The sequence below is a fragment of the Cornus florida genome, unplaced genomic scaffold (assembly GCF_030987335.1).
Source record: "Cornus florida cultivar Cherokee Brave unplaced genomic scaffold, ASM3098733v1 CherokeeBrave_3.0.0_Hap2_Chr01, whole genome shotgun sequence".
In the NCBI taxonomy this organism is placed as follows: Eukaryota; Viridiplantae; Streptophyta; class Magnoliopsida; order Cornales; family Cornaceae; genus Cornus; species Cornus florida.
This window is the reverse complement of record NW_026775571.1, coordinates 109,156,553-109,215,590: the sequence shown is the minus strand read 5'-3', so window position 1 is coordinate 109,215,590 and position 59,038 is coordinate 109,156,553. Positions and strand designations below refer to the sequence as shown.

Here is a 59,038-nt window from a genome sequence, read left to right as displayed (position 1 = left end):
TCCATTGTTTTAGTAATAGATCAGCAGCAGGTTGTAGCAGGACCCTTTTCTGCAGAGGTCATGTACGTCGACTGAATTTTGTTGCCGATTGATCGGTATCTTTTTGGGTCGTTACAGGTGAAGTTAGTGATGTTGATGACTCCTCACAAAAAAAGCCTAGTGGGGAAGATGGTGTCAAGGAAGAGGATGATTTTGATGATAAGGCACTTAATTGAAGCTTGAAGCTTCCTCAAGAGAGGTGCATGGCTTTTCCGACATTTAGATTTCAAACTCCCCTAATCTCTTTTTCGGAAATTTAAACAATTTGTATCGATAATGAATATTTACAAACATTAAAGTCCTGAACAAGCACAATAAGGCACAAAAAATAAGAACAACTTAATTAAGAACTACAGCCAGCCCAAAAAGACTGGCACATTTGGAAATGGTTCAAAACACACACATATTCCATGGAACTCGTACACACAGAGTGTCCCATATTTGGCCAATAAAATTAATCGTGGGAAGTCAATTAACTATTGGTTTAATGGTTAGGCAAAATTGGGTGAAGATAAAAACGGGTTGTTTGCCAACTAAGTAGTCTCTTCTTTCTTCTCACTTTCTCTCTAGACCACGATCTGAGATTGTCGCACAATTGCTAAAGTGTGCATCATTTTGATTTGGGACTTGCGGTTACAAATCATCGGCCGATTTTCAAGGGTTCGATATCGTTACACATTTCATGAACCAACTAATTCGATCGATTTACGCCAATATTCATCCGAATTTATTACACCGCTACCGTGAGCGACACCACAATCGAGAACCATGTCACCAACAAATCAAATATAGGATGAGTCATGACAAAATGACTCGATACTTTATTCGATGTACAAAAATATACTAATTGAGTTATATATAGGGAGACGATATTCGCACTCTACTTTTCTCTATCTGCACTATATTTATCTTTTTCTTTTCAAGAAAATGACAAGAAGGTCTTTAAATTCATTAATGTAATAGCCCTTAATTTATAATATCATAACTACCCTTTATGCAACTTTAACATTTTTTTACTGTGACAACCCGGATTTTTAAGAGTTTAAATTTAATTATTATTTCATGATTATTAGTTGTCAAGATTAACTGTTTAATTTTAAAATTTGAGATTTATCCAATTGATATTTTAATTGGTTTTGATTTTAGTTTTGTATGTTGAAGCTTCTGGACGAAATTGGTGAAAGGAGATTTAATGGGTGATTAATTTTTGTTACATATATCATATGATTTATATATATTTCATTTGATGAGATAAGGAGATTTTTTTTTTTTTGAGATAGTTTGTTTACATGGATATGCTGATGGGTGTTGTAATGGGTGGATGATTGATTATATTACCTTTGTGTTTTAGTGTTGTTGTTGGAAATAAGGTGGCTATTCCGTGAAAGGAAAGAGAGAACAAATTTGTTTTTATTGCATATTATATATATATATATATGTATATATATATATATATGTATATTGTGCTGATGGCTGTATAGAAATCAAGGGAAAAAGAAGAAAGAAAAATGGAGTTTGGAAATGACCTTGCGGGTCCCACTAAGAGAGGTTTAAATGGTTTTGAGTTGGTTTCATTGTAGTATGTATGATATAAATTTTATATACATATAAGTAATCTGATTGTGGAAAGATGGAGCTGCCGAAGTGGGAAAAAGAGAAGGAAAAATGAGGTCCCACCTAATGTATAAATGGGTCGTGTAATATATGTATATATTTGTTTTTTCTGTTGAAGGAGCAGCCGAGGTTAGAGAGAATAAGGAAAGAAAAAGAGAAAAGAAATGGTTGGGCGGGTCCCAATTGCAGGCTTTTGGCGTACTTTGGCTACTTTTTGCACATGGGTTTGTTGGAGAAATAGGTGAATGTGTTGATATTTTGCATTTTGATTTGAGATTTTTGGGTCGGTGGATTTGCCTTGTAATTCATATATGTGGACTGAGTGAATGCAAAGACAGAAGAGAGAAAGATTAGAGGAGAGAGAGAGAACCGAGAGTGCACAGAAAGAGAGTTTGAGGATAGAGAGATATAGAGAGGGAAGGCAAAGAGTGAGCCGAGAGTTTGAGAAATAGAGTGAGAGTTTGAGGACAGACAGAGAGGAACCGAGATTTCAGAAAGGGCTGGAGCTTGAGGCTTTGATGATCTAGTGAAGAAAATTCTTTTTCAAGGTAGGGGTGCTCTAATTCATGTATTCTTTGCCCTCGATGAATTTTTCCTTCATTAATTTGATACTAGCATGCTTAATTGGTGTAGATCCTTTGAGATGTGATACAAATGTTATATATGAAATTTTATTGTGTAAAATAAGTATGCCATTTGCTAATTGCTATTTTGTGATGAGGTGTATTTAAATGACAAAAATTGTGTACGTATATGTTGGATTTATTATATGAATGCATGTCGGCTATTTTTTAAAATTTCTGTTAAAGCATGCTATGTTGTTGTAGTTGATTACGCATGATGGAAGGTTATGAATTTTTTTTTTTTTGATTGGTTATAGCATGTAACATTCATACACCTCATTGGGAAAGAAAAGAAAGTTTGTTATAAAAAGTAACGAAATTGATTTTTGGGAAATTAGTTATTTTGAAAAACAAATGGAATTGTTTTGGGATAGTATTTCTAAAAGTGTTTGCGAAAACCGGACGCCTAGGAGGCACCTAGTGGTCCGTGATGCTAGTGTAATCTAGAAGCGAGTGTGGTTGAGCTAACTAGGCGTGATGCGACGCCTTGGAGATGCCTTGTGGTCGTGAATAATTGGTCAATCCCCCTTTTGTGTCGTCTTGGAGGTGCCTTGGTCGGATTGCACTAACGATTTGGTTGTTGAAACAGAATTGTTTCAGAAATGGGGAGTGGCATTTGCATAACATTGCACTTCATGTCATTGTAGTAAATCTGTGATCAATTGACATTTGCAATATACTTGTTGTTGTGGTTGAGAATATGTGCTTCCCTATGGTATGATCCCGTTCCTTTTTACCTCTTCCTTATGTGGATTTAACGGGATCATAAGAGGTGTGTCTTAGACACTTCCTACTGAGCTTACACTCACCCCATTATTTTAACATTTTTTCAGATCATAGAAAAGAAGTGGCGGATGACGCTCCTCTACAAGTTTAGATGTGTTAGTAAATTGTTTTGACATCTTTTGTAGCTGTGATCTTATTTTTTTTAATTATTTTTTTTTTTTATAAACCCTGGGATGACACATATATCATGTATGGACTTAGGAAAGGACGGTAATGTCCTTAGTTGATCTCGAGTTCTGGTAAGGACCTGGTTAGCGATTCGGACCCTCGGGTTCGGGTAGTTACAAATTTGGTATTAGAGCAATGGTTCAAAAACCAGTAGGACGCCGGGTAGAGGCCTACCTAGGGTTGTGTGGAAGGTGGATTGCATTGTTTATGCGCTTATGTGTTAAAGTGTTTGTTACCTGAGAAGCATGTTTACTTACTTAATTATTTATGTGTTTACGGTTTTAGAAGACATACTTATTTACTAAGTGTTCACATGCTTAAATGTTTAATTGCTAAAATGTGTGTTATATGACCATGACGATGAAATGTATAAATAATTGAAAACATATTAATTATGATATGATGACAAATGTGATTTAGGTGGTAACGGCAAGTGGTAGGCACGGTGTGTGTGCAGTTTTATTTTAAATGATAAGGTGGCAAGTAGTGAGCACGGTAGGTGCAAGTATATCTAGTATGGCATTGTGATGGTTATTAGGCATGGTTATGCAAATATTTTTTTTTAAAATGAAAGACGGGGGTTTTAAAAAATATATATATTTTATGATGGGAAATGATTGTATTATGGTATGGGATACGATTATTATATATATATGTATACATGTATAGGAGTATGGGGTTGAGCATGGATGGTTGTGTGAGTTTTGACCTGAATAGGCAAGGAGCTCGGTTGTTCCAAGGTTGTTTGGGGTGCCGGTTCTTATCGAACGAATGGCGTGGACTTCTAGTTTGTGGATTGAGCTATTCAGTGTATAGTCATCCTGATTTTTCTTGTTACATTATGTGCGGTGCTTAGGGCATGACTTTAGAATGGGTTCATATTTCATGGCATAGTGTCTTTGTTGTGTGTAAGTTTCATACATCGGTGGATGGGTTCCTGTGACCGTGGAGGTCAGGTGTATGAGTGAGGGTTTTGAGGGAGAAAGGTATGACCTTAGGAGGTTAGTGTTTGTGACTTGAGTCACAGTTTGGTACGGAGGTTCTTTTCGAACCGGTCGTGGTAGGTATGACAGAAGTTGTTTGAGTCACGAATGTAGTCTATCGGTTGTAGATGTGTATTATGGGTTTTTCTGGTACTGTCTAAGGAAGCGTTGGTTCTGACTGTCGTGGGGACTTGTTGGATTCTGTAGGCCTAGGGTGATATAGGATCGGTTGCAGGATGTAGATCAATTTGTAGTCTTGTAAGAGTCTATTTTAGAGACTGGTTTGTAGAGGAGTGATTCTCATTTTGGAGAATTACAGGAGTGTGTTATGGGTAATTGACTCTCGATGAGTTTATTGCATGGCTCAGTCGATGAGCGGGGTTCTAGGTTGGCACGACTGTCTAGAGAGTCTTGAGGTGGTGTATAGTGGTTAGCTTTAGTTGTGTAGAGCAAGATTGCACTATAAGGTAGGTTGTATGATTAAAGTGCTCGGTCGTTTGCGGATGAAGTGATTGATGGAAAGTATTGTGTTACCAAATGGACTATGTTTTAAAGTTGAAAGTTGTGGGTTGGAGTTGTAATTCAAATTGTGTCTGAAGTATCAGGAGATAGTGCTTGGTGTTTGAGGATTCGAAAAGGTAGACTAATGATTAGAATGATTGGGACAAGGGTGATCTCGTAGGTCTAGTTGGTAGCCCCATTTAACTTTTGTCGGGGGCCAAAGGGGTTCTGAGGAACGGGGAAGAGGGGAAGTAGTGACGTTGAACCTGAGGTATGAAGCTTTCTTGTTAAGGCATGTATATTGTCTTAGAAAGAGTGGTTAGGGTGGCCGGTTAAGCGTTGGTGATTGATTACATTGTAGATGGTTTTGAGGAGATAATTGAGTGTTGAACATCCTGGGTTTTATGTTTTTTTTTTGTTTTGAGGATTTGTCGGCATGGCATTGCCGTATGGAAGTGCTTATCTAATGGTAAATAGTGGTCGTTGTAAGGGAGTATCGAGGGTGATGCTTATTATCTTGTTATGATGGTGTTACCTTAAGGATGTTTGAGGATGAATCATTTGGTAATAGCTTAATGGTCTGGTAACGATGAGAGGTTCGAGTGTCATTCGAGGATAATGGTAGTCGAGGCGTTATAGGGTGATGTTTAGTGTTGATGAGCAGAATGGTTTGAGGTATGATCTGAATGTGGTTTAGGGATTATGAGTTGTTTGTTGTGTGTTGTCAGTTATGTGATGGGATTGTACACCAGTTAAGGCGATTGTGGACAGCTTAGACTTTAGAGCCAGTGAGAGCGGTGTTGCCATATAGGCACCTTTTTCTTTTGAAGAGTTAGTGGGTTGTTGTGACTGAGGTCACAAGTCTTGTGTGCTCAGTGATCAAGGTAGTGTCGCTTGGGAAGGTAGAAATGAAATGGGTAGTAATGTGTTATTTTATGACTTAGAGGTTATCATCTGGGAGTGATGGTTTCCAGCTGGAACGGGATACGGAGTCCGATGGGTTGTGATCGTTTCTAGTGTCAGTGTGTCGTGAGCGTTGGTGCTTTTATCTGATTAGTTTTGGGTTAGCATGGGTGTTGTGGAGTATCGTATGTGAGGTTTCTATGTTGATAGTGTATGACGGTTTGTTAGGGGTGAGGTCGCCTAGAATTGAGTTCGTAGTTTTGTATGGGTATCCAGTTGGTTCTTTTCCTTGTGTGTAAGGAGTTTAGTTCATCTCAGGTGAGATTAGGTATCCGTGGTTGGATGATTGGTGAGTAAAGTGTAACAAGGTGTCAGATGCATTCGGGTAGGAGTTGTCAGTTTTTGGGTTTTTGATGATTGTTTGGCGCGGGGTCCCACCTAATGTATGAATGGGTTTGATTTTTGTTGTGTAATATATGTATATATTTGTTTTGTCTGTTGAAGGAGTAGCCAAGGTTAGAGAGAATAAGGAAAGAAAAAGAGAAAAGAAATGGTTGGGCGGGTCCTAATTGCAGGCTTTTGGCATACTTTGGCTACTTTTTGCATATGGGTTTGTTGGAGAAATAGGTGAATGTGTTGATATTTTACATTTTGATTTGAGATTTTTGAGTTGGTGGATTTGCCTTATAATTCATGTGTGTGGACTGAGTAAATACAAAGACAGAAGAGAGAAAGATTAGAGGAGAGAGAGAGAACCGAGAGTGCACAGAAATAGAGTTTGAGGATAGAGAGATACAGAGAGAGAATGCAAAGAGTGAGCCGAGAGTTTGAAAAATAGAGTGAGAGTTTGAGGACAAACAGAGAGGAACCGAGATTTCAGAAAGGGCTGGAGCTTGAGGCTTTGATGATCTAGTGAAGAAAATTCTTTTTCAAGGTAGGAGTGCTCTAATTCATGTATTCTTTGCCCTCGATGAATTTTTCCTTCATTAATTTGATACTAGCATGCTTAATTGGTGTAGATCCTTTGAGATGTGATACAAATGTTATATATGAAATTTTATTGTGTAAAATAAGTATGCTATTTGCTAATTGCTATTTTGTGATGAGGTGTATTTAAATGACAAAAATTGTGTATGTATATGTTGGATTTATTGTATGAGTGCATGTCGGCTATTTTTTAAAATTTCTATTAAAGCATGCTATGTTGTTGTAGTTGATTACGCATGATGGAAGGTTATAAATTTTTTTTTGATTGGTTATAGCATGTAACATTCATACACCTCATTGGGAAAGAAAGGAAAGTTTGTTATAAAAAGTAACGAAATTGATTTTTGGGAAATTGTTTATTTTGAAAAACAAATGGAATTGTTTTGGAATAGTATTTCTAAAAGTGTTTGCGAAAACCGAACGCTTAGGAGGCGCCTAGTGGTCCGTGATGTTAGTATAGTCTAGAAGGGACTGTGGTTGAGCTAACTAGGCCGGATGCGACGCCTTGGAGATGCCTTGTGGTCGCGGATAGTTAGTCAATCCCCTTTTCGTGACGCCATAGAGGTGTCTTGGGTCGGATTACACTAACGGTTTGGTTGTTGAAACGGAATTGTTTCGGAAATGGGGAGTGGCATTTGCATAACATTGCACTTCATGGCATTGTAGTAAATCTGCGATCGGTTGACATTTGCAATATTCTTGTTGTTGTGGTTGAGAATATGTGCTTCCCTATGGTATGATCCCGTTCTTTTTACCTCTTCCTTATGCGGATTTCACGGGGTCATAAGAGGTATGTCTTAGACACTTTCTACTGAGCTTATGCTCACCCCATTATTTTAACATTTTTTTTCAGATCATAGGAAGGAAGTGGCAGATCGGTTGACATTTTTTTTCCACAAGTTGAGATGTGTTAGTATACTGTTTTGACATCTTTTGTAGCTTTGATCTTATTTTATTATTATTATTATTATTTTATAAACCCTGGGATGACATGTATATCATGTATGGACAGTAATGTCATTAGTTGACCTCGGGTTCGGGTAAGGACCCGGTTAGCGATTCGGACCCTTGGGTTCGGGTCGTTACAATTACTTTTTGTACTTTATTTATTATTTTTTTCCTTTCTATTCGTTTTTTCTAGAGGTCCTCTCAAAGAAAATAATTTATTCCATACTAAAAATTTAATTTTTGACAGTCAAAAGAAATAATTTATTTTATAATGACTTTTTTTTTTTTTTTTAGGTACAATTGAAAGGGATATTATTCAACAAAGTTTAACTTTTTTCGGTTAAAAGAGATAACTTTTTTTTTTTCATAATTTTTTATGGGTTTTGTCAAAAGTAATAATTTATTAGATAAAAATAACATTTCTTTTTTGGGGGGTCTTATCAAAAGAGATAATTTATTCATAGTAGATTATATATATATATATATATATAATCCTCTTCTTTGCATACCTTCTTTTTTTTTTTTTTTTTTTTTTTCTTTTGGGGATTTTGAAAAAAAAATATAATTTCTTCAATAAATTTTTTTTTGGGGTTTTTTTTTTTTAATGTCAAAAGAAATAAATTTTTTTTTGTAACGACCCGAACCCGGGGGTCCGGACAGTTAACCGGGTCCTTACCCGAACCCGAGGTGAACTAAGTCATACCATCTATTTCCTGTGTCTATTACTGTCAGACAAGTCAATCCATAGCCCAATATACTCTAAGACAACCTTACAGAGAGGGTCAAATGCACAAGTCAAAGAGAAAGGTTCAGCTAACAGAGCGTAACCGTTCAGCACATGGTCGGTCGGTCTGACATACAAGATCGGTCGTTCTGACCTACATGGTTCGGTCATTCTGACCTCAGATGGTTCGATCATTCTGACCTCAAATGGTTCGATCGACCGAAAGAAAGGATCGGCCCTCAACCGTTCTGAATGAAGGTTCGGCTCTCAGCCGTTCTGAATGAAAGGTTCTGCGATGACCCGAATTTTTAAGATTTTAATTTAATTATTTTATGATTTATTTTATTTTATGATTTTAAGTGTGTGTTTGTGCCACTGAATAAAGATGAGATAGAATATAAGAGAAAAATTAGAGTGTGTGAACAGAGAGAGGGCCGAGTTTGAGGATAGAGAGAGACTGAGGAGTGCACAGAGAGGGAGTCGAAAGTTACAGAGGAGGACGAAGGCTTGATGTTTTGATGATCCAGTGAGGAATTTTTTTTTTTTTTTTTCAGTGTAGGGTTCTCTATACCTTGAATGGTATGGGGTGGTTTTACTTTAATGGTTTTAATTAAATGTTTTTATTAAATGTTTTAATTAAATGCATATGTATTTTGTTTATATACTCACCTGAATATGTTTATTTTGTGAAGCTGTTTTGTTAAACCTCCATGAAATTCTTGTTATGGTTTTTCCTACTGGGACTTTTATCTTACCACTCTCCAGTTTCAAGTATCGAAGATGAACGGGGATTGCTAGATTCGGGCTTAGGATGAAGAGTCGGCGTTGTAGGATTTAATTTAATTATTTAGAGAATTTTTGTATATTTGAGGAAATTGACTTTGTATAAAAGAGGGCATCTTTTTTATGATCTTGATGTATTTTGATATATTTTGATTTGTATAAATTGAGGATTTATTAGAATTTTCAGGTCGTGACAAAATGGTATCAGAGCATTTTATAAGAATTTACGGGACGTGATAGGTTCGGCCCTCAGCCGTTCTAAAAGAAAGGTTCAGCCCTCGGCTGATGGAAAGGTTCAACCCTTTACTGATGGAAAGGTTCAGCCCTCGGATGGCTGCTATATGCGGCCTGATAGTCTATAACCCTGGACTCCTAATGAGCCGAACTTGATAAACAACCTGATGTGCAGCCAAACCCAGATTCACGTCTATAAAACATGACATAATATAATTCAAAGGCATCAATGATTGATCAAAACATAACTCCATTACCCATTCATCATGAAATAATTATATAGTCTCATTTTATACAATTGAAAAGAATTAAATACAAGGATGAGGCCTCCCTGGCCAAAATTTACATAGCTTTAAAATAAATAAAATGAAATGAATTCCTAACTATATCAATGTCTATGATGCACATCATTTACCAGCTTGTCTCCGAATTCCTAAAAAATGTTAATGATAATAGGGTGAGCTCAACAGCTCAGTAGAAAAAGTCTAAAGTACATTCCTAAAAATCCCGTGCGCCACAACCAAAGAACAGGAGATCACGAAAAGGGATCATGGGAATACCAGTCACAACATCTTACATGAATTTCACAAATTCGCAAACCATTTCATTACCAATCATGTAGATCAAGAATAAATCATGCTTCATAACTTAATACTTGACAAAACTAAATATGCTCACACCAACAAGATTTACATGTAAAGAACACATATGAAATTCACTAAAACCATAGGAATTCGTAGTTTAGACTTCCCCTACCTCAAGATAGCAACCCAAGCTCTAAGCTCTAAGCTCCAAGCTCCAAACTCAAATCCCAACAAAAGCTTACAATACCAGTACCAAAATGTAGCCCTTGTAATGATCTATAATTTGCTACTCCGGCTTAAACCAAATATTCTTCTAGCATGAAGAAATTCTAGAGAGAAGGAAGAAAGTAATATAGAGAGAGAAAATAGAGAGAGGAAGAACATATCTGCCGAAGGAAAAGAAAAGAATGGGTCAAAAATTGAAGCTATCCTTTTTGGTCTCTAGAACATTCTAGGTTGGTCCATAAGACTAAAATGACAAAGATGCTCCTTAAACTTCTTTACGACCTCAACAATGCCATAAAATATCACCCTCCATTATTACCACTAATACAACATACATACATGAATTTAAACACAAACACACACATGTGAAATGCTGATGACGCCCCTCCTTTAAGATGAGAAAACCGGGAGAAGTTCCCGAGTCCGGAAATCATCCAGACTACTGAAAAATTCTAAAAATGAAACTGTCATTTCTAATTAACTTAGAATAACAAATAAAACACACTTCTAAAACCCTCGACTCAAAATGACCAAAATGCCCTTCGGGGCCTGCATGGCACGCCAAGTGAGGAAATGATTAAAATAATCCAGAAAATCAATTAAATTCCAGAAAATAGAAAAAATCGGTAACGTTACATTTTTAATGGTTACTTTTTATTTTTTTTGGTCTGGTCAAAATAGTCAATTTATTCAACATAAATTTTTATTTTTAAGTCCTGTACAAAAAAATATTATTCAATTTATTTTTTGTCTTGTCAAAAGAGACCTTAAATAATAAAAGATTAGAGATAAGGAGAAGAAATCTAAAAGGTCAGTTTTGTCATTTAAAAAGTAATAATTATTTATTTGTAAAGTTAGGATTATAATTGCCATTTTATTTAAGATTATAGTACAAATGTTGGATTACGATATCGTCTCCCTATAAAATATAATGGAACAACTTAAGAACAAAAAATATAAGGAACCATATATTGTATGCAAGGGAAAGAGAAATTTCAGGGAGGGCATTTTTACAAATTTTCAAAAAATGTATGCATATCATAAAAAATTATATATAAAAAATAAGGGAAAGAAAAAATCCAGAGGGCACGTGTCCCCAGTCCTATACTGCCTCCGTCCCTATTGGGCATTACTCGGTGGCTTTGTTAGTAGAACACCCAACTTTTCGAGCGATTGTGCCGGTGTTCGAGTACATTTTTTTTTTTTAAATTTGCTAGGATTAAAAAAGAAGAAGGATAAATTACACAGACCTCTCCTATGGTTTGTCATAATTACAGGGACCTCTTATGTGGCTTGAGAAATTACTCGAACCTTACTTAAAAATGAAACTAACCTACATAGACATCCTTTTAGTGACGGACTTGTCAATTGCACTAACAAATTTGTCTAATTTACTGAAATGCCCTTAAGTTGTTATGGTAAATAACTGTAGTACTATCTGTATGTGTAAGAGAATTGAAATGGACGAACACTAATATGGAAATTTTAATTTATTCAGTACATTACATTACATTAACAGATTTGTCTAATTTATTTAGAATTGACTTGCGTTGACAGTAACAGAATTTATTTAGAATTGACTTGCGTTGACAGTAACAGTAACGAGATCCATGTAGATTAGTTTTCTTTTTAGGTGAGGCCCGAGTAATTTTTCAAATAATAGGAGAAGTGCCTGTAATTATGGCATATCATAAAGGAGGCCCATGTAATTTATCCTCTTTTTTTTTGAAAAAAAAAAAAGACTTGAAGTCAACTCGCTCGTTACATCCATTTTGGGAATTTAATACGTAATTCAAAGTTCATATTATTGTGAGGTGTACCTATAATTTCAATCCCATTTTAGCTTCACATTTATATATTTATTTTGTTAGGAAGTTTATTTTAGCTTTTTGCCAACTCAAGTCTACTGTATATAGGTGTATATATAGCATATTTGCCTTACCGGTTCATTTTCTCTCTCTTCCTTCCCTCCAAACCTATACATCGAAGCTAAATATGTCACAACTCGTGAACAACCAACATTCCTTCATTTGGACCAGAAAGTTAGAGAGAGAAACGAAGTTGGGGGTTTTCAGAACCCTAGAAGATCAGTCCGCCATTGTCCTTAGGCTGCTGGTATATTCACTGATTAACCATTTGTTTTTCAATTTGTTTCTTTGTTTTGTACGTTTGATGATTTCATGTTGTATCTGTTTTTTTCACTTTAAAATCCAAGTTAAATTTATTGCAAAATCCAGTTGTTGTGAATTAAAACATTCAATTTTAATGTCTATTCTCAGTACCCATGTTTTGCTCAATTCTGTTCAAATTCAAAAACTCTCTGTGGCTGATAATTTCTATAAACCCTAATCAATTATAGGGCCTATTTTGTATTGCTTTCAGAAACCGTTTTCATATGGAAATAACGTGAAAAATGGGCTTGGCAGGCGTTTGGGTTAACTTCTGAAAGTGGGTTAAATTATTTTTCTTGCATTTCATAACATGTGAAATTACAAACTGGAAACAATTATTTTTTTATTATTTTTTTTCCTTTTATTTTCTTCTTCTTTTTATCTTCAAAATTTATAAAAAGTTAAAATGAATTTTGAAAACAATCCCAAACGGATCCAGATTCTTTATTTATTTATTTATATATATATTTTTTATCTTGAAATAAAATAATTGCAAAGTACTTTCTTAGAGAATATTCAATTTTAAAATTGTAGGCTATGGTTAAATGAAGGACATTGAAATTCAAATTCTTCATGTCTAATAAATTTGCTCTGGACTCAAACCAATGCCCATTCGGTATCATTTTAAAAGAAAAGGGTTTTATGTTTACAGAACCGAAAAAATAAAAAGAGGAAGAAAACACATTTGGCGGGTGATTTCTGAAAAATGTCTTTTAGAAATGTTGCTAACAATAGAAAACTTCCAGCAATTAAGCCATACCAGACGATTTGTGGAGTCTGTTTGTGGGTTCGATCAAGGTCTTTTCATGGGTTTGTGAGTTCATCCTTGCTCCCGATAAGTTCAGAAATTGAAGAAGAAGAGAGATGAGAGTGAGAGACCTTTGTTGATGGCGACTGTATATTATATATACACACAAAGGTGGTGGTCGTGGTTGTGAGCGGTTGTGGTAGGAGGTGGAGAGGAGAGGGAAATAATAGAGATAAAAGAAGTAAATATTCTATTGGGTAAATATGTCATTTTATAAATCAGATTTTTTTATTGTTTAAATACTCCAAATCATCCGAAGGGGTCTTTGCAAAAAAAAAAAAAAAATGGCAAACGTTCGGTTTACTTGTAATTAGATCAAGCCTCAAAGGATGTCATTGTAATTTACCCTTAAAATAATTATGGATTTTGAAGAATAGGTTAAGCAGAGACTAAAACAAAATTAAAAAATGTTTGTGTTTTCAAAATTTTGTAGTTCTTGATTTCTATACTATTTCATTGAGAGTCTCATTGTTATCATATTCAATACTTTCAATAATGAAAACCAGTCTTTTAATTTGCCTCCAGGTGCAACAAAAGGAGCCAGGATGGTCACTGGGGGCTTTGTTGTGGACTTGAACAAGCCACTCGTTTCCCAGGTCTGATTTTGTAGCTTTTTAACTTAATTGTTTACTTTCAGCAAATTTAGTTATATATCAATATTCAATATACTTTTTTAACCTTCATGTAGCTTTTGCTTTTTCACTAATAATTTGATACACACAAGTAGTCTAATCCTCACCATATGCGTATACCGCAAGTACTTGAAAGTTTCTGTTGGCTATATCACTATATCAGTTACAATTATGAATTTTAGCCTCCCTATATTAGGTTTAACTACCGTACTTCGTCTTTTAGTTAATTTGAAAATATTGATGCATATATAAGATACGGACACGACAAGACATGAACACTGCTAGTACATGATAATAAAATATATTATTTATATCATATACAATAAATACTGTTTCATGACAACTAGATACATTTTTAACTTATAAATTATATAATCATAATATCATCCTTCCTAATGTAGAGAAACTCCTAACAATGAAACAACATATTTGTTTTTGCTTATTTGCATATATACACATAGATATGTATACTGTATATATACATGTAGATATGTATATATGTGTATATACTCATTTGATGACTACTCTGTCCTCTTCCTTTCTCTTGCTCATTAATTACATTAAAATCTTTTTACGACTTCTGTTTCAATATGTTCTAGCTTCTTAAAAATTTATGCAAACCTTTAGTTTTAATATTTTAACAAATTTTCTTTATTTATTACACACACACACACATATATATATAAAGAAGGTTTTATCCAATATACAAGATTCATTTGTCACATTCAACTAGTTTTTGAAAAGTGGTAAGTATTTGTTCGCATAAAAAATTTATTAGATTATATGCATGTTTAAAATGTGTCAGACATGTTCAAAAAGTGTCGATGTCTTACAAATGTCTAACACAGACACTACTCCTTTGAAATGTTAGTACACTTGGACAGTTAGTTGTGCACATGTCATTCCTCTTCAACACACAGACGACATGAAAATGTAGTCTTTTCATCAACAATGTTCCTCTATATTTTATTTTCCCTTCTCGTACTATTTTTTACTATGCCTTGTTTATTATGATATTTTGAGCATTTGTAGTTCAAATTTCTTCCAGCCTGTAGCCTATTTGACTTGTTATACGCTGAATTTCCTACAGGTTGGCCATCTTGGAGAAGCTTATGAGGAATGGGTTCACCGGCCTATTGTCACCAAGGAAAGCCCTCGATTTTTTGCAAGTGATGTTCTGGAGGTATTACTTGGATTCTTGTTATATATCATTGTACACTGATATGCAATAACTGGCATTAACTTATATACTCCAAACCTTTAGGGCAGTAATATGGAAATTATTGAAGAAATTTTCTACTTAAGTTTTGTACATCAGTTTTTACTACACTTATGAATTCTCTTTTGAACTAATTGCGAATTATTTCTAAAATACTGAATTCTACATGATAAATTGGTGTAGTGTCATTTTTGCGTTGCACATACTTCACGATTGTTTCTAGAAGCGGGAAAATCATGTCGATTTTTCAATTTATCTTTTTGTAGGTATTAAGTAGTTATATTTCCATGCATGTAGATTTCCTTTCTTGTTTAATTATTAAATTCTTTGACCAGCACTTTTTCAGCAGATTTTTTTCCCTCCATGTAACGTAGTTTAGTTGATCATCCTGTCTTCAGTCTCGCTTGAAAATTACTTTGCTTTAATTCCATGATCCAACCTTATGCCTACAACACAGTATATCCACGTTTCTTATGAAAATGCAAGGAAGTTTAACGTTTGACATTGTATCCTTGATAAATTTTGTGTGTGTATATGGCTACATTTTTTACTTCTTTGCAATGTGAAACAGTTCTTGACCCTCACAGTATGGTGGGCAGTTCCACTCATTTGGCTGCCAGTTGTGTGCTGGTTTGTTTCTACTGCTGTCCAGATGGGGTTTCCTTCTCGTCAGGTAGCAGTAACAATGGTTTGTGGCATCTTTGTGTGGACATTGTTGGAATACTCCTTGCACCGCTTTCTTTTTCATATCAAAACAAAAACTTATTGGTCAGTTCTATTATCTCTTTCCTCTCTTTTTTTCTTTCAATTCTTTTCTTTTTTATTTCGACAGTTGTTCTCTGCTCAGCTGCTTATCAATCAAATTAGTAGCATTATGATTGTGCTAGTTTTGACTACATGCTGCAGGGGAAACACCATGCATTATCTTCTTCACGGGTGCCATCATAAGCACCCTATGGATGGACTACGGCTTGTCTTCCCCCCTGCTGCAACTCTTATTCTACTGATGGCAGTATGTTCTCTTTAAATCACAATTTCTTTTTCATATATCTTTTCTTTTGCCAATTAACTAGGTAATATAGAAAGCATAGAGTTTTACTTCATTTATATCCTCTGGATTTGGTGGATTGGGTAACACCACCCCTCCATTATCATCAACAAACAATTATGGGAGTTGGTTTAGTCAAATTCTAACATGTCGGACCAAATGTAAGCACATCCAAATAAAGATTTTGGGTGTAATGATGAACTGTGTTACATGGACTCCTCAAAAGTTTGTAACATCCATGTCAAACAAAGAGCACTCGGACAAAGGTATGGGATATAAATTTTCTGGCACATTGTGTTAGAGTCATTATAAATGTACTTAAAAAGCATATCAAATAATTCAATTTTATTAGATTTTTGCTTCAAAACGAGTTAAATGCCTATTTCAAACATTGTGTTACGTACAAATGTTATGTTACTCTAGAAATAAAAGAAAAATGTTAAATAATTACTTGTTTTTGGAGATTTGGTACATCCAACGCTCATACAAACCTATACCTGAGTCTAGGTAAGATGGATGATGGATGATGAATGAATATACTGATATTGCACAAAATTACACCCTAATTGATACGACAAGGCATACGTCCCTATTCACTTTAAATCTTTATATTCATGCTGAATACGAATGCTAATATTGAAGCAATCTTATCAGCATATAAATAGCAAATCAGTATTCACTCCTAAATATATATATTTTTTTTTCGCTTCTTATTTTTGCATTTGAAAATCTAGTCTTCCAACCCCTAAAACAGTACAAGTCAGTTATATTCAACCACTGTAATGCGTGCAAAGTACTAAAAAATGCTAATTAAACAGAACACTATAACAGGCTAGTACCTTTTTCTATAATCAATCTATTGTTGCTTAATCTTTCTTCTACTGCTTCTAATTCACCGTTGTTTTCAACTACCAGTTCTGGAGCCTAGTTAAGCTTTTGACACCTCCGTCCGTTGCCCGTGCTTTCGTTGGAGGTGGCTTGTTGGGATACATAATGTATGATTGCACTCATTACTACCTGCACCATGGGAAGCCAACCAAAGGAATATCTTCTAATCTAAAGGTAACCATTTACCGAATGGAATTGGTTTTTCTGCTAAAAAAAATGATCCATTAAGAGCCACATTTGCATATCAATGCCCTTTGACTTGATTGTGGTTGTTTGTGCAGAGATCCCACATGAACCATCATTTCAGAATTCAGGACAAGGGATTCGGGATTACTTCTTCGTTTTGGGACAAGGTCTTCGGAACACTCCCTCCAACAAACCCCGCCGAGAAAAGTAGATAATTCAACTGGAGCAGAAGGGAAAATTGTTCATGAAAGTTTTAATGTGATGGAGATTTCCCCAAATGAAGGAAGCCTGGCTTGCCAATACACCTTCTGCTATAAGCTGTCAATTCTTTTTACTCTTTCTGTAACTATATTAATATCTTTTTCTAGCAACTACTCTCAGTTAAACAGGTTGCTAGGGGTTTTTTATTATTTTTTTTTATTATTATTATTATTTTTTTTAATAGAGTCGTATGATAAATTTATCTTTTTCAAATTATTATGTAATACGAGAGGTTCTCAGTTTTTTTGGCGATTGCTTGATGATCATTCCAGGAGTCCAAGTCTAACTTTGAGCAGAATTTCAGATATGCATAGAATGGCTTACATTGCACACTAGTTTTTCAAACTTGTCCACCTTTGTTTTTATTTATTTATTTATTTAAGAAATATGAAATTATAGATAATTGGCAAAATTGCAAAAAAAAAAAAAAAAAAAAAAAAAAAAAAAAAAAAAAAATTGCCTAAACTTTCACTTTGTTGCAAGTGGGGCCCATAAAATTTGAACTTATGGAAAATGACAATTCAACATCAGGGCTCTCTCTCTCTTGAAGGCATTTTTGACAATAAAATTCCATGAGCCCTGCTACTTTTGTGAATCACTATTTTGGTTGGAAAGCTATAGCTTTAACTATTAAAAAATTAATCAAATTAATTATAAAAAAGTGCATTACTTAGGGTTTGGAGAAAAGAAGATTAGAAACAGATTTATCTTTAACATTATTTTTGTCGATACAAAACATAATGGCCATTTTCCAATTGCAATTGGGAGAACGAATCTTAATCGATTGCATGAGTTTTCATTATAAATACAAGATTCCTAAAATAAATTCATTTTAACAACAATTACTTTTTCTTTTTCTTTTTTTCATATTTTAATTTTACCAAAAATATAAGAAAATACAAAATTATTGCCACATGTTTCTTGAGAACATGATTCTCTTTGTGTATTCTAAATTAAATCAAACTCAAAAAACTTTATTCATTCTGGTGTGATGGCAGGCATGCCGATATTTCTTGATAAAATAGCAATGTAATCACTTATTAACATATTTATTTGGAATAAAGATAGAATGATAGGCTCATAGGCACCGCGAAAACTTCATAATCTGACTTGGCTAGGTCATGTTAGAGTTAAAAAAGAAAGAGTCGTCTTTGACATGGTATAACTAAAAGGGCAAAAAAAGAAACGAAAAAAAAAAAAGAAAGAAAAAAAAAAATATAGAAAACATGGTGCTTCCTCTTTCCCCTCACAAACCAGAAACTAAAAACTTTCCCTCTTTCCCATTACCAAAATCCTACTCAATATAAAGTATTAATGAAGATTTTAACACTAATAATTAAACGTCATGTATATATTTTGAGTCCATGAGATATTATCTACTATTGCATTTGTTTTGTTAAAATCAGTAGTTAATGAAGTTTTGAGTCTTTTGACTAACTATTAAAATAATTTGATATATACAAACGGTATAGTTTTATGAATTTTTACTTAATTTCCTCCTCTATTTATTTATTTATTTAATTTTTTTTTTTGTAACGTTACCATGTGAGGAATGACTCTTTTTTAACTCTCACATGACTGGCCAAATCAGATTCCTGATATTGAGTTGTAATACTATAATATCATTAAATCAAAAATGATGTCAGTTTTCCAATTTGATGACGGCGCATTTTTGCATACTTTTGTATTTGTACCTTTGACTATTTGTACCTAATTCATAAATGTGAACCAAAGAATTCAAGTAGTACATTCATAAATGATCGAAATGAGCCAACCATTTTCCATCACCTTGTGTAATTTTTATATTTATTTATTTATGTGATTAGACACCCCAGTATTAACTCTCCCCAAAGAGTTGAAAAAAGATTTAGATTAAATAACGGTTTTACTATCTAAATCTTCTAAAGTCTCTCTTTCTTAAGAATTAAGACATCTTTGTACATATTTCTTTATGAATTATTTCACACGACATGACCGTTGTTTGTTTTGACAAGTTCAATTCAAATTAGAACCATCCAAGAGTGCAAAATTCTTTCCACGTTGTTCAAGTCTACCGTCAATATATATATGTTCAATTCAAATTATAATAATTATATTATTATAATAATTTTTTCTTTTTTAAGTCTTTTGTTTTTTTTTTTATTTTTTTTACTTAAACTCGCAATGTTGTCATTGTGGTTGAGTCACCCTACCTCGAATGTTTTCAAGCCAAGAACTAATTATGATTCTGGTACCAATCGTGGGTGGGGTGTTAACCAATACTAGAACTTAAGTTATTAAATAATAGCTAGGAAGCACGAATACACATATTGGTACGACACGGTACAAATATGACATGATATGAACACGACGATACTGTAAATTTTTAAAAAATACGATACAAGTACGACATGGATACGTCAGAAAATAATAATATAATATATATTATTATATATATAAATAATATATTTATTTTCATTTTATTCATATAATCATAAATTCAGGGCAGGGCTAGGGGTGGGCTAGCCGTGCCCCCAAACTTTTTTAAAATTTTATTTATACCCATAAATATTAATTACTTTTAGGTTTTGTTTCTAAAATTCATTAAAATTTTTAATTGGCCCCCTATTTTTTTCCAAACACTTATATATTGATCCAAAATAGAGAATTTGAAAATAAATTTAGTTTGTCTCCCTATGAAATTTAGTAATTTTTCAACTTAGACTCTTTTAATTATATTTTTAAAAGCTCAAATTTAAGAATTTTTATAATTAGTGTATAATTTTCTAAACTTTAATTACAGAGTACAAACCTGTCCTCCCAACCTCAAATTTCTGGCTCTACCCCGCATAAATTAATCAATAATCTATAGTTTAGAGCTATATGTTCATTATTTTTGTTTTTAAAATTTTATATTATTTTTTAATTAACCCATAATATACATTTTAAATTGCATTGAATTTTATTTTTTGAAAAAGAAAATTACAAATTACCCCATCATATCCTAAAATTGTACAAAATGTATCTTTGGTGTGTTCATGTCGCCGATCAAAAAATAAAATATTTATTATTTAAAATAGTTCTAGCTATATTCGATACACCATATTTGAGTCGTGATAAAAAAATAAAATATTTATTATTTAGAATAGTTTTAACCATATTCGACACGTATTCAAGTGGTATTCACATATTATTGTCATGACAACTTCAAAGAAATGTTTCTTCAGAAAATAGTAATACCTAACTGACGATATATACCTAATCGTATCAGACTTAGTGGTTGAATTTAATGAACTATGATGACATCCAATGATACAATATTCCCATTTCCCATTACATGTGGGAAAAATCCCACAATATTCTTGTTTCCCACAAAATTAATAGGGAAAATGTAGAAGAAAAGAAGGAAAGAATAATTCTTTGATGTGAATATGTTCTGGAGTCAATATAAAGAAGGATAGAATAAATTCTAACATGTTGGAAGACTTTTTGGAACTTTTCCTTCCATCCAAACAGCTCCACTTATGTGGAAAAACTTGGTGAGTGAAGGTGCATGGTGCACCAAGTTTTCTCCACAGAAGGGTGGTTTTGCATTAACTGTTGGCCCTCTCTGTATGAGGCCTTTGGTCAAGCCCAAAACAAACGGCAACTACAAATTCAACGCACAACTGGGTCCCACTAGTTACCTCCCGATCTCTTCTCATCAATCCAACGCACAAGATCACTGTGAATCTAGAATCATACATGAGTACTACCACACTGGATTTCTCCTCTAGTGATGAGCTGTATCGAAGATTGCCAGGCTGGCAATTATGAGAATCCATCACGAAGATCCCGCTGGCGATTCGAGTGATGCCCATTCAAATGGACGGCCACGATCTTTCCAACCCCTTTAACATGTATATATATATATATACTAAATTAATAATATATGTATAATATATATACTATATGTGTATATATAATATAAATAGAAAAAGATCTTCTTTAACGAGACCTCTCATTTTAGTTCATGACTCTTCTGATCAGAAACCAACGCTCTAAAACTGGTGGAAAGTCATTGCTACTGCACAGAGAGAGAAAGAGAGAGAGTCGTCGTTAGGGTTTCCAAAACCCCGTCTACGCTAACAGATCGGACCGGCATTTTTTTTTTAGGTTAGTAACTGTTCGCCTTCTGATTTTGATTACCTGTGTAGATCACTGTACCTAAGATTGTTGCTTTTCTCGTGATAATATTGAGTAACTTTAGGGTTTTATGTGGATTTGTTATTTGAAGTGTTTTAGTTTTCAGATTGCATTCGTGGATTTCGTTGTGCTTGATTTTGATTCGTTGTTTCAATTTGTAGTTAGTATCTGTTCTGAGTTATTACGTTTTTAGTATAAGCTGGTTTCTTGATGGGAAATTTTTCATCGCTGAATGACAGTTTCAATTTACATTGAAATTATTCTTACATTTGTGTCATAGTTGGTTTGCGTGTAGAATGCTCTCACAATGAGATTTGATATATTCGTGTTATTAGTGATGATGGGTAGGCGGACCAGGAAATTTCAATTGGAGGAACTAATTGTCATAGGCAATTAAAATTTTAAAACAAAATTAGAAATTATACACAAATTATAAGTCTTAGTATGCATTCTTAAGAGTGTCTACCATAAGGGTGCTCCCTTCACATTCTCATAACGTTGGGTCGAGAGACTAACCTCAAACTCAAGGTCAAACTGTTGTAAGAGAGTGAGATTAGTGAGAGCACCATCGTTGTAACTTTTTCCTATTCTTAGAGTAGTAACACAACCAATGAGAAAAAATACAACTTAAAAATGAGGAAAATACAACCTAAATAACATTAGTGGGAAACTAGAGAGAGAGAGCCTAAGTGAAAACCTCTGTATATAACCATTTTTTAAAAATTAGGTCCAACTCTGACTGAAAACCTAATTTTTCTTTTAGGAATCTTATGGCTTAAATTTGATATTTCAGTGGTAAATTTGAAAAATACCTATTTATGAGAGTAACATGTTTGGCATACCACTTTCCATATATATATATTCATTCATGCATTCAAAGTCTGGAGTTTTTGGAGTTAATAGTGGAGTGCCATTAGAGGCATCCTTTTTATATTTGTGATGGAAATTGCAAGAGTGCACGTTCACGATCACGATTATGATCTCAGACAGCAAATCATGACTCAGAAGTGTTATGGTTCCTTATTGTTATAACTGATCCGATTCAAAATATCTATTTTTTTCCTAGTTTAAAATATCTATTTTAATAATTAACAAGGTTGAAAAGGAGCTTCCAAGCACAATTTCCATTAAGAAACTGGCTGTCCATTGTTTCACAATGACATAAAAACTTGCACAGCATCTTCCAAAGGGAAAAAAGAAAAAAATGCTTTTGTGGGCTTGTCAATGTGTAAGCCATTCTTCATGTAATTGAAAATTTCATTACATGATGTTTGTGGGCTTGTCAATGTGTAAGCCGTTCTTCATGTAATTGAAAATTTCATTACATGATGTTTGTGGGCTTGTCAATGTGTAAGCCGTTCTTCATGTAATTGAAATTTCATTCTTTGTTCACCATGCTTGTAGGGGTGTGATTATTCAGTTTATTTTTATCATTATTTTTTCTTTATAAGTGATTATTCACCTTATTTTTACCCTAACTCTTTTTTTTTTCATTCATTATGTCAGTTACATAAAAAGGTACTGAGATGGTTGCGCAGGATTTTATTGTGGATTTGAATAAACCGCTTGTCTTCCAGGTGAATACCCATCATCATGTTTTTCTTCCATTATTTTGATATAATATTAGTTCAAGTAAATTATTTTCTACTATTTTTTGCATTTCAGCTGTACTTGGAATCTTAGTGTGTTAGTTGTTTATATGAACATGTTGATCTTCTATGATCTTTCAATTGCAGCAGAAAATTTTGTAGCCTTTCCTATCTTATTGTGTTGTTACTATGCACATGCTGGTCTTTTGTGTTCTGATAGATAAGATCATTCACCTATGTTTTGGATACATTTGTTTCTTTTTTTGTTAATATTCTATTTATGGATGGGGACCAAAAGATCTTTTGGGTAGTCTGTGGAAACCAATCTCAGCTTGTGTAAAGGGCTTCTTGGTGGTGTCAATGTACCTTCTTTTGTTGTTGGTTCTCAAATTTCACTTCCATTTGCAAGTGTTTATGCTTTTTCTCTATTTTAAATGCTTCTCAGTCTAGTCTTTTCCTCTTTCCTTGTTCCTTTTCCTTCTCATTTTGCCATTCTGTTAACCTAACTGTTCGCCATAAAATTTTCCAGGGCATGGTAGTGAACTTGAACATATTTATGGGTTACTTTATTTCTTTTGACTTTGTAACATTTTGAGAATCTTTCACAGGTTGGCCATCTAGGAGAAGCTTATCAAGAGTGGGTTCACCAGCCCATTGTCAGCAAGGAAGGCCCTCGATTTTTTGAAAGTGATTTTTGGGAGGTATTATCCCTTTGTGTTGTGCATAACAATTTTCAACTATCATAATATCACAGTTCATTTACTATGATTTTATTTATTTATTTATTTATTTATTTGGGCCAGGGGGGTTCTAGGCCATGATCACCATTAGGTAATGTAGCTGGCACACACGAGCTATGTAGATCCATGCATTATACATATAGCATGTTAGCTAACTATTAGTTTAAGGCATGCTATCGCAAGATTCATGTATGCACTTTTGACTTATTTATGCGTGAAACAGTTTTTGACCCGTACAGTATGGTGGGCAGTTCCACTCATTTGGCTGCCAGTTGTATGCTGGTGCATCTCTATGTCTATAAGAATGGGACATTCACTTCCCCAGATATCACTGATGGTGGTCTCTGGCATTTTTATATGGACATTGCTGGAATACACCTTGCACCGCTTCCTTTTCCACATTGAGACAAAGTCCTATTGGTTAGAGCTCTCTTTCTATCCTGCATTAGTATACTTCCTGACCATTGGTGCTGAGTTCAAGTTCTTTATTGTCAAAGTCTGTACTAATATCGTCAGGAACTTATTACAGGGGAAACACCATACACTATCTTCTTCATGGTTGCCATCACAAGCACCCCATGGATGGATTACGCCTTGTTTTCCCTCCTACTGCAACAGCTGTTCTGTGTCTGCCAGTATGTTCTGTTAGACCTTTGTTTCTTCATTTCTATTAGTATTTAATGTCTTAGGACATGAAAAGTTTCCTTTATTTTTGTGAAGATTAGTTGCCTTTTTGTTCATGTTCTAATATGTTGCTTTGAATTCATTTGTTTGAATTACTAGATAATTTTTGGTAATCCCACGGTGTTCTTACACACTCTAATATCTGGCTGATTGACCACCTCAACTGTTGTTTGCTTATTTTTGATTCGTTGAGTTATGTTGCATTTGTACTATGGATAAAAATTCTAGAATGTCAGAGGGTATTGTGTAAAAAATTAAGAAAATTCAGAAATTGGTTTTAAGATATCTCATTTGGTGTGTCTGGTTGGTGCATTTGCTTGCATGTGCAATGAGGCTTAATGAGTTCATTTTGTTCTGTAATTAACTTGTGAAAGTTGTGGTTAAAGGTAGAACATGGTTAGTTTTTAGCCGAAAAACAATGAACAATGAATCATTTTATTTAAGGCCCTTGAGTAATTTAATTTAAAAAAGATAGTTTCCAAACATTGTCTCTTTTTAGAAAGAAAACAGGTTAAAAAGGTATTTTTTCGAGACCATGGTATCTCTCTCTATTTTGATTGATATAAATTATTATAAAGTTATAGAAAATGTATATAAAGATGAAATTACTTTTGACAGTTATATAGTTCTATATGCATGATGCCTTTCCATATTGTATGCTCTGGATTGGTGGGAATGGTTCATTTTGTCAGATTGATCTATGAAAGCAAAAATCAGCTAAAGAGTCTAGGAAGTAGTAGGACTCACCAACGGGCCAGTGGCCCGCGGTATCAGCCTCTTACTTTTCAAAGGGAGGTCAGGGGTTCAAGTCTCAGAAGAGACAAGTGTGTGTGAGTACCAACTAGGAAAAAAAATAGTAGTAGGACTCAAATTTTTACGTTGTGGCCTGTTAAATTTTTAGACCAAACCTCTGTTGGATCAGACCTTCATTTTCTTTTTTGTTGGTACTGGTCCATTTGCCAACACTGCCTTATTGATCCAATTACCCTTGCTACTACCAATTCTACAACTGCTGTCTGAGTTGTAATTTGTAGATCAAAGTTGGCTGATTGATACATTTCAAGTTTTGAGATACACTGAACACGGTCTCTAATATATGGTTTTATTTGAAAAAATAATAATGTGGTCAATACGACCTTTAACCAACTTCTTATAGTCCGAAGAGCAGTGCATTTTAAGTGAACAAGAATCTGAATCTTATATATTAGATACTGAGTATGCATGGATATATATAAATACAAGTATTCTAAATATATTGTTGATTAGTTTTTGTACATACTTCTGACTCCTTGCAATCCATCACTGCCAGTTCTGGAACTTGGTTCAACTCATGTCTACTCCTTCTATTACTCCTGCTTTGTTTGGAGGTGGTTTACTGGGTTATGTGATTTATGATGTCACACATTACTACTTGCACCATGGACAGCCATCTAGCGAAGTACCTCGAAATCTCAAGGTAAGAGCTGTACCCGTTGCACACTTCCAGATTGTATTTAATTTTCAGATCCCCCGCTCATTTGGTTTCTAGTCTTTTTTTTTTTTTTTTTACCCGGCAATGGTTAGAGAGTTAGGAGTTAGTGGGGATTAGGGGGACTAGTCTTATACTCTATAGACTATAACTGATCTAATCTGAAAAACAACATATAGCTTTCTTGCTGGTGAATAGTTCTCTGTTTGTGTTTTGCAGAAATATCACTTAAATCATCATTTCCGGATCCAGAATCAGGGCTTCGGTATCACTTCCTCGCTATGGGACAAGGTGTTTGGAACACTTCCTCAATCAAAAGCAGCCAAGAAAAGTAGATAATTTAATTGGAAGTGTAGCATCTGTTAAAATGTTAATTTCAATGGTTTGAAAATATTTTTCATTCACAATCTAGCATTTTATTTTATGGTACATCTTCTGAGAAGTGTTTCCAAATTTATCGAATTAGGATGGTGTCAATTATTGTGGTGTCCTTTCCTGCAATGAACAATGAAGAGTCTGTATAAAAGGAATTACTAAATTTGGTCTGATTAGTTGTTTATAGAAGAAAATGTCTCATTTTTGTGTCTATTGCTTGATTTCCATACTCGGTTCTGATTTTATCTTACTATCAGAATGATAAGTCGATTGAACTCTTTCATTTATTTCTTCTAAAGGCTTGATGTATGTGCAACATTCGAAGAACTATTGCATCATTGTCACACTTAGGTTGAATTATCACATGTTGTCGACGTCCTCATGATGCTGTGCTTTGTCAACAGCTTCTATGTTGGTCCTGCAACGCAGAAAAAACTCTGTAAGTGGTCGTCATGTTTGAAGAAGGAGCTTGAGCCCTGCTTCAACTTACCTTCTTCCCTGTGAGCTGTGAACAAATGCTTTGGGTATGTAATGTCAGATGTAAGTGTCTCACCCATTGTGCCTGTGTTTCTTAAACAAATTTCAGCAACGAAACACAGCCATAAATCCTACCCTCACATTATTTTTTCTCAATGCTCCATCGGAATAAATATTTATCTCACTCAACTTCTTTCATTCAGACTGAATTAAGGTCACATCTCAAAACTAATGCTTGTCATGTGATTCTGAAGTTGAACCTGATGCAGAAAAATGAAGGGTAAAGGGGCGTGGGAGGCACTTGCCCTTGCCCAGTTGTCCACCCTAGAAGGTCTGGGACAATATTTGGTCTAAAAAAACAGTATATACCATTACCTAGCAAGATCAAATTATATTTCTTGGAGGGATTGTATGGATGGTTTGCCCACGAGGTTGAATTCGCAGCCAAGCAAAATACCAGTGGATGATAATGGAGCCTTTTGGCTGACAACCATGATTCCAAGGTGGGTTAGGACTTCTTTTGTGTGGTCAAGAAAGAAAAACAATAATAATTCTTCTAAGGGATTGCAGGTGGACACAGATTTTGGGTTCTGAGGCCTCTTGGCCTTGAACTAATGTGTGTTTCCCTGCGAGATTTCATGCAAGGGTTAGGAATAATAGCCAAACAAAAAGATGAAACCAAAGTGGCCTTTTTTGTTGTTAAAGTATGGTTTTAGCTATATCGCAGGAATGAGGCATGTCACTAAGGCAAGAGGAGGGGGAGAGAGAGAGAAAAGATTGCAGACTTTTGCTAGATCATATTAGCAACAAGTCTTATATTTGTTTCAGATTCAAAATGAACATGAGAATGGAGATTGTACACAACTTAAAATGCTGAAGTAGGATTATATATATATATATATATATATATATATATTAGCAAGTATGGTTGCTGATTGAGTAAACCAGTTGAGTAAGGTTCTAATATTTTAGTCGTGAGAATGGTGCGAATTGGGTTGACAATATTTGTATTCAATTTAAATGTACTACTTAATGGAGTATGCATGCATCCACATGGGTATACAAAACCAAAAACAATGACACTTTATCTTGAGGGAGACACTGCCTATCCATCATATTCTTATTACTAATTATAAAAACCAAACCATCTGGTACAAAGAGAAGTGCTTCACTTGCAACTAGTGCATTATAAGATACATTTCATCCCTGGACTGTCTACCCTTTCCTCCCATTCCTTTTGGTCATTCATGGAAGAGTTGGTATGCTCTGTTCATGCCAGAAGAAGTTATCCGGATCAACCTTGGTCTTCACTCTTGCCAAACGCTTGAAGTTTTTCTTGAAGTACTTCTTACCCCAAACACTTCCCTGAATGAAACTCGTGTTACCTTTCGTGTTCATACCCAAATCAAGATCCCTGTAATTGACATATGCTTCTCTTGGGGACATCCTAACATAAGAGGCCATGTAACTGTAAAGCCTCCTAATCCATTCTATGTGCTTTGCTTCTGTATCTTTGTCTGCATTTGTCCAGGCTGTAAGGTACTGTATTTTATATATGACACCTTTTCTATGAGGGAAAGGAGTTTCAGACTCTGAAATCTTACCCATCATTCCACCATATGGATTCCATATTGTCAATGGAATGTCTTCTTCCAAGAGCCTTTTCCAAAGCCCTTCCAGCCCAGTTTCAGGAATTGGTTTTCTCACAAAATCTGATTTGGCCTTGAAATAACTCTTCGACGTTGACTTCCCTTGGAGTAGAACTTCAGGAGGTACAGTGCTTGGGTAGCCGGCAACATATAGCACCGACTCAAGCCAGCTCATTTCAATGCAGTCTTTTTGCCGCAACCCCAATTCAGGGAAGCTCTCATTCATTATTTCTAGGAGCCTATCAGTTTTTCCAAGAAACAGTGCATTGTAGGAAGTTGTTACCGTACTCTGATTACCGGTACTTGCCTTTTGTATGATGACTCTAATGAAGAGATCTTCATCGAGCTTGTCTGCAACTTGTTGCCATCTGTAGAGGATCTTTGTCGCGCCTTGTTCCAAGGTCTTAGGAACTGTAAAAACTGTCACAGTTGACGGAACAGGAACCAGATTTATCTTCCATGAAAGGATGATACCAAAGCTGGCTCCTCCACCCCCTCTGATGGCCCAAAACAGATCTTCTCCCATGGAAGCTCTGTTAAGTATTCTTCCGCTAGCATCAACCAATCGTGCATCCATGACATTGTCTGCTCCAAGGCCATATTTTCTCATCATGGGACCGTATGCGCCTCCTGTAATGTGCCCACCAACACCTAAGCTGGTGCAGAGTCCAGCTGGGAAGCCATGGATCTTGCTTTTCTCAGCAATTCTATAGTAAACTTCACCAATGGTTGCACCGGCCTGAACCCATGCACTGTTGTCCTCAATGTCGACATTGATGGATCGAAGCTTAGCCAAGTCAACCACCACGAATGGTGTTTCCACTTCTGATATATATGAGATGCCTTCATAGTCATGGCCTCCGCTCCGGACTCTGAGCTGAATACCAAGCTCTTTTGAGCAAATTACAGCTGCTTGGACATGAGATTCAAGCAATGGTGTGAATATCAGTTCAGGCTTTGGCACAGAAGGCATCAAACACCTTAAGTTTTGGGCAGTAGATTGTAGGACGGAAGTGAATGAAGAATTGTTTGGGGTGTAGAATGCTGTGGAGAGTGGTAAAGAGGTCTCAGAGTTGAGAGTGAGACATCTGTAGAAGCTATCTTGAATTGAATTTGAAGCAATGCATGAAGCCGATACAAGGATTGTAAGTAGAGAAAGAATGGCAGAGCTTGAAGACAACATATTTTTTTTTTTTTTTTGCCTTCTTTCTCAGTTTTGTGTATACGAGAGAACTGATTGAGAAACCTTATTTATGGGCTTCGTGTGGTCTCCTGTTGACTTTATATGAGCTAATGCTACCTTCATGTGCGAGAGTTAATGAGATTCTTGATACTGTCTAAGTCCCAAGTTTTGATCTACTTTTGGGACAGACAATTCTAGTTTTTATTTATTTGTTTATTTTTAATATTTTCTCTGCAGATGACTAGCCAAGTTTAATGCTTGCTTACCAAAAACAAAATAAAGTTTAATGCTCATTTTGTTTTTAAATTACAACTAGTATTTTATTATTATTTGTGATGATCTGAAATTTTAAAATTTTAATTTAATTATTTTATAATTTTTAGACTGTTTAAATTAATTATTTATTTATTAAAATTATTGAGTTTTGAATTTTGATTTAGTTTTGTTATATATATATATATTATATTTATGAGGTAGGAAATGGAAAGGAGCAGTGGCCTAGCCGAGGACAGTGGGAAGGGAGAGAAAGGAAAATTGGAAATGGTGATATGGGTTTTGTTTTTGGCGGGTTCCATATAAGGGGTTTGGTTTAGTTGGCTGTATATATATATATATATATATATATATATATATATTTTGTGTTGTAGATATGAATGAGATGGGTGGTGGAAGGAAAAAGAAAAAGGTTGGCTGCCGACAGATGGAAAGGGCATTTGGTTTGGTTTGGTTTGGTTTGGTGATGTCATGATTAACTTTGATTTTTGCTTTTTGCTTTTTGACAAAGTAATGTTTTGTGGCTGTTGTAGTTTTTTTTATTCGGAAAGAATGGCTGATGTAGTTTGCTAAGTAAGGAAGTAAGGAAAGAAAAGATGGTGGCGGGACTCAGTAAATTGTTTGGTTCAGATGAAATGATGTTGTCTGGCATTTTTTCAGTGCGTGGTGAGTAGTATTGACGTGTGTATGGAGTCGGTGTAGAGCTGAATTGTGTCGGTGGTTTTGCTTATTTATATTGGTATTTGTTTGGTGAGGAAGCACATAAGAGAATTTGAGGGAAAATATAGAGTTTTTGAGGACATAGAGAGAGGGCCGAGAGTTTGAGGGAGGTACACAGAGGAGCCGAGTTGTAGAGGAGACCGGAGGTTTGAGGACATGGTGATCTAGCGAGGAAATAATTGTTTTTCAGTAATAATTGTTTTTCAGTGTAGGGTTCTCTATATCTTGAATGGTATGGGGTGATTTTGCTTCAAATGATTTTATTAAATGTTTTGATTAAATGCATATTTATTTTGTTTATATATTTATATGAATGTGTATGTTTTGTGAAGCTGTTTTGTTAAATCTCCATGAAATTCTTGTTATGATTTTTCTTATTGGGACTTTTTGTCTCAGGTATCGAGGATAAACGTGAATTGCTAGATTCGGGCTTAGGCTGAAGAGTTGGCATTACAAAATTTAAATTTTTTATTTGGAGAATTTTTATATATTTGAGGAAATTGACTTTGTATAAAAAGATGGTATTTTTTTTTATGATCCTTGTGTATTTTGATGTATTTTTAATTTATATAAACTAATAATTTTATTAGAATTTTTGGATCGTGACATTATTATTAATATTGTTACAACCATTCAAAGGTTGGCACTGGGTGGCAATTACAAGAGTTGACTATTCATTTTAAAACTTCTCTATGTGAGAGAAAAAGAAGCGGCAAACAACCACCCTCTAGTTGCAAAAATTGTAGTCAATCTGTTGTTTGCTGCTTAATATTGTCTCTTGCGTAGACTTTTGTTGATGCTTAGCCAAGTTAAATGTTTGTTTACCAAAAACAAAGTCAACTTTAATGTTCGTTTTTATTTTATAACTATTATTATTAATAATTAAATAATTATTTTTTTGCTTACAGTGAGCAATGAAGGGTTTGTGTAAAAGGACTTGCAGAATTTGGACTAATGTGTTGTTTGTAGAAAAAGCCTCACATTATTGTCTATATTGCTTTTGGTTGATTTTTTATACCTCATCTAGTCATCTGAGTATATCTTACTATCAGAAAGATAGTACCACTGCATTCTTTCTTATATTACAACTGAAAGCCTGATGTATGTACAATATTGGGAAAACTACTGTTCTTCTCTTTGTAGAGCAAAATGTGCATGTCCTCGTAGTGGTGTGCTTTCTCAACAGCTTCTGTGTTGTCCCTGCAACATAAGAAAAGACTTTGTAACCTCTGTTCGTGGCTTGAAGAATGGGCTTGAACCTTGTTTCCACTACCTTCTTCCCTAGCTTGGAACAAATATGAGTGGGTGTATAGTGTCAGATGTAAGTATCTCTTTAATTGTGCCTATTATTCTTTAAGAAATTTCATCAACAAAACACAACCATAGAACCTATCCGCGCGCACACTTCTTTTCTTGATGCTCCATCGAAAAATATCTATAAGCGAGTGTATATTCAGATCGATATTCATGGAAACTAAATCCAGCATGATTTTCAGTACTCCACTTAGTTCTAATTCTCCAGAAAAATATTTCCCTGCAAGACTTCATATTACCAACAATGTTATGTTTGGTTCAGATTCCATGAGTATAAGAATCAAGATTGGCTACAGAGGAAGTGAGATGGCCCAATTGAGGAAAAAAAAATGTGAGAGAAGACGTAGAGAATTTTATGAAATTTGAAATTATAAAACTCTGTAACCAAATTAAAATAATGATTTTTTTTTTTTTTTACGCACCCATTATCCACATGTCCTTAATGGGACTTAAACCCTCAACTCCCAGTTTGGGGAGGAGAGGTTATACCATTAGTCTAGAAACCGTTTGATAAAATAATGAGACTTTACAAGTAAGAATATATATATATATATATATATATATATATATATATATATATATTTGAGTCATGAGAGTGGTACAAATTGGTTTGATGATATTTGTGTTCAAGTGAACTATACGAAGTTAATGGAATGTGTATTCATCCATCTGTGCAAATAGTGACACTTCCTATTTTGACTAACACACTGCTCTCATACCTATGTACCATTACTGATGGAGACACTTCCCATCCTAAATCTTTCTTATTCGTAATACTAATGCCAAAAACATTTTGTACAAAAAGAAGTGCTTCTATTGCTTATAGTGCTTTATATATGCTTATATATAAGATATATTCCGTCTCTAGATTATATACCATTTCTTCCCTCTCCTCTTGGTCATTGATGGAAGAGTTGGGATGCTCTATTCCTGCCAGAAGAAGTTATCCGGATCGACCTTGGTCTTCACTCTTGCCAATCGGTTGAAGTATTTCTTCAAGTACTTGTTACCCCAAACACTTCCCTGAATGGATCTTGTGTTACATTTCGTGTACCCAAATCAAGATCCCTATAATTGACACATATGATTCTCTTTGGAACATACAAACAATAGAAGCCTTGTAACTGTAAAGCCTCCTAATCCAATCTATGTGCTTTGCTGCTGTGTCCTTCTCTGCATCTTCCCGGGCTGTCAGGTACTGTATATTATATATGACACCTTTTCTATGAGGGAAAGGAATTTCATACTCTGAAGTCTTACCCATCATTCCACCATATGGATTCCATATCATCATTGGAAAGTCTTCTTCCATTAGCCTTTTCCAAAGCCCTTCCAGCTCAGTTTCAGGAATAGGTTCTCTCACAAGATCTGATTTGGCCTTGAAATAGCACTTCATTGGTGACTTCCCTTGGAGTAGAATTTCAGTGGGTACAGTTCTTGGGTAGCTGGCGATATATAGCACCGATTCAAGCCAGCTCATTTCGATACAGTCAGGGCGGAACCAGGATTGCAAAGTCGGGAGGGCTAAAAATAATTAAACCCATGATTGCTTAGTGTGTCATCCATGCTTTAAATACAAAATTATCATACATTAGTTATTCAATTAAACCCAATAATCTACAACTTTCTAACTCATTTACACTTCCAAATTCTAACGTATTTTTACAGTCAAAAATCCATTGAAGTTTGCTTCATACAAGTATTAAAGCAAACAACTACAAGAATGCAAGATATATATGTTCCTTATCAATAAATTCACATTGGAAAGTAACACCTATGTGCTCCGCCCTTGACTAGTTATTAATCCATTATATAGTAAATTACCCAATTTAACAAGAAATTATCAAGTCATCAACAAAGCCCTTTTTATTTATTTATTTATTTTATATACAAAAATAAAATTCAATATTTCACTGGATTAACAATAATAATCCATGATATCCATCTACTTATGCCTTAGTGCCTTACACACAAAGAGTTTAGGTCTTCTTCGATAGACTAACAATGTATTTTGATTTACTAGGTTGGGCCCTATTATATTTTATTATGGTTTATTTTGTGATTGGACATGTCTATGGTTCGTGGGCTTGCTCATATTTAAGGTTTGACCTTTGTAAATTTTATAACTCTTTTTATTTATAGAAATACTATGAATTTGGCTGGGCTGATAGGAAGAGGAAGAGTAGTACACGGGCTTATAGGAACAATAGTACTAATTTTTTTTTTTTCAATTGGACCTGGGCTATAGCCCAGGTTAGCCCATTACTAGTTCCTCCCTTGGATGCAATCTTTTTGCTCCAACCCCAATTCAGGGAAGCTCTCATTCATTATTTCTTGGAGTCTATCAGTTCTACCAAGAAAAAATGCATTGTAGGAAGTTCTTACAGTCTTCTGATCACCTTCATTACCGGTACTTAATTACCACTTGTATGATGACTCTAATGAAGAGATCTTCATTGAGCTTGTCTGCAACTTTTTGCCATCTGTAGAGGATCTTTGTCGCGTCTTCTTCCAAGGTCTTAGGAATTGTAAGAACCATCAGAGTTTTTGGAAAATTTATCTTCCATGAAAGGATGATACCAAAGCTGGCTCCTCCAACCCTTCTAATGGCCCAAAACAGATCTTCTCCCATGGATGCTCTGTCAAAGATTCTTCCACTAGCATCAACCAATCGCGCATCAACGACATTGTCAGCTTCAAGCCCATATTTTCTTATCATGGGACCATATGCGCATCCTGTAATGTGTCCACCAACACCTAAGCTGGTGCAAAGTTCGGATGGGAAGCCATGGATATTGCTTTTCTCAGCAATTCTATAGTAAACTTCACCAATAGTTGCACCTGCTTGAACCCATGCACTGTTGTCCTCAATATCGACATTGATGGATCGAAGCTTAGCCAAATCAACCACCATGAATGGTGTTTCCACTTCTGATCTATATGAGATGCCTTCATAGTCATGGTCTCCTCTCCAAACTCTCACCTGAATACCAAGTTCTTTTGAGCAAATTACAGTTGCTTGGACATGAGATTCAAGTAACGGTGTGAATATCAGTTCAGGCTTTCACACAAGAGGCACAAAACACCTCAAATTTTGGGCATAAGATTGCACAATTGAATTAAATGAAGAATTGTTTGGGGTGTAGGATACTTTGGGCTGTGGTAAAGAGGTCTGAGAGTTGGAAGTGAGACATCTGTAGAAACTATCTTGAATTGAATTTGAAGCAATACATGAAGCCGATACAAGGATTGTAAGCAAAGAAAGTATGGTAGAGCTTGAAGACAACATATATTTTTTGTCTTGTTTATCAGTTTTGTGTATACAAGAGAACTGATTGGAGTAGCCTTATTTATGGACTCTGTATGGTCTCTTGTTGCCTTTATATGTGAGCTAATTGTCACGCCCCGCAACCAAGAGGCTACGCCATGCAGGTGCCACGCAGACGCCCAGCAGACGATGACATGGAGCCTGCATGGACCAAAACTTTCTAGACTTCTCTACACAAGTATGGAACTTTTGGAATTATCTAGATTGGTGTGGAGTTGTCTAGCCCATAGTTGTTGAAGGCTTAAGGCGCACAAAAGCGCAAATGCCTCCTGGAGCCTGAGGCGCAAGGCGCAAGGCGAGGCGCGCGCCCTACTGAAGCAAGGCGCACGTTGAAAAAAAAAAAAACCAAAACCCACCCAATAAAGTATTAAAGATGCAATAGTATATATAAAGATGCAAAAGTCAACTAAATGAATTACTTAAGTTAAATATTCAACATAAAGATGCCAAAACCAAGTAAATCAAGTACTTGAGTTTAATAGTGAATAATAAAACATATTAACATAAAGATGCAAAAGTCAACTAAGGAGAATTATGAGATAAAATTAAAATAAACATAAACATCATTTCTTCTTAAGAAGACAACACCAACGAATCTAAATATCATCCTCGTTATCAATAAGCATAACATCATTTTGATCGTCACTAAATGATTTATAATTCTCAGGATCCTCTTCTATCTCATCTGAATCATCCTCATCCTCATCCACAAGTCGAACTGAAGAACTTCCTGCTCCCTTTGTTGTTAATCGTGAACTAGAACTAGATTTTGATCTAGTAGACCGTTGCGGCCTGCTATTCTCTCTAATACTAGCAAAACTAGCAACATCACCCCATGTCAAGGAATCATCTTCAAAGACTAGATCATGTTCTGCATCAGAATCATCCATCCTCCTCGTCAACCACTCGTTGCTCTCATCAATGTCATCGAGTAAAATGGGATCAAGAGTGTTACACATATTATATCGACGCCTCAATGCTCTATTATATTTGATGAACACTAAATCATTCAAAGTTGTTTGAGCGAGCTTATTTCTTTTCTTATTATGAAGCTGCAATAAATTCAACTTTAACTAGTAAGTATAAAAAATTAAAATTTTAATTTTCAATAATTAAATTACAAACCTAGTTAGTAGATAGTATATACTTACATGCTCAAACCAATTTCGTTCACAACTAGAAGAACTGCAAGTGAGGCTTAAAACCTTTATAGCAAACTTTTGGAGAAGTTTTGTTGACTTGCCATAAGCTTCCCACCAATTAGCTATTAAAAAAAATTAGTAATGATGTTTAGCAACTTTAGCTTCATCTTTCTATCGACTCTATTGTCAAAATAATTTTAACACTTAGCTATACTAACTTAATATACTTTACCACTTTACCTGGTCCTCGTGTACTTCTCTGTCTAATAGCAAAGGGATTACCAAAGAGGCCCTCAGCTTTAGAATATAAGGACAGCTCCTTAGTAATTTTGTCTTGGTTTTTGACATCTGGGACTAACCTTGCAATGCATGCATACAAACCCTTTGCAATGTCTTCATCTTCTTCAATGTTCGGATTTTAATAAAAGTATTCTCGGTTCAAATAATAACCTACTACATGCAAAGGGCGATGAAGTTGAACATTCCACCTTTTATCAATTATTTAAAAAATATCCTTGTATTTGTCTTCTACTTCCCCAAATGATTTTGCAATGGCTTCTTTATCCCTATCCATAACCGCATAAATGTATCCCATGGGAGGCTTTCTCTCGCCATCAACTAATCTAAAAACCAGAATATGAGGACCGGAAACCTTAAGGCTAAAGACAATGTTGTTCCAAAAGGAAGGCATCAAAACATAAGAAACAACTCTTTTACCGGCTTCCTCTTTCGCCCATTTATTACGACTCCATTCTTCTGAAGTAAACATCTTTCTCAAGTTATTCTTTTGCTTGTGAATACTTGATAATGTGATGAAACATGTAGCAAATCGAGTCTTAGTGGGCCTAAGCAACTCCTTTTTGTGAGTAAAGTTCCTCATAATGTTCAACAACTTTGGACGCATATAAATATAACTATTTAACTCCACTGCCCTCTGTATTGTTCTAGAGATGGACGGTATTTTCCCAATGTCTTCCAATACAAATGTGGGTGTTCTTTCTCTAACATCCTCCCTATTTGAAACCAAACGGAAAAAAGAAAAAATGATATAAAGAGAATGAATAAATCAAAATTGATTTAAATTATATATTTGTAAAGAATGTAAACTCTAAAAGTTATAAACATTGAACATTCTTACCGGCATACTTATTGCTTAATTCACTATCTGTGATGACTTGGACGACATTTGCTACTCCAATGCGGTTCACAAATTTATTAAGTAAGTCAAATATCTTTTCACCATCCTTTGAAAAAGAAGAAGTATCTATCGATTCAATAAACATGGTTCCCCTTGGACTATTTAATAGGAAATTAAACAACGTTCTCCCTCTCTTGTCTGTCCACCCATCTGCCATTAATGAGCATCCAAATTTTGACCACTCCTCTCTATGGTCATTTATCAAAGCATTGGTATTATCCAATTCCTTTCTAAGCAAAGATACTCTCACCTCATGATAACTAGCTGGTTTCATGGCAAGACCATATTGTCCAATTGCTTCAACAACCTCGGCAAAGCTATCATACTTAACAGCATTGAATGCAATTCCTGCATCATACATCCACCTTGCAAAAGCAGCACACGCTCTTCCTCTCAACTCTTTCTTGCATGCATCATTCATGGTTGTCTGTTTTCCCCCATCCTTTCTTTTTTGCACCACAACTTTCGGTCTGAGAGTGAAATATAAATCAATCGGTCCCTTTTGCTTTTGCCTCTTTGAGGAATTGACACTAGCACTACCTGCACCAGCTACCCTTTTTCCCCGATTGCTAACTTCTGTCATCCTCATCCTCTCCGTCAATGAAATTAATCTCATCACTAGGTAACAAATTCATTTGATCTTTTTCTTCCTTTTTCTTACTCATGTACTCTTTGATTTCTTCTCTAACACTAGATGGGCATCTTGTGTATGCACTCACATTTCTATACCCTCCAGTTAAGTGTTGCTTAGCTCGATAAATACCTCCTTTTGTAACTTTTGCACAAAAGTTACAAGTGACGGCATTTGTATCTTTCAGATTCTCCAAATGTGAGTAATTCCATGCCAGATCCTTTCTTGAACCATCACTAGGCATCTTTTAAAGTACAAACTACAATCAAATTCAAGATAACAAAATAATAGCATTATGTAATCAGTGTCTGCAACAACTCTGACAAAAAAAATATATATAGAACTTCAAAGCAATATTAACATTTCAATTTAAAAAAAAAAAAAAAAAATTAAAGAGCTTTGACAAAATGCAAAAAACATAATATTATTTCATGCAAAAATAAAAAAAAAAGCAGTGTTGATGCAAAGAGCAGAATATTATTTATATATTATTTCGATCTCAACTTATATATATATAGTTATCATTTTTCATGAATCATGTCCAAACCAAGCTTATATATATATATATATATATATATATATATATATATATATATATATATATCATTTTTCATGAAAGATATGTTGAGATCAAAGCTTGGTTTGGAATATTATTTATATATTATTTTGTAGACCAGAGTCCAGACAATCAACTGCAAACCGGCAAGGAATCGAATTTCCTCTTTTGTCTGTCAAACTACAAGGAGTATTTTGAGATCAGGAAAGATGATTCATTTTGTGAAAATATTTCTATGGTTGAATAAAAAATTTGAAATTCTTCACACTGGGTGTGATTTGTGTTCAGTAGTAAGTAATAAACAAAGACTCTTTCACTTCAAATTTTGATTCTATTTAAGTGAAAGTTTAAGTGACATATAAAGTACATTATCAAATAGACTAAATTGAGCAATCACTTAATTTCTTCAACATCGTAAGTCTCAAGAATTGGCTCATAACTCGAATAGTTTCTAATAGCTCCATTGACTTCTTCTTTTTTTCAACAAGAGAAAAAGAAGTCAAACTCAGCTCTGACCAATTTGATTTCAGGTTTTAGATTTCAAAGTGTCAAAGAATGACATAAATTAATCGAATTTCATCTTCCAGTTCCAATAAGATATGCTATTTATTCAAACTGACAATTTAAATTAGGAAATTTTAAAACAATTTAATTAATTTCTTCATTTTTCAATGATATATACTAGGAAAGACAATGATCTACAACAATGATATGCTATTGAAAAAAAATAAAAGAAGAGCCGAGATGAGAGAAGAAGAATAGAGAAAAAAAATAAAATAAAAAAATAAAAAACAATAAAAGAAGAAGAATAATAAATAAAAAAATAAAAAATAAAAATAAAAAAGCTAGAAAAAAAATAAAAAAATAAAAGAAGAGCAAGACTTAAGAGCTGAGACTCGAGAGAGCTGACTGCAGACAGAAGAAGAAGAACTGAAGAAAAGAAGAAGAAGAAGAAGAAAAGAAGAAAAAAAAAAAAAAAAAATCTGAGAGTCTCCGGAAGAAAAGAAGAAGAAGACTGAGAGATCCGAGAAGCAAGAAGGAGAGAAGAAGAAGAGAGGGAATGAGAACTTACCGGCTTCGTAGATCCGGCAGATCCAAGACTCCAAGCTTCGCAGATGAGGCTCGGTCCGGGCTCATACTTCTCTGTCCTCTTGCTTTTTGGTAACTTGGTTCTCCTTTCTTCTTTTCTTTTTCTTTTGTAGTCTTGTATAGGTTTTGTAATAAAAAAATAAAAACTAAACAAACAATAAACAAATAATAAACCCATACACAACCAAAATAATAACAAAAAAAGTACAAAATATATATACTTTCAATCAGGCGTGCCTTTAGAGCTCCAGTAGCCTTACTCCTATTCTTTAGAGACGCTTGCCTAGTACAAGGCAGTCACTTTGAGACAATTAAGGCGCCAAGGTGCCTTGCGCCTCAGGCGCGCCTTCGGCGCCTTTAACAACTATGGTCTAGCCTTTTCTAGACTTGTTTAGAGTTGTATAAAATTCTTTAGACTTATCTTGTACATTGTAGATAGTTCTAGAATTGTGTAGATATATCTTTGGAGGATTCTAGACACTTATTCTAGGCCACACATTTGTACACATCTAGAATGTTCTTGTAAGGCCAAAGGCCTATAAATAGGAGGTGGGAGTTCATTTGCTCCTCACCAAGCAACCAAGTTGTAATCTTCTCCTATCAAGCAATACAAGTTCTATACATTCCCAAACTCTCTTGCTCACTTGCCTAATCTCTTCCTACACACTCAAGTAAGCAAAACACTTGTCTAGCTTTAGTCTTCACTAAGCTAGCACACTCGGGTAGACTGACTTAACGTTTCAAGGGGGCTTGAAAGTGTCTAAGGCAGCACGCGAGCTTAGAAAGGTCCAAGTCCGTGACGTAATGCTAACTTCATGTGCAAGAGTTTTCATCCCTTTCGATAAGTGCCTTAGAAATATTTGGTTCTAGATATAGTCTATGTAATGTCTGTAAATTAAAAAGAAAAAGAAAAAGAGAAAAGAAAATAAAAATTGGTGGGGCCCACAATTGTTTTAAGTGGTCATAAGACCACATTTTTTTTTTTTCATTGTTTCTTGTTCTCTGTTTTCTTCTCTCCCGCAGTGTGATGACCCTGTGGGCGGGTGTGCCGTGGGCGGGTGAGAGAGACACTGTCAGGCTACCACACTGGCGAGCTACGGGTGCACAGTCCCACATCGCCTGGGTAGAGGAAAGGTGAAGTACTTATATGTAAGTGTGTCACCTCCAATTGGTATGAGGCCTTTTGGGGTGAAACCCAAGAGCAAAACCGTGCGGGCTCAGGCCCAAAGCGGACAATATCATACCATGTGGTGGAGTGGGTCGTTACAAATGGTATCAGAGCCTGACCCAGCCGGAAGTGTGGCCAACGAGGACGTTGGGCCCCAAAGGGGGGGTGATTGTGATGACCCTGTGGGCGGGTGTGCCGTGGGCGGGTGCGAGAGACACTGTCAGGCTACCACACTGGCGAGCTACGGGTGCACAGTCCCACATCGCCTGGGTAGAGGAAAGGTGAAGTACTTATATGTAAGTGTGTCACCTCCAATTGTTATGAGTCCTTTTGGGGTAAAGCCCAAGAGCAAAACCGTGCGGGCTCAGGCCCAAAGCGGACAATATCATACCATGTGGTAGAGTGGGTTGTTACACGCAGCCTATCTGTTCCTCTTTATTTTCTTTTTCTTTTTTCTTTTACAACTTCAAATCTTGATTACTCTCTCAATCCTTGGTAGATTTGAAAGCCATTTGAGGCAAAACGATGAGCACGACGAGCTCTACGTGCTAGTACCAGAAATTCCAGCTTTTGGTCCTCTTTGGGAGCTCGAATTTAAGAACCCATTTCTAGGGATTTTGCTCATTTTGAGGTAGGAGCATCTTAATCCACTCCTTTCTTGTTCTATTATGAATTACACCTCCTTGTTGTGTCAAACATGTTTAATTGGGAGTTAATTGTATCTATGATTATATGAATGATGTCTAGAGAATTTTTCAAGATCTTGAATATGACTTGTTTCATGTGTAAAGTATGTTTAGATGTTGTTTTATCATGCCCACTATGTGTTAACATGCTGAAAATGACTAATGAGAACATGTTTATTTAGATTGTGCCAAATTTCCCATTGTCATAATATTGAGATTATATGTACATCCATGCACATGTCATTGGGATGCATGAAATGAGAGAATTTGTCTTGAAATGAAAATGGGGGAAATTTTGGGAGAAGAGTTTTGTGAAATAGTTTTGATAAACTCGGTCGCTGCGGGGTTACCAACGAGCCGGAGGTTAATGTAGCCTAGAGGGGACTAGGGAGTCGCCCTAGCGTGGTTAAGCTATTCGGGCCCCTTGATGATGCTGCGGGGTTACCAAAGGTCTAGGAACGATAGCCAATCCTCCTCTCGTGTCGCGGCGAGGTTACCAAAGGGCGGGCTGTATTAACATTTAAAAGTGATGGTTTTGTGAATGAAAATGGGGAGTGACATTAGCATGTATTGCATTTCATTGCACTGCATGGTTTATAATTGGAATTGATGTGCATATTGTTTTAATTCTCTATATTGCATGATCCCTATTTCCCATTGGCCTATGCTTTGTTTGGATTCACAAGGACACAAGAATTGTGTCTTAAGTGTCACTTACTGAGCTTTATGCTCACCCTACTATTTACTAATTTTTTTCAAGAAACGGGAAAGAAGTGGCGGATGACATTCTACCACAGACTTAGTATGGATTAGGATCTTATTTTGTTGTTCTTGTACTTGGGCCTCACTATTTTTGTAAGACTAAGCATAATGTATTTTGGTACGACGACTTATGGACTTTTAATATTATAATCGTACCTATGGGCCGTAACTTTTGTATGAGTTGTCTAAAAGTTGTAAAATATGGACATTGATATTAATCTTGTATTTTGGGACTGTAATTATGCTATCTGGATGATATAGTATGTGGTTGTACCACTATAGAATGCATTAAATTAAGGTATGATGAATGGATGAAAGGGATGCTGGAATATATATTTTATGTTTATTGTGTTGGGACAGGTTAAAAAGGTATTTAAACAGGTTGTGCTAGGCCCATTTTTAGGGGGGGTCATGCCGAATTTTTTTAAAAAAATTGTATCAGTTTAGGGCCGTTACAAATTTGGTATCGGAGCGATGGTTCGAAAACCATTAGGACAACGGGTAGAGGCCTACATAGGGTTGTCTAGGAAGTCATTTGCATTGTTATTTTCTTATTTGCAAAAGTGTTTTGCTAAGTGAAAAAAAAACGAAAAAAGAAAAAAGAAAAAAGAAAAGCATGCTTAACTATTTACTTGCTTACGTAGTTATATGTTTATATTAATGTGTTCATTGCATGGTATTACATGCTAAATGTTTGTACAGTATCTTTTTGCGTTGGGTTGTTCACGGTTGGACCTTAGTATTATCGTTATTGAATTGTTTCCTTAATTTGTTTTATAGAACGATGTCACGGCGTGAGGAAATCAGGGAAGTTGGCCCTAGATCGACTAGGGGTGATGTTGGCGAGAGCTCCAGCTCCAATCCAGAGGAGCTAAATGATGAGGACGCACTTCTTAGGGACTTGATTCCCCTGAGAGTTGTTCCCACAAGGAGGGATAATGTTGAAGCACCTGTCAAAGTGGGTGAAGGTTCTGTGACACTAGAGTTGAATCGTTTGTTGCAAAATGTCGTGGGGCAACGATTGCTGCTCAGTCGCAGTCGGCACCACAGCCCACAGTTCCAGTTGAGGAGACGTAAGCTCAAAAGCGACTTAAGATCATTAAGGGGTTTTCTCAGTTGATGCCGATTATGTTCAAAGGCGGTGCGGATCCGATGGTAACAGATGACTACCTTGACAAAGTTGAGACTCAGTTGATATCAATGTGACGGGTTGTGCTGGGACAGGTTAAAAAGGTATTTAAACAGGTTGTGGTAGGCCCATTTTTAGGGGAGGTCATGCCGATTTTTTTTTTTTTTTAAATGGTATCAGTTTTGGGCCGTTACAGTCTAAGTTCAAAGTTTTGATCTACTTCTGAGAGAGACAATTCTAGTTTTTTATTACTTTCTGAGAAAAAAAAAAAATTCTAGTTTTTTATTATTTATTTATTTATTTATATTGTCTCTTACTTAGACTTGTGAAGGTGACTAGCCAAGTTTAATGCTTCCTTACCAAAAACAAATTCAAGTATATTGCTCGTTTTGTTTTTTATTTTATAGCAAGTATTTTATTATTATTGTTACAACTATTCATAGGTTGGCACTGGTTGGCAACTACCCTTGAGTTGACTATTCATTTTAAAACTTCCTCCATGTGAAAGGAAAAGAAGCGGCAAACAATCACCCAGTAGTTGCAAAAATATTAGTTATGTTTTTTGTTTTTTTGGTATTGTCTCTTGCTCAGACTTTTGTAGATGATTAGCCCAGTTTAATTCTTGCTTACCAAAAACAAAGTCAACTTTAATGCTCATTTTTATTTTTACCTATATTATTATTATTATTACTACTACTACTGTTATTATTTGCTTACAGTGAACAACGAAGAGTTTGTATAGAAGGAATTGCAGAATCTGGACTAATTTGTTGTTTAAAGGAAAAAGCCACTCATTTTTTCTCTATTGTTTTAGGTTGTTTTCTTATACTTACTATTAGAAGGATAAGATCACTGTACTCTTTCATATATTACTTCTGAAAGCATGATGTATGTGCAATATTAGGAAAACTATTGTTCCTCTCTGTGTAGAGCAAAATGTGCATGTCCTTATAGTGGTGTGCTTTCTCAACAGCTTCTATGTTGGCCCTGCAACATAAGAAAAGACTCTGTAACCTCTGTTCGTGGCTTGAAGAATGGGCTTGAACCTTGTTTCCACTACCTTCTTCCCTGTGAGCTGTGAAGAAATACTAATGAGTGGGTGTATAATTTCAGATGTAAAATACCAGTGGATGATATGTTGACAAGCTTGAGTATGCTACAACAATCAATTTGTACAATAATGTGTAATGACTAAGATCCATTCTGCATGGGTGAGCAAGGACTTATTTTGTGTGGTCAAGAAAGAAAAACACAATTCTCAACCCAAAGATGTTGTTGAAGGTTTTTTTAAATTTCGGGTTTTGGGTTGGGTTTGGGTCGAGGATGAGCCCAACCTGAACACGTTGGGTTTTGAAAAAGCCCAACCCGATTTGAGCCCAATTTGTGAATTTAAAAACCCAAGTTCCAAAATTCTCGGGCTGGGTTCGGGTTGGGCTGGGTTAGGCTGCCCAAGTTGCACCTCTGAGGGACAGATAGTGGACACAAATATATTGGATTCTGAGGTCTACCAACAATGTTATGTTTGGTTCACATACTATGAATATAAGAGTCTAGATTGGCTACAGAAGAAGTGAGGTGGTGAATCGAGTAAAGCAAAATGAGAGAGAAGAGATGGAGAATTCTATGAAATTTGAAGTTGGTTTTGTAAGTAAATATTGTTGCTGATTGAGTCAACACTTAAATGAGGGTCTAATATTTTAATCAAGAGAATGGTGTGAACTGAGTTTTTATTTATTTTATTTTTTTATTTATTTTTAAGTTAAATATACTATTTAATGGAATGTATATAGCCATATATGTATAATAAACCACAAACAATAACACTTCTTATCTTGATCTACACACAGCTCTCATGAGTACATACCATTAACTGAGGGAGATACTTCCCATCCTACATCACTCTTATTCCTATTAATAAAAGCCAAAACTATCTTGTACAAAGAGAAGTGCTTCAACTGCAGATAGTGCTTTATATATATATTCCATCTCTAGATTATCTATCCTTTCCTCCCTCTTCTCTTGGTCATTGATGGAAGAGTTGGGATGCTCTGTTCATGCCAGAAGAAGTTATCTGGATCAACCTTGGTCTTCACTCTTACCAATCGGTTGAAGTTGTTCTTGTAGTACTTGTTACCCCAAGCACTTGCCTGAATGAAACTTGTGTTACCTTTCTTGTTCATCCCCAAATCAAGATCTCTATAATTGACATATGCTTCTCTCGGGAACAAAGAAACATAAGCAGCCATGTAATTGTAAAGCTTCCTAATCCAATCCACGTGCTTTGCCGCCGTGTCACTGTCTGCGTCGTTCCAGAGTGTTAGGTACTGTATTTTATATATGACACCTTTTCTATGAGGGAAAGGAATTTCAGACTCTGAAATATTTCCCATCATTCCACCATATGGATTCCATATCACCAATGGACTTTCCTCTTCCAAGAGCCTTTTCCAGAGCCCTTCTAGGCCATCTTCAGGAATTGGTTCTCTCACAAAGTCTGATTTGGCCTTGAAATAGTTCTTGAATGTTGACTTCCCTTGGAGTAGAACTTCAGGGGGTACAGTACTTGGATAGCCGGCGATGTATAGCACCGATTTAAGCCAGCTCATTTCGCTGCAGTCCTTTCGCTGCAACCCCAATTCCGGGAAGTTCTTATTCATTATATTTAGGAGTCTATCAGTTTTACCAAGAAACATTGCATTGTAGGAAGTGCTTATAGTCCTCTGATCAGCTTTCTTACCGGTACTTGCCGGTTGTATGATGACTCTAATGAAGAGATCTTCATCGAGCTTGTCTGCAACTTGCTGCCATTTGTAGAGGATCTTTGTTCCGCCTTCTTCCAAGGTCTTAGTAACTGTAAAAACTGTCACAGTTTCCGGAACAGGAACTAACTTTATCTTCCATGAAAGGATGATACCAAAGCTAGCTCCTCCACCCCCTCTGATGGCCCAAAACAAATCTTCTCCCATGGATGTTCTGTCAAGTATTTTCCCAGTAGCATCAACCATTCGTGCATCAATGACATTGTCAGCTCCAAGGCCATATTTTCTCATCATGGCACCGTATGCGCCTCCTGTAATGTGTCCACCAACACCTAAGCTGGTGCAGAGTCCAGCTGGGAAGCCATGGACCTTACTTTTCTCGGCAATTCTATAGTAAACTTCGCCAATGGTTGCTCCGGTCTGAGCCCATGCACTGTTGTCCTCAATATTGACCATGATGGATCGAAGCTTAGACATGTCAACCACCACGAATGGTGTTTCCACTTCTGATATATATGAGATGCCTTCATAGTCATGGCCTCCGCTCCGGACTCTGAGCTGAACACCGACCTCTTTTGAGCAAATCACAGCTGCTTGGACATGAGATTCAAGCATTGGGGTGAAGATCAGTTCAGGCTTTGGGACAGAAGGCACCAAGCACCTTAAGTTTTGGGCAGAAGATTGTAGGAAGGGAGTGAATGATGCATTGTTTGGGGTGTAGAATACATTGGAGAGTGGGAAAGATAGCTGAGAGTTGAGGGTGAGACATCTGTAGAAACTGTCTTGAATTGAATCTGAAGCAATACATGAAGCTGATAGAAGTAGTATAAGCAGAGAAAGTATGGCAGAGCTTGAAGACAACATTTTTTTCTTTTTGTTGTTTCTCGGTTTTGTGTACAAAAGAGAAGTGATTGTGAAGCCTTATTTATGGACTTTGTATGGTCTCTTGATGACTTCATATGACCTAATGCTAACATCATGTGCAATAGTGTTCAAATCCCTTTGGGTTAGTGCCTCAGAATTATGAGGCTCCAGATAATGTCTAGGTTCCAAGTTTTGATATACTTTTTAGACAGACCAATTCTAGTGTTTTTTTTTTTTTCAAAATAAAAAGGTAATAAAAAAAAAAAAAAAAAAAAAAAAAAAAAAAATGGAAATAGGATTGTGTCTAGAAAGATAACATAGCATAGGAGATAAGGAATTCTAATTAATTTCAAATTACATATTTATTATTGTCTCATTAATTTCAGAAGCAACCCAATAATTTTAATTGGGAAATTCAGAGTATTGGCCGTGGTCAAGGCAATAATACAGTGGTGAGGAGTTTGATGGTCGTGCCTGCATTGCATTGACAATTGTGATGCATCCAAACCATGTGTTGGATTAATGTTTCAAAATAATTTCTTTTATCTATTAAATTACTGAATTTACACTGTCTTAATGAAGTTTTAATGAAGGGTTAATAATAGGTTTTTCACCTAATGTCATTAATCTAGTTTATTTAATATGTTATTTATGTGCAAATTAAGTCTAGGTTCATTAACGTTAAGTTAAATAAATAGTCATAAAAAGTCCTCAACGGACTCTACAAAATATTCTCACAAAGCAATCAAGTGTGTACTTAGTTGATGCTTCACTATTTATTTGTTTATTATTATTATTATTTTTTTTTTTCAAGACAAGAATGTCAAGGTAGTAATTAGTTGACAGGGATAAGGAAAAACAACTCAATCATTCAAACATGACACTTGCGATGCTTCAATTATGCATATATAAAACCTCAATAAACACTATTTTAATGAATTTATTCTAACGCCATACAGGTTTTCATGGATTTTATAAAATCCAAAACCTTCTGCTAGTGATTGTGACATTGAATTGGTGGTCGTATGCTGCTAGAAATTTAGGCGTGAATTCTGGTGATCATAGTACCCTTTAACAGAGACAGTATGAATTGACTAGTTTTTTTTGTTTCTAAAGCATTGTTGGTGTGATTTTGTAGATTTTCATGTGACAATGTGCAGAGTGGGGTTCATTAGTCCTGACTTTAGGACTCTCCATTAATGGAGCAATAATAGTAGGTTCAAAGTCCAAACTGTTTGATGCACTATCTCTTCTCTCAACTAACCCTATGACCACTTTATGCCCACAGCCGACTCCCAACTTAGACTTGGCTAGGGATGGCATAATAAGAGTGTTCGAAATAGCTTGTGTTTTTTTTTTTTTTTTTTTGAAACCATAATTACACTGTAGTATTAAATTCAATTCTCATTTTCTATCATAATAAACATCTGTACTTGGAGAACTAGAGCTTGTATACAGGGGCGAAGCCAGTGTATGCCTAGGGAACACGTGCCCCCTGCCTTGACCCCGCCCTATGTATATATGAATTTTATTTTATTTTTTGCACATATATATATAGAAATTTTTATATTATGTTTTCCTAAAATTATTAGTTTTCAAAATTTTTTAAATTTATTTTTTCTCTTTTACTCTTTAAATTTCTTTAATTATCCTTTTAAAAAGGTAAAATTTACCTTATTTAATCCTGCTTTAATTTGTTTCCTTAAAAATTTATTTATTTTTCCTTTTTTCTTCTTCTTATTCTTTTTTTTTTTTTTTTTTTTTTTTTTTTTTTGAAAAAATTCCCACTATGCCGCCTGAAGGCTCCACCCTGCTTGTATATTTTATATGTTTCTCTCTATACATATTATAAAATAGACAATTGAAAAAAGAAAAGAAAAAAAAAAAGAGGAATTATTGCAGCATTTGCCTTAAAGTAAAATATAATATATAATATTTTTTTATTGACAAAAAAACTCACCTACTCATTTTCTACATGTAGACCTCAAATCTCCATCTTCTATTTTTAAAAAAAAAATAGATGAAATATCACAGTCCACGTAACATGTGATTCGAAATTTCATTTTGTTTTTCAATGTCACAATCTCTCTTTCTCTCTCTCTCTCTCAAGTCATATCAGAAAGTGCAAATAGCAACATAATTAGGTGGAGCGATTCAGCATTCATTACTTTGTGAAAAATGGAAATATAATTTTGCACTGTTTCACCTGTGACATATAATTCTATTTTAATTTATATAGTTGGGTTGATTTTGCACTGTTCACCTGTGACAACTATTTCTAAACTAATTTGTATAATTGGGTTGATTTGATTTTTTTGAGAATTGAATTTATCTGTTGTGTGGTTCTCTTAATAGGATTGGATTCTTTTTCTTTTACTGTACATTGTTACTTTCATAATTAGCTTTTACAACGATAATATCCTCTTGAACTGACTAAAATTTTAAAGCAGCTTTTAAATTAAAATTAGTTTTTGATTTTTAAATGTGAAAGCATTACTGAAAGAAAAGAAAACGACAAACAACCACCCACCAGTTGAAAAAGTAGTAGTCAATGTCTCTTACTTGGACTTACGTAGATCAATGGTCAACTGGTTTGCTAGCTTTCCAAAAACAAAGTCTAGTTTATTGCTGTTTTAATTTTTTTTTATTATTAGCATTATTATTATTATTGTTGATATTATTAATTTATTGAATTTTCTTTTATCTCTCTGAATATATTATTCATATTTATTAAAATATATACACATAAATATGTATATAGTATTCACTAAATATAAATTATTCTAATTTGGTGATAGACGCAGCACGATCACGAATCACTGAGTGAGGTCACTCTTTCATCATTTCATGTTAAATAAATACAGCAAATAATTGAGAATCCCAAAGTAGGTGAAACTTTGTCTATAAACCATGAAAAGAATCAAAAGAGAACAATCTAGGTGTGAAGGCAGCTTTTTTAACTTTTAGAAAGATGGGGTATGAAAATAGAGAATCTTGGGACTATTTTAACATAATGGTGATGACTGATGACATAAAAAAGTTAACACAATCTATTGTACTCTAATGAGGCTTAACCTAATCTATTGTACTCATGTTAGGCATTTCCTAATAATGTTTGTCCACCCACTGTGTATGTCAAGGTATACATGGTTGGACTATCTATAACCGTATATTCTCTTCTATCTTTAGTTATCTTTACATATCTGATTTGGTTGATCTTGTAGGCCTCTCTCTCATCTTTATGACAAATTCATATACTACGTGGAAGAAAACCACTTCTCTGTTTTATTATGTTAGTTTTGATAGAACCCTTTAACTATCAGTTTTTTCAAAAGCCTCAGTTTGAACTCGAGATCTTCGTCTCCGATATCATATTAATTATTAGTTTCTCCAAAAGTCTCGGTACTTTATCAAATCGGATATGAATTTAAGATATTCTAATCCGACAGTAATCCAATCCAATTAAAATTATATATATATATATATATATGTTACAATATACTATATATATTAGTTCTCTATTATTAGATTCATTTGGTTGCAAAGTTATATAATGCACCATTCTTTATATTAACAACTCTCTACTCCACTAACCTTAGACATGTCAACGGATCCAATTTTGATCCGAATCTGATCCAAGTCTGAAGTCGAGCCAAAGATTGAAATATTGATTAGAAAATTCAATCTAATAACCCGTTAGCAATTCGAATTCGATAATCCGTTAGTTAAACAAATTAGATATGAATTATGGTCAATCCAATCCAAATCCAATCCGTTTACATGCCTAGCTACAGTCCTGCCATAGCACACTCTACCTTCACAACTGCTGCTATGTTTGAAGCAATCAATTCAAGTTCCCATTTGACATCATATTTCATCATTAGTGTTGCTAGACCAAAGTTAGCTATCACATATCAATGTATCCACTTGATATTAATTACCTCGTGTCCATCAGATGCAGACATCTAATATTTTACTTCCACATAACTATACATGGTTTTGGGCAAGTTTAGCAAATTCATTGAGTTCCACTTCTTTATCTGCAATGACAACATCAGGCCATTGTTGCAATTGCTTCAACACTTCTGATCAATTTGGCTGTGCACTCGAGCAGTCACATGAAAAAGTGTGCTAAGTGCTCCATAAAATCACCAACCTCAGAGATTGAGTGCGAATTCATGATAAATTGGTTCAAAAATGTAGTTTATTTTCAAAGTCTATAATCTACGCGTTTCTGCTGGAATTCAAATACCCCAACTCAATTTACCTACCCTGCACATAATCTTGTAATAAATAGTGAAATGGGATAAATATTCCATTCACATCCATTCAAACCTCAACGTGATCAGTCCATTTTGAGTTTGTGTGCCACTTTCTGATTCCATAAGCCCCACGTTCTTATATGTTGACACAATTATTACAAACCCAAGATATATGGTACTGTTGGGTTATTATCATCTCAATCATTATAATTTTGATTATTGCTAGTACAAAATATAATTAAAAGCTTATTTAAAACCATTGGTTTATTATCAACTCCAATCATTATAATTTTGATTATGGCAAGTACAAAATAGAGCTTCTTTAAACCATGGCCACTAGTTATGGTAAACCAACTAGCCCATTGTGGCTAAGTGGATTGTTTATGAGATAAAGCAATAACTTTCAGTGATACATTCCAACTGACAATTGTAACATATTACCATATCTTTGTGATAAAGCCCATGACTGTGTGAATATATTTAATGCTGACAACTGAAAAAGCTTACTGGTAAGTCTTATTTTTTTATTCTCTTCTTTAAATACCATGAATCCAACTCCTAATTCCACCATTCTCTTAAATGTGAAGCCAATGTATATATATTGTCACAACAACAGAATAGCTTTAGCAAACTGAATATTTTACTAGTTAGCCATGTACCTTGTACTGATTCTTGAGGATATGTTATTTATAATTTGGGATGTGTTTAGTCTAATGATATGTTGTACTAGAACATCTTAAAAAAACTGATCTACAATGGAGTGAAAAGTCCTCTTCCATGTGCAGTTGTTCTTCCAGTTATTGTAATGTTTATAAATTGTGTACAATTTTAATATTGTAAGTTATTTTGTGTGGTTGTAGTAATTGGTACACACATATATATATATTTGTGGTGAAAAAAAAAAATCAATTAAATGAGATTTTGGTAAGTGGGGGAACCCACCATTATCACTTTAGTGGTATAGAGACCACACTTGGTCTCTAATTTCCTCTCTCCCGTAAATCTCTCCCTCTCATTCTCTTTTTTTTTTTTTTTTTTTTCTTTTCCTTTGCTACAAACTCAAGTTTCAATTAATCTCTCATTTTTTGGAGTTTTTGGAAGCCGTTTGCGGCAAAACGGAGAGCACAGCGAGATCTACGTGTAAGTACAAACAATTTCAGTTTTGGCCTCCCCTAGGATTTCGAGTTTTGAGACCTATTTGAAGGTTTTCTATAAAATTGAGGTATGTGTGTTCTAATACATAAAATTCTTGTGGTTTTGTGAGTTTTCTTATTTAATTTGATGTTAAGTATGCTCAATTTTTATAATCTCTTACAAAACTAGTTTAAATGTCAGTTATGGAACATATGACTACTTGTTACTTGTTGTGTAGTGATTATATATATACTTATGTGAAGTTAAATTTATGTTTTACATGCTTACCATGTTAAATTGATGTTGATTGAAAGCATAGATTATATGTTTTGAAAAAATTATGTTGGATAGTATGTGTGAAAATTTTATTGTTGAATTGACAATTTGAAACATGGAACATTTTTGCATCCATTGGGAAGAGAAATTAGAAAAGTGTTTTCAAAATAAAGGAAATTAAATTTTGGAAAAATGTTTTCTAAAAGCGTTTGCGAAAACCCGGACGCCTAGGAGGCGCTTAGTGGTCCGTGATGTTAGTGTGATCTAGAGGGGGATTGGAGAGAGACTCTAGTGTGGTTGAGTTACCCAGACGACGCCATGGAAGTACCATGTGGTAAGGGAAAAACTAGCCAACCCTTCCCTTGTGACGCCTCGAAGGTGCCTTGGTCGGATTACACTAACGGTTGGATGTTGAAACGGAAATGTTTCGGAAATGGGGAACGACATGAGCATGGCATTACACTTCATTGGTATACATGGCGTGTTTTTGACTTGGATGGCATATGTGTTTATATTGGATGTTGTGGTTATGGTATACATTCCCGGTATAGTATAATCCCGTTCTCTTGTTTTTTTATTCTATACGTGGATTCACGGAGTCATAAGAAGTGTATCTTAGACATTTCCTACTGAGCTTATGCTCACCCCTTTATTATTAACATTTTTCAGGACACGAAAATGAGGTGGCGGACGAAGATCCACCACAAGTTTAAATGAGATTGGAGACCTATTTTATTTTGCTATTTTTTTATTTATTAGAACTCTAATATTTTGTAAATGTAATCTTAACTATTTTGTGAAACTTTAATTTAATTGGTGTAATGTTGTAAGTTATGGACATTAAAATTTTAGCTACATGTATGGACTGTAACTTAATGTAACTAAGGTGTGTTCCTTATTTGGATGAGATGGAGGACCAGGATTTTTATAAGCATGTGATTATTTTGGGAATGTGATATAATATTGATATTGTGCGTTTGGATATGATAGATTAGTTTTAAGGCCAGTGAGGCCATTGCATTTTTATGTTTTTCAATAGGTTGTAGAGGGACGTTTCTGCGGAGGTCATGCCGAAATTTTATATATTTTATTATTATTATTTTAGTATCTTTTCAGGTCATTCCAAAGTTGGTATCAGAACATTTTTTTTTTTTTAGAAATTCGGGATCATTACAAATTTGGTATCAGAGCAATGGTTCGAATACCATTAGGACGACGGGTAGAGGCCTACTTGGAATTGCGTGGGGAAGTTGAATTGCATGATTATGTGCTACGTGTTAAAGTGTTTATATGTTTGAGAATCATGCTTATTTGTTTATTTGCTTTTGTGTTTATAGTTTTGAAAAGCATGCTTACTTGCTTTCTTGCTTATGTGATCACATGTTTATGTGTTTAAAATAATGATTGAAAACATGTTGATTTGGATATGATGATAAATATGAGGAGTATGTCAAGAGCAAGCTGCGAGTACGGATTGTGCAAGTGTGTAGTATACAAAAAGATGATAAGGAAGGACGTGATGCTTAATTTCACATAATAATTTAATGGAGTTATTGTTTAAAAATTTATGTGATAGGACACGGTCATGTTAAGGGTTATGCTTCAGTTATTATGTATATAAATATATAAGTATGTCTTGTGCATATCCCTATATTCTTATGTGTATATGTGGTTGAGCATGGGATGGTTATGTGAGTTTTGACCTAGGTAGACGAGGAGCTCGGTTGCTTTGGAATTGTTCGGTGCTAGTTCTAATCGAACAAATGGCTTGACCTTTTAACTCATGGATTGAGCTATCCGGTGTGGGGTCCTCCTAATCTTCTTGGTGTATTTTGTGCGATACTTAGAGCACAGCTTTAAAATGGGTTTATATTTCATGGCATGGTGACTATGTTGTGTGTGAGTTTCATGCATTAGTGCATGGGTTCTTATGACCATGGGGGGTCAGGTGCGCGTGTGAAGGTTTTGTAGGAGAAAGGTATAACCTTAGAGGGTTAGTGTTTGTGACTTGGGTCACGGATTGATGCGGAGGTTCTTTTTTAATCGGTCGTCGTAGGTGTGACAGTGGTTGTTTGAGTCACGAGTGTAGTCTATGGGTTATAGATGTGTATTGTGGGTGTTTTGGTACAGTCTAGGGAAGTGTGTTGATTACGGTTAGTTGAGAGATGATTCCCATTCTGGGAAATTGCATGAGTGTGTTACGGGTAATTGACTCTCGGTGAGTTAATTGCATGGCTTGGTTGATGAGCGGGTTTAAAGGTTGGTACGGTTATTAAGAGAGTCTTGAGGTGGTGAATAGTAGTTAGTTTTAGTTGTGTAGTATAGGATTGCACGATAAGGTAGGTAGTATGAGGTTATTGGAGTACTAGGTCATTTGCGGACTAAGTGAAAGAGGATAGGTACTGTGTATCTAATGGATTGTGTTTTTTGAAATTGAAAGCTGTAGACTAGAGTTGAATTTTATGTTGTGTCTAGGGTACGGGGAAGTAGTACATGTTGTTTAAGGATCCGAAGAGATAGACAGATAATTAAAATGATTGGAACGAGGGTGATCTCGTAGGTCAAGTTGGTAGCCCCATTTGACTTTTATCGGGGCCAAGGGTGCTCTGAGGAATGGTGAAGAGGGGAGGTAATAGTGTTAAACCTAAGGTATGAAGTTTCTTGTTTAGGCACGTAGATTGCCTTAGGATGAGTGGTTTGAGTAGCCAGATAAGTGTTTGTGATTGATTGCATCATTGATGGTTTTGAGGTGATAGTTGAGTGTTGAACATTCTGGTTTTTATGCTTACTTTTGTTTTGAGGATTTGTCGGCATGGCATTACCGTATGAAGGTTCTTTTCTAGTGGTAAATAGTGGCCGTTGTGGGGGAGTATCGAGAGTGATGCTTATTCTCTTGTTGTGATGGTGCTATCTTAAGGAGGTTGGAGGATGAATTGCTTGGTAGTGGCTTGATGATCCGGTGGGATAATATGTTTGAACTGTTGATTTGAATGAGTGGCAGTGAAGGTGTTATGGTGTGATGTTTAATGATGAGGAGCAGAACAATTTGAGTTATGATCCGAATGTGATTTAGGATTGTAAGTGTTGTTGTATGTTGTCAGGTAAGTGATGGGATTATGCGCTAATTGAGGCAATTGTGGTCGGTTCAGTCTTTAGAACCAGAGAGAGAGATGTTCCCATGTAGGCATCTTTTTCTTTTGAAGAGTCAGTGGATTGTTGTGACTGAGGTCACGGGTCTTGTGTGCACGGTGATCAAGGTAATGTCACCTGGGTAAGTAGAGATGAAATGGATGGTAAAGTGTCATTTTATGGCGTAGAGGTTGTCGGTTGGGAGTGACTGATTCTAGGTAGAACGGAATGCAGTGTTCGAAAGGTTGTGATTGTTTTTAGTGTTGTGTGTCGTGAGTGTCGGTGCTATTACCTGATTGGTTTTGGTTAGCAGGGCCACCGCTGTGTACTGTATGCGAGGTCTCTGTGTTGATAGTGTGTGACGGTCCGTTAGTGGCAAGGTCGCCTGGAATCGAGGTCGAAGTCTCGTATGCGTTTTCTAGTTGGTTCTTCTCCTTGTGTGTAGGGAGTTCATTTCATCTCAGGTGAGATTGGGTGTCCATAGTTGGACAATTAGTAAGTAGCGTATGATAAGGTGTCTGGTGCATTCGGGTACAAGTTGTCAATCTCTTGTGAGAGTGAGGTCGTTACCCTTTTCGTTTGTTCTAGTCCTGGCAAGGATGTCGTTGTCGTGAGCCTTGTTTTCCATTTAGGAGTTGTGTGCGTCCGTGGGTAGATGAACTTGTGTGTGGGTTGTTATACTGTTAGGGTTTACCGGTAAGGGTTTGGTTGAATGGGTCGACTCACTCCCATGGAGGGATGTGTAGTCTTTGGTTTTTATAATGCTTGTTCTAAGAGTGGTCTTGACCGGTGGTATGTGAGGCACGAGCTACCAAATAGAGATTGTAAGTTTCCGGAGTCTAGTACTAGCAATGATGGCTAGGGGATGCGTTGTGAACCGGGAGTTCGAGGATGATTAAGTGATAAGATGTGAGTCATGTACTCGGATGTTTCTATAGGCGTTTGATTTGAGCAATGTTTTGAGGATAAGTGTCGATGTTGCCTTTGAATTTTGTGATTAGAGAAAGTAAATATGTGATTCTATTGAGGAATAATAGAAATGATTGATTTTGGTTTTGAGGTTTCAAGTATGAGACGGTTGTATTATATGTTTTAAAGAGGTAAGAATTAAACCAAATAATGACATGGAGTTGTTTACCTGGTATGGGTGTTATGAGGAGATTAGAGATCTTTTATACTGGTTGATGATTGTGACGTTTGGTGCCGTGTTGTTTCCAGCTTGTTAAGGGTTGTGTGATTAATGTATGATTGGGATTTTTAGAGTAGGTATGTGACTGTATAGTTGTTGAGTGGATCTAGTGGTTGTTATGTGGACTGTGTGAGGTTGTATTTGATGTTTGGACCTGAGGATATGAATGACGTCTATGCTGAGATCGGATCGAGGATGAGAATGGCTTGGCCAACCATTTCTCTTGAATTAGTCCCTCTCTAGCATGATGTCGGGTCAAAGGTTAATGACTGTTTCGACTTGTTAGTGGTAGTGAGAGCACGGTTTTGCAGGTTGTGTCGATGCGATAGTGTGGATTTGGGTAGTTGTCTTGGGTAACGAAATGTGTTAGGTAAGACCAAGTGTCCGATAACGGGTTTATGGTACAAACATTGATTATTGAGGATCTCGTTTTGAGGATTTGTGTTCAGGATACATGATAGTACGTTTTATTGTTATGGTGACTCATGATTATGTAGTCGTGGGAAAATCTGTTGTTTTGTCTTCTTGAAGTTGTCTAGTATGATGATTGTCGTATGGTGAGGTAGTATAGCTATGCGGTGGATAACGAGTGCTTGGTTTAACAGGGACGCGTAGATTTGAGTTTGAGCTTGATTGTGTGATAGATGGGATTCCTTGTCTGGGATTTTGTGTGTCCTTTAAAGGATGAGTTGAGATAGGATGTTGTTATGTTCAGGGGTTTTGTGACTGTTCTTTTTTTTGAGTTTCGAAGTCTTGTGTAGCAGTACAGAGTGGACCGATGTCCGTTTTGAGTAGGGTATAGCGTAGGGCGTACCAAATGGTCTGCTGTTATGATGTTGTGAGTGATGAGTACCCTCATAGGGTGGTGAGCATTGCGTTTTTCTGATGACAGTGCGTGATTGCCTATTGGCATCGGGTGTCAAAGGTAACAAGGTTGTTGAGTTCTTAGCTCTGCGGTTTGGTGAGGCATTTCTAGGGAAGGTGTGTGGCTGTGGGTCCCCTTCTTCTTAAGGAGGGTAGATTTCGGGGACGAAATCTTTTAAAGTTCGGGAGAATGTAATGTTTATAAATTGTGTACAATTTGAATGTTATAAGTTATTTTGTGTGGTTGTAGTAATTGGTACACATGTATATATATTTGTGGTGAAAAAAAAAATCAATTAAATGGGATTTTGGTAAGTGGGGGGATCCACCATTATCACTTTAGTGGTCTAAAGACCACACTTGGTCTCTTATTTCCTTTCTCCCGTAAATCTCTCCCTCTCATTGTCTTCTTCTTTTTCTTCTTTTTATTATTATTATTATTATTATTATTATTATTATTATTATTATTATTATTTTTGTTACAAACTCAAGTTTTAATTAATCTCTCATTTCTTGGAGTTTTCGGGAGCCGTTTGCGGCAAAACGGAGAGCACGGCGAGATCACGTGTGAGTACAAGCAATTTCAGTTTTGGCCTCCCCTAGGATTTCGAGTTTTGAGACCTATTTTGAGGGTTTTCTATAAAATTGAGGTAAGGGTGTTCTAATACATAAAATTCTTGTGCTTCTGTGAGTTTTCTTGTTTAATTTGATGTTAAGCATGCTCAATTTATATAATCTCTTGCAAAACTAGTTTAAATGTCGATTATGGAACACATGACTACTTGTTACTTGTTGTGTAGTGATTATATATATACTTATGTGAAGTTAAATTTATGTTTTACATGCTTACCATGTTAAATTGATGTTGGTTGAAAGCATGGGTTATGTGTTTTGGAAAAATTATGTTGGATAATATATGTG

At 35.3% G+C, this 59,038-nt stretch overlaps 5 protein-coding genes, 1 long non-coding RNA gene and 1 pseudogene across 7 annotated transcripts; 3 read left to right on the top strand and 4 right to left on the bottom strand.

Annotated features, from left to right (window-relative positions):
- The first annotated feature begins 12,044 nt into the window (after nt 1-12,044).
- Nucleotides 12,045-17,581, top strand: LOC132313314 (dihydroceramide fatty acyl 2-hydroxylase FAH1-like). Its single transcript, XM_059812029.1, has 7 exons — nt 12,045-12,217; nt 13,607-13,677; nt 14,804-14,896; nt 15,504-15,700; nt 15,839-15,944; nt 16,896-17,042; nt 17,150-17,581. Exons 2-7 carry the CDS (start codon nt 13,627-13,629, stop codon nt 17,267-17,269), a joined length of 714 nt encoding a protein of 237 aa, XP_059668012.1. The 5' UTR covers nt 12,045-12,217; nt 13,607-13,626; the 3' UTR covers nt 17,270-17,581.
- Nucleotides 17,582-21,264: 3,683 nt separating this feature from the next.
- LOC132313293 (dihydroceramide fatty acyl 2-hydroxylase FAH1-like) lies at nt 21,265-26,546 on the top strand. Of its 2 annotated transcripts, none has more exons than XM_059812011.1 (7): nt 21,265-21,446; nt 22,984-23,056; nt 23,677-23,769; nt 24,032-24,228; nt 24,338-24,443; nt 25,802-25,948; nt 26,180-26,546. In XM_059812011.1, the coding sequence occupies exons 2-7, from the start codon at nt 23,006-23,008 to the stop codon at nt 26,297-26,299; spliced, it is 714 nt and encodes a 237-aa protein (XP_059667994.1). In that variant the 5' UTR covers nt 21,265-21,446; nt 22,984-23,005; the 3' UTR covers nt 26,300-26,546. The 2 variants fall into 2 exon arrangements, with proteins under 2 accessions (XP_059667994.1, XP_059667985.1); XM_059812002.1 differs by having other exon boundaries at nt 21,265-21,449; nt 22,986-23,056.
- Nucleotides 26,547-27,895: 1,349 nt separating this feature from the next.
- Nucleotides 27,896-29,878, bottom strand: LOC132313284 (berberine bridge enzyme-like 13). Its single transcript, XM_059811989.1, has one exon. It carries the CDS (start codon nt 29,642-29,644, stop codon nt 28,058-28,060), a length of 1,587 nt encoding a protein of 528 aa, XP_059667972.1. The 5' UTR covers nt 29,645-29,878; the 3' UTR covers nt 27,896-28,057.
- A 249-nt stretch (nt 29,879-30,127) lies between these two features.
- Nucleotides 30,128-31,233, top strand: LOC132313306 (uncharacterized). Its single transcript, XR_009483409.1, has 2 exons — nt 30,128-30,869; nt 31,034-31,233. It is a non-coding gene; the product is annotated as an uncharacterized LOC132313306 (long non-coding RNA).
- Nucleotides 31,234-31,719: 486 nt separating this feature from the next.
- Nucleotides 31,720-35,240, bottom strand: LOC132280312 (berberine bridge enzyme-like 13; annotated as a pseudogene).
- A 635-nt stretch (nt 35,241-35,875) lies between these two features.
- LOC132280296 (uncharacterized) lies at nt 35,876-38,208 on the bottom strand. Its single transcript, XM_059782432.1, has 5 exons — nt 37,568-38,208; nt 36,954-37,434; nt 36,662-36,803; nt 36,431-36,543; nt 35,876-36,331 (listed from the first exon to the last, which is right to left on the bottom strand). Exons 1-5 carry the CDS (start codon nt 38,206-38,208, stop codon nt 35,876-35,878), a joined length of 1,833 nt encoding a protein of 610 aa, XP_059638415.1.
- A 7,203-nt stretch (nt 38,209-45,411) lies between these two features.
- On the bottom strand, nt 45,412-47,305 carry LOC132313276 (berberine bridge enzyme-like 13). Its single transcript, XM_059811978.1, has one exon. It carries the CDS (start codon nt 47,261-47,263, stop codon nt 45,638-45,640), a length of 1,626 nt encoding a protein of 541 aa, XP_059667961.1. The 5' UTR covers nt 47,264-47,305; the 3' UTR covers nt 45,412-45,637.
- Between the last annotated feature and the right edge of the window lie 11,733 nt (nt 47,306-59,038).

Excerpts from the sequence above, each read along its gene's own strand:
- LOC132313314 (XM_059812029.1), top strand. The coding sequence starts at position 13,627 with ATGGTCACTGGGGGCTTTGTTGTGGACTTGAACAAGCCACTCGTTTCC. Across the intron at positions 13,678-14,803 it reads ACAAGCCACTCGTTTCCCAG|GTTGGCCATCTTGGAGAAGC; the intron begins GTCTGATTTTGT and ends AATTTCCTACAG. Across the intron at positions 15,945-16,895 it reads CTCTTATTCTACTGATGGCA|TTCTGGAGCCTAGTTAAGCT; the intron begins GTATGTTCTCTT and ends TTCAACTACCAG.
- LOC132313293 (XM_059812011.1), top strand. The coding sequence starts at position 23,006 with ATGGTTGCGCAGGATTTTATTGTGGATTTGAATAAACCGCTTGTCTTC. Across the intron at positions 23,770-24,031 it reads TTGAAAGTGATTTTTGGGAG|TTTTTGACCCGTACAGTATG; the intron begins GTATTATCCCTT and ends TGCGTGAAACAG. Across the intron at positions 24,444-25,801 it reads CAGCTGTTCTGTGTCTGCCA|TTCTGGAACTTGGTTCAACT; the intron begins GTATGTTCTGTT and ends CATCACTGCCAG.
- LOC132313284 (XM_059811989.1), bottom strand. The coding sequence starts at position 29,644 with ATGTTGTCTTCAAGCTCTGCCATTCTTTCTCTACTTACAATCCTTGTA.
- LOC132280296 (XM_059782432.1), bottom strand. The coding sequence starts at position 38,208 with ATGAGGATGACAGAAGTTAGCAATCGGGGAAAAAGGGTAGCTGGTGCA. Across the intron at positions 36,804-36,953 it reads TTGCAAAATCATTTGGGGAA|GGTTTGTATGCATGCATTGC; the intron begins GTAGAAGACAAA and ends GACATTGCAAAG. Across the intron at positions 36,332-36,430 it reads AACGAAATTGGTTTGAGCAT|CTTCATAATAAGAAAAGAAA; the intron begins GTAAGTATATAC and ends AATTTATTGCAG.
- LOC132313276 (XM_059811978.1), bottom strand. The coding sequence starts at position 47,263 with ATGTTGTCTTCAAGCTCTGCCATACTTTCTCTGCTTATACTACTTCTA.